Source organism: Neopsephotus bourkii, unplaced genomic scaffold (genome assembly GCF_033783945.1).
Source record: "Neopsephotus bourkii isolate Nb327-2 ecotype Australia unplaced genomic scaffold, CSIRO-AGI_Nbou_v1 NB_1513, whole genome shotgun sequence".
In the NCBI taxonomy this organism is placed as follows: Eukaryota; Metazoa; Chordata; class Aves; order Psittaciformes; family Psittacidae; genus Neopsephotus; species Neopsephotus bourkii.
Genome location: NW_026901989.1, coordinates 185,471 through 257,559, shown reverse-complemented (window position 1 = coordinate 257,559; position 72,089 = coordinate 185,471).

The window sequence follows — 72,089 nt, the reverse complement described above, 5'->3', positions numbered from 1 at the left end:
ACTCCAGCTTTGGAGAAGTAAAAGTCAGGCTGTCTGTGCAATAGTCAGTTCTTACCAACCACAAATGTGGTGCGCCCCTTGATTTTTGAGGCCTATGTGACCATCCTAGAAGGAACAGGGGGCACTTAGTGTCAAATGTCTCTGTGAGGATGGACCTTCTTGATAATTCTTGCTGTGTCGACGGAGATAGTCCTCTTTATTGGAGTAAATCAAGGACCAAAGCTCCCAAAGATGAGCTATATTTTGTTCTGAGATTTAACTGCAGAGAACAGGACATGGGCACTCCCACCAAAGCCCATCTCTGGGGCTGTCATGCAGGCTGGTCCCTTGTGCTTGCACTGTCCAAAACACTTTGCACCTCAGTGAGCTCTAGGTAGCCATGAAGGCTCTCTGGAAAGTGCAGAGAACAGCATGTTGGGCCATGTAAACATGACCTCCAATGAAACCCTAAATAAGGCTGCCTTGCTGGGTGGGTGGACCTTTAGCTTGTGAGCTCTACCCAGATTACATTATTCTGGTATTGCTTTTCTGCATTGTTTGAGGGCCTAACCTAGTCTCCTTCCAAATGAATGGCACTTGTTTGTGATTCCAACAAGATTAAACAACTCTTGTAACAAATTGCAAACACAAGTGTTATGTTTGGTGGTGTTCGGCATCTTTCTCAAATCCTATTTCAAATGTACTAAATTGCTACAGTAGATTTTCCCCAAACTTTCTCATCTTTATTCTAATCAGAAGACCTGAAAGAAGGCTGGTCATGCAAAGGTATGGGCTGCCCCACATATTTCGCATCTGTCAGGATAAATTCCTACTCATATTCTTTTAGAGAGTTTTAGCTCCGATTCTTCTATTGAAGTGACTAGCAGCTTCCTTCATGTTGTCCAAAATACTGGCATTTTGAAATAATCCAGATATGTGGGTGCAACTAATGAGGAGAGTAAAACAGAAGAGGCAAACTTCAGAGCAAGATTAAAAATATACTATGGAAATAACCTGTCTAGGTTTTGACAGGTGAAATTTGAAGACAAATGATTTGTCTTTCAAGCAAAGGCATTTTTAAAAGAAAATTTAAATTTAATGCAGGAGGAAGAATTGTGCTGATCTGAAAGGAGGATTAACTGGTATGATCTTGATTGTAGGGTCATTATATTGCTACCTTGGAAAAAATAAAACAAACAAAAAACGTTAAGAGGAGGTCAGGGCAGTGGCTGTTAGCAGCTTAGCCCATGGACGGAAAATATGTAATACAGAGAGCTGCAGAATGTAGGAATCACCTGTTTGTGGGAGACTTATGGGCTTTGTGGGGAACAGACAGCCATGTTGTGTTTCCACCACAGCCCTGCCATCCACAGGCCTGGGGAAGGGGGCGCAGCCAGAAGCAACATTCCCCAGAAATGTTTCCTGAAACGAGGGCTGCAGTGAAAACTATTTGGTCTCTGGTTTGACTTAGCAATCAGGTCATGCTGGGGCTGTGACGTTCCAGTCACTTCTGTAGCAAAAATCTATGTATGAAGAAAAAAAAAAAAAAAAAAAGGAAGTGTTGCTAGATTGATAAAATGTGCTCATCACATAATCTTGTATCGCTGCTCCGACAGAAAAATGTATAACAATATGTGCAATTTATTGATAAATGTCAGCCTAAATAGTCTGCTAGAGAAGGAGGGGAGAAGAAAGCTATACATTTCCCACAAGCACCCCCTCAGGCAACAGCTTGAGCAAATACAATACATGCGATGCAATAAACTAAGATTATGGGACTTCACTGCAGACAAGTGTGGCCTTCACTGTAGGCTAAGTAGGCAGTCACCTCAGCACTATATTTAAAGGGGCACTGGAATAACAGAGATAACATGGTCATTCTCCAGCATTTCAGTTCAGATCAACTCTTCTATGACTGTTTCAGTAACACTTGTCTTTTTGTCTCATAGGATCTGTCATTTTTATGTAGAAACTAAGGACTTGCACATCTTTGGCGTTGCTCACATGCATGGTTTTCATCAATGCAAGGGTGAGCACTAGTGTGAGCTTGATTTACAGTAGAGCTGCTTCCTCTGCTTTCAAGACCCTTTAGGTTTGATTGCCTGCTCTGGACTCTCCCTGTAGGGTTTGACCCTGGGCAGACACAGAGTTGGCTGCAGTTTCATGTACCCAACCCAAGATGTGTGGATGGGATCATGGACAGCCCCACTAGAGTCAGGGTGGACCATTTCCATTATAAGGGTGTTGAAACCCTGATACATGATGCCCAGAGAAGCTGTGGCTGCCCCATCCCTGGCAGCATTCAAGGCCAGGTTGGATGGGTCTTGGAGCAACCCGCTCTAGTGGAAGGTGTCCCTGCCCATGTCAAGGGCCTGGAACTGGATGAACTTTAAAGTCCCTTCCAACCTAAACAATTAATTCTTTCTGTGATTTTGTCACAATGCTGCAGACCAAAGAGGTTCACTACAGGGAATGGATCATTAAGAAATCTTTCTGTCTTTCAGCAATGACAGAAGAAAACATATGACAGAAGGTGGACTGAAGGAGTTTTCATACAAAGAAAACAGCTGCAGTCTGAGGGTACAAATACCATTTTTATGGTGGGGATGACAGAGTTTATGCTATTATCTTGGACCAGTTCAATTCTTTCCTGTTGCAAACTCTATTTTGGTAAGTAACAAAGTGACTGTGATCAGACTCTCCTTCCTGAAAGAAAATGTAATTTTAAGGTGACAAAATGACGACATCTGGCCTGAATAGCAATTTGAAGAGGATACTCTACGCTTACGTTGCCAAATCTCTGCTGAAATAGAGACTTGCATACTGGTGGCACACATAAGCAGCCAAATACTAAACAAATATTTTCTTCTGTGTACATGAGAATTCTTGTCTTGTAAGTGAAAGACCCTTTCAAACACTGCGTGAAATGGAGACACATCAAAGACTTAAAAGACCATGTAGTTATTGTTATTTACAAGGCAGATTAGATTTGGAAAATAATCAGAACATTTAGTCTTCATTAATCTTAACATTTTATTTTCAAATAGTCTTACCTGTTCATGTGAGATTTGGGATGATCTATAATAAGACAGGCAATAAATCCCTAAAATAACAAAAAAACCCCAATATAAATAAGTTTTTCTCCCATACTACCAGAACCTAAGGAGACTTTGTCCACGTAGGCCTGCTAAAACACATATAAGCTGAGGTACTGTTTTTGATACTAAGCTGAGTACACAGAGAAGCATAAATCACTTTTTTCCTCTTCACTGCTGTTTTCCTCAGTCAGTTTTCCCATAATGCCTCTGCAGAAGCTGACAGTTGGATGCGGCACAAGACCCTGCTGGACAACTGTCAGGTTTGTTGAAGGATATTAAAGAGAACTTGATCATGTGTCAGCTCTCTTCAAAATACACTCACATTGGAAAAGTGATATATCTGTCAAAGCAAGGACTTCAGCATTTGGCAGAACAGGCCATTTTCACAAACAAAACTGTCCAATTACATTAGGGGGCATGAACTTCAGGTGTGTATGCCAGGGACAGAAAGATCTGCAGCCACACATCACACAGACTGTCTCCTTAAGCCATATGGTTTGATGTGGGCTGCATCTCAAGCATAGTTTCTTCATGCTTCATAGATTAGGAATTAATTTAAAATTATCAGAAACATAAATTGCTGCTTTGAACTTCTACATGAACTTTTTTTTTTTTTTTTTATATGTATTTCACTGAAGGCTGCCAAGAATTCATTTTAGCAGAGAGGGAGAGAGAGTGGAAAATTTATCAAGTTTGATTAGATGATTAAGAACTAAGCTACAGAACAGAAATGCCTGTTTCTTGTTTTGCTTTTTAAATGCTTTTAGGAAGACTAGTGTGAGTTTTGATTAAACAGCATCATTGGTTAGGAAACAAATTGTGCCTGAGAGAATAACAGCAAAGCCTTTTTCTTGCAAATATGTTATAGTTGAGTTTAGGTCTTTCTTGGCTCTCACAAAAATGCAGACATTTGGTGGGAGTGAGCTTTCAAGTTAAAACTGCTTGTATCACACACAATATCCTGTGTGTGGGGAACTGTTATATCTAAGTTCAAGAAAACCATCAAGATTCAGTGATGAGGATGGAAACTGTCTTGATCACATTGTTTATGCCAAAATGCTCATTTTTGTGTACAAGAAATTGCAGACTTCATCTGTGCATGGAGGTAAAACACTGCAGTAGAGCACAGTCAGAGAGAGTCTTTGACAGGCATAGTTTACAAAAGATGAGCTCAGTTTTGAGAGTAGTATTAGGGGTTCCTAAGGTGAATTTAGCTTTCTCAGGTTGCTTACAGTTCTCTTACACAACTGTAAACGTTTATACAAGCTTTTAATGTAACTAATATTCAGATTTCAGAATGGAAGAGTGAAAAACGTGACACAATTTCTTACTCCAACGAAACATCTGGGCTAAATTTGATGCTGACTTTTACCTTGTGCAATCCCACCAAAGGCTGTTTATTAAAGTGACAGCTCTCAATATTTTATTTTTTTTTCCTTTTCTTTCCCAATTCACAGAAGCAAAATCCCGCTTTGATTAGCTAACTGGTTTATTTTGGATGAAAAGAGCAATTCTTTTCTTCTCTGGGATACAGAATTCCACATATAAGTTCTCAGTTTCAGGAGAGGAAGGTACATCTTTGCCCCCTGATTATTTTCTGCTTCCTTAGCCAAGTCCCCACTCAGGAACAGGAAAACTCATAGATAATCATAGGTCCTTATGTTGTCAAATGATGAGATGTATGTGTACATACACAGGCACACACACACATACGTATTTATGCATCTACACACACTTGTGACAGGGGGATAGGAACTTTAAGGAGTAGGAATCTTTAAGGTCCCTTCCAACCCAAACTATTCTGTGATTTTTTATGTTTCTGTGTTCTCCCAGCTTACTTCAAGCTGGTAGGCCTTTCTCTATTAGGAAAAATGTCCTTTTATTTCACTTTGTCTTCTCTTGCAAAAAAAGATGTATTTTTACAGCAAGATAATACACAGCTATGAATCTGTCTGCCTTTAAATCTTTGTGGAGACAAGTCTCAGGCAGGATTTCCATGAGTCATCTGGGCAAGACTAACAGTGTGCCCCTAACAGCTGAGGGTTTGGGCTTACCAGCTACCTTGTGGTAACTACTGGAGGTTGTGAATTAGCCATACTGTGTGCTTACAGTGTATGAGCCATAGAAGTTTTTTGGTATCCGGGGCCATGCATGCTGAACTAGATGAATGGCTCTATACTTTCTTTTTGAGTTTCTCTGCAAACTCAGAGAGATATTTCTGCCCTTGCAGGATTAATTCTGCATTTTCAAAAGATTGTTTTTATTCACAGCTATATTTGTCTTTTTTTTTTTTTTTGTGTGAGATCTCTGGCAAACAATGGAAGGAGCCCTCCCTTGTCTCCACCTATTCTTTTGTATCATTGCCCTGACGGATGTAAGCCGCATTGTGAGATATAAGCACTATTCTGTGTTATTACATTTGTTTCAAAATCCTCATCTAAAAGTAGCCTAATTTCTGCAGAGTTGACATTATGATTGATAGGAATTTCCACATCACAGTCAGTAATCCTTAAGAAACTAAATACCTAAGTGGAAACAGTTGTAGCTAGGGCTTTTAACTGTATGTCCATGATAGCTGCACAGTAATGTGGTGACATGTCACCATGACAATGATGTGACATGTCACCTCATACAATGACATGTGACAGCCACAGAGCAACTCTGGCAGTACAGGATAAATCATACTTTGTGCGTAACTGTGATCAGCTTTCTGGCTCCTGATCCAATTTTGGTACAGATATAACACTTCAGATTTCTAATTAGCTCCAAATCTCACTGTAAGGAACAATCTTCATGGACAAACACAAGCAGTCATGTTCATCTGTAAGCCAGAATTACAGCAGAATTTATTACAGTGTATTCAGTGTCCAAGCAAACACATTGTGAGTCTCAGCTGCAAGTGTGGGCATAACAGTGGGCCAATTCAGCTTTATGAATTTCAGGGAGGCACTGGCTTTTGCCTGCCTGGCTTGTAGAATGGGTGAAGCCATTTTATGGCTATATGCACTCATCTCTACAGTAACCTGGTGTTCATAAAAATGGGTTTAAAGGTTGCTGTCAGCCTGTTGAAGCTGATCCACTGTAGGAAAGGGATTCCACTCTACAGGAGATGGAAAGCCAGCCTGAATATGCCCACATCTGAGATGAGAAAAGAAGAACAACTCTTCATTCTGATGTAAAAAAACTCACTTATATGCTATCAGTGTAGATCGTACTGCATGTATGAATAGCCCTATCAAGTTCTGGCATGCATATTTTGTTGGCATTAATGATGCCATTTGCTATTCATAAATAACAGAGCATACCTAAATTTGGCTGGTAAACTTTTATGCCTCTTTTACACTTTTCCTCCTCATCTTTCTATCAGTATAACAATCATGACAATAGAGAACTCCACTGCCAGTACAATTTCAACTTCACAGTAACCTCAATTGACATAACGATTTGAGATATTCATGGTTATAGCTATGTCAGGCTCTTCAGAAGCTTCAGTTAGTGGAGTAACTCCTCCAGTTGACAGGTGACTTGCTGTAAAACACAAGGGGATCTTAAATTTTAGTTCTCCCTCTGCTTTGTTCCATAATTTAATCTCCTAATTGGCATGCAGAGTATGTCTCCTTATTTAATGAGATGTGTGGTGACCTACACTGGGTTTTAGTGAAGATCTCAACAGATGTGATGTTTAGCTTCCAGCTCTAAGGGCTCACTAGAAGAGAGCTCAACAAGTGCTGAGAGAAGACAAAAAATTAAAGTTAAAAGCAGTAAGATGTCATACCAAACTTGTGGTATCGACTTGCTTCGTTAGTCATGTAAAAAGCCTTAAAGACCTTTAAATTTACCCAGCCTTATACCCTAGCTGTGGTGAGGTGAGGGGATAAGCAGGTCTGTCATCTGCAAAACCTGAAAGTTCAAATCTTTCCATTTCCTTTCCACCACATTCTGGGATTTTTTCCCAATAGAGCTGGAATGGATTTCCTTCAGACTAGTATCTCCACTAGAACTGGAATTTTATTTTTAAAGCAGTGCATAGGAATATCAGAACATGGGGGGCATTTTGGTCTTCTGGTTGAAAATTGGCCACTGGATTCAAAGTGAAGGGGGAGGCGATGTCTGCAAACAGCTATGATGGTCCCATGCTAAGGGGAAAAGGGCTTTCATGCTTCATGCTCTCTCCAGACCCAAGGGGTCCCAACAAGGGTGTGGAATCCATGTACTATGTGCAAACTCTGTATTTGAAAACAAAGGGATAACCCAAACATTCAGGTGTGAACCTTCAAAGCCAGGAACTAGCTACGTCCTAAAATATATGTAATGATCACTGCTGTGGAAGCTGAGAAAAATCTGCTTGGTAAGCAAGTGCTCTAAAAAAGTCAAAGCATTAAGATGGTTTAATTGGGTTAATTTATTTTCTGTTACTTTAAAATATGCCTGTTTGAGCCTTGACATTACAGCACTTCAGGATGTTCCCTCTCTGATGCTGCATCAAAGCAGTGTTGAAGCAAGATGAGCTGTAGTTTAAAGTGGCAGCTCTAAAAATTACGGTTCTCCTCTTGCCCTCCTTAACTCCCAGCAGTGAAGTCCCAGCCCGATTAGCAGACTGATTTATTTTACATAAAAATAGTAATCTCCCTTTTTGCTCATCTCCTCCCAGTTAGTGAATTCCATTACTGACATCTGCAATTACATCTGGATACTGTTCTATTTTCTTTCCGTACCCCACCTTTAATGTGTAGCGAATTGCTGGGTGCTGTTAAGTATCTGTTATATTTCACTGCAGAAGTGGGATGATGAATATTTCCTATATATGAATAATATTTAATATCCTGCTTATATCCTTTGGGATAAAACACATTATGGCTCACATTCTAAAAATATTTACGTGCTTTTCTCTAATCAGGCATTCAAATAACTTCAAAAATCTCTCCTTCTGATACTGACTCTTATTTATTATTACATTGTCAGTTTCTAATTAGATTAATTTCTTTTATTCATCAGACTAAAAATTCAGAGACCCAACTTGAATGAAGCCTTCTACCCCTCAATACATCCAAGATGAAGGCCATCTCAAGCATGTTGGCATGACTAAGGAAGTGTAGATCCAACCCGCATGGCAGCAATCAGAAGAACATCATACTGTGGGATATCACTGAAATGGTAGGAGGTCAATAATTTCCTCTTTGCATTCCTGTGTTTTTACTGAGTGAAGGAAATTGCTTTGTCATGCTTCCCATCTTCCAAAGCTCATGAAAAAACTTAGAAATTTCAAAATCATTTTGCAAAACCCTCCAGTTTTTGGCTTTTTAATGAAATGAGGGAATTTGCTTGCTGCTGTCTTCATGAGCTCTTGATCATCAGTACATCCTTGTGTCTGTAACTGGGCCCTCTGTGTGTCTAGTCTGTGATGGCAGGGGCATAGATCTGCCACCCCAGAAGAGTACATAGGGAGAGGACAAGGACGAGACCAGCCCTGGTTTTGTGCTAGGTGCTGCCAGAGACTGCGACCTGAATGTGTCTTATGAAGAAACCATGCATTGCCAGGACAATGTTTTCTTGTTCTCCTCCCATAAAGTCCAAGTAGTTTCCCACCTTTGTTTATATGAAAGCATAGCTGGACCTTAGACTAAAGCAGGGGTGAAACCATTTTTCTTGTCCTGGTTTCTAATAAGCTCAGGTCAGTGTGAGAAAAACTCTCTTGAAGACCCTATAGACTGGAAAAGCATCACATTTCATGTTTGCTGAAAACCTCTGACACCCCCTCATGATCAAAACTACATTGAATATATGAATGGGGTCACCCAACTTGCCAAACGTTTTGGAAGAGAGAGTGAAAAAGCCTTTCTTTTTCAGAGGATACTTAGAGGTGAAAAGGTAGAGAGCACCAACTTCTGGCATCACTTCAATGTGGAGGTGGTGTTTCACGAGCGTGAGATGAGGGATCCAGAGCTGGAGAAGTACTGGTTGAAATGATTTTGCATCCCCAAGGAGAGAGGAGGGATAGAGGGAGACAGAGAAAAAGGGAAAGAGTCATTATACCAAAACCCTGTGATCTTTGTCTAGTACTGCTGACAGTTTTGCTCAGCATTAATCATACTAGAAACAGTTTTTAATCCCCTTGTATTGCAGATTTCAGGAAAAAGAGCATTGGAAAAGAAGAAAAATGCAAAGAAACTTGACTGAGTTATTTAATGCTGTGAGTATGTAATGAAAACCCATCAGTTCAACCTTCTCATTTTAAGTCCTAATATAGCAACAACTTGTTGTTCACTCAGATTAATGGCAGATACATTTGGAACAAATGAAAGGATATCTTTCTTCAGCCAGCGTGTCCCCAGCCTCTGAAATCTACCCCAGCAGGTCGTAAAGGCCACTAATGCAACTGGAAAAGCTACAGTTTATGTACAAATACCATCACCTATAGTTATACTTGCTAAAATGATGTAATTACAGCTTCCATTCAGAGTCTGCAGTGATCTCTGAACTAACTGGGAAATATTTTGGTTCTGTGTTTGCTTTGGAGCACTCAAAGACACTAAGGGAACATCTGAGAACAGTAAGACTGTATGCCATCCCAAGATGTCCAAGATGACAGACAGTCTTACTGTTCTCAGATGTTCTCATAGTTTTGTTATTTTTGTGGCTTGTTGAGTTTCATCTTTTATACATATTTTCCTTTTATAAACCTTTTTTTTTAAAAAAAAAAAAAAGATTCCTGAGGTTTGCTGTTAAACTTCCATGTGTCAGAAAGTCCTTTTGCTCCATGTTGCAAACAGCTGTATGAAAATTGAATGTAAGATGCTAAAGATCGACGGGCACAACTGACTGCTGTTCCAAATGAGAGCACCAAGCACTAAGACACTGAGAAATCAAACTGATGACCTGTAAAAAATAAGTTCTAATTAAGAAATATCAGGTTGAGAGAAATTCCTGAAAGCAAAGAGAAAAGAGAAGATGAAATACTTGTGAGAGTGAATGATGAAGTTGTTGGTTATGGGTAATTTTTAATTCATTTTACAGTCTGTTACAGCATATCAGATCTATGGAAGATAAGATAAAGGTCTGTATGGTGGCCAGGGATGTATCAGTGCTTACATGATTAGCGAAAATTTGTGTTTGTACTATGGCTCTTCTGCATAGGCAGGTACTGGGTGTTTATTCATTCCCTTTCCCCAACTGCACCCTGGCAAAGGAATATCTTTGGGCATGCATGGAAATCATTCTGTTTGTTCTTATAGAAAACATTGCATTCATGTCTACTTCAGTAGCGGTTTATTTTATCTAGGACATCTGGTTGGGATACTGTACAATTGAGAGTATTGTTTTATACAGAATCTCTGAGGGGAATTTATGGACCTGTTTTGGTGCCTTGTTTCAAGAACCTGACCTTGCAAGCACTTACTGACATAAATGGTAACTATTTAAGTAGAGCCATTAAGGACTTTTTGCATGACTAAAGTTCAAGTAAGAAGTTATTTGAAGGGCTGAGCCCTCTGTTAAGTCTTTGGTAGATAAGACTCATACCTCTTCTTTATTCTAGGCCAGATGCAGGCCTCCTAAAAGCCAGACTATGGTCCACATTTTCAAAACTAGGGGCTGTGTCAGTGCACATTCAAGACTTTGTCTCTTCATGTGCTTATAAGAATTGCAGGAGCAAACACCTGAGGGTGTAGAGATAAGTAAGCAAACCTCACTTTCCTTTGATGCCTCTCTGTTTTTATGCTTGCCTTTGCTTCTGGTGCACTGCTTGTCCCTCCAGGTGTACCACTACAGCAGATAGACTGTGCTAAATCAGACCTTGATGACTTCTGGAGAAGACGTGTATCTGACTTTTAGTCTCAAAAACGGCTTAAGAGGAATACAAATTGAAGACAAGTGTTTTATTCCAATATGGATTTTCATTTGATTTTTACTGTATGTTTTCAAAAAGAACTGTCAGAGTGTTTGTTCAACTGAGTATATATAATGTTATAATTGTTTTGTTTAGTACTATAAATATTACGTGTGATTAATCTTGTTCATGCTGGAAAGGTATTTGAGTTTCTTACCAGCCAGTATATGTTTAAGGTTTGCTTTATTTATGTGGAGAAAATGACAAATACCATAGCTGAGGGAACATTAAAAATCTCCGAATCACAATGCACTAAAAAAAAATGGTAGGTGGGAAAATGGGGAACAGTGCTGCCGTGCTTTGGGTTGGGGTGACACTGTGTCGTGGAGGGTCAGAGCTGAAGATTGCTGGAAGCTGTCACATCCAACCTATGATAACAGAGAAACTGGAAGGAGCCAGGTGAGCAGGATGTGACCCTAAAGGCTAAGGAGAATAAGCCAGAGAGCCTGGAGGAGGTGTCTTCCCCAGAGTTTAAATCTTTTGTAAATAGCTTGTTCCATCACAAGTACTGATATCATGACCCTGAGCTATTGAAGTTGCTGCTTTCAATAGATCCTGGAGGTTCCATTAATACTGCTAGATCATTCACACAGGATGACATGATATTCCTTTTCTTTCCTTTTTTCTTGTACTTCCTGAGCAGTGTGCACTTAGAAAAAAAAAAAAACAAAAACACACCAAAAAACCCCACCCAACCAGCCTTCTCCAAGAGTGTCTCTTTTTAAAATGTAATAATAAATTGCACCCATTAGGGTTAAAATAAACACAGCTACAGCTCTGCCATACTTTTGGGAAACACCACTGTTCTATTTTATTTTAATACAGCAGGACTGTTTTGCTCTCACTCCACACCAGCCTCACAAATCACTAGTGCAGTGCTCTCACTAACTTGTCTGTATTATGTTCATTTTCTGGGTGGCAATAAATATTAGAATAAAATAAACTAAAGACTGCTGGCTAGGGCTCTGTTAGCTATCTTTATGGTTTCCACGGCAGCTGAATGACAGCTCAGGCTGGAAGCAAGCAGCCCCTTTTCACCAAGTAAATTTAGCCTTGGGAAGGATGAACATCTTCTAACTCTTGAGCTGTGATGGTTGATGCCAGTCAGTAAATCAGTCAGATTTTAATTATCGGACACATGACAGGGAGCAGTGACAGGCGGCAGTCCACTGGAGAGCATTCCTTCAAAGCAGCTTTAAAACAGAACAGCACTTGAAGAGGAAAACCAAGTGAACAGAACACAGTCACAGATGAATTGCAGGACATTAATGGCATGATGGAATTCCCTTCCTAATAATTTTAACTGCTTCATGGCCACAGCCTTCTAGACCCCATATATCTAATACAGCTTTATTGGGAACTTATTTTTTCTAAGCCCCCTTTTGCAGACCTGTGGTTTTTAATAGAGTTTCACACAGTTACTTGCATAAGCAGCTGTTTGGTGCAAAGAAAGCAGTGACAGATTTATAATGCAGCAAAACCTGCTAATTGGATAGATGAAATTACATTTCTGACAGTGGCCCCTCTATGAAAATTGGTAACATACCTCACAATGATTTGCATATGTAAGAACTTGATTATTTATTATATTTTGCCTTTTATGTTAATCCTATGATTAATTCTTGGGTAATTACCTACAAACACCTCCCTGGAAGCCTCTTTAGATAATAAGGGCTTGGTGGTTAGTAAAAGGTTATGGGAATTTTGCAAAATCTATTTAGAGTATTCTCAGGATATTTAGAAACACTTTATAATTTCAATGTGTATTTGGGGGAAACTGGGGAATTACTAAATATTAGCTAGATTTTATTTTTTTTAAGTGCTATTAAAGGAATGAAAGTCATCTTTGGAAATTATCACCGTGTTAATAAAAAGCTTAAGAGAAAATGTAGTAGTAATAATAAAAATAACAATATCAACAACAACAACAAAGCTCGTAGCTATTCAAAATATATTAATGTGCTACCTTTCCAAGTGGGCAAATTGCCATTATTTGTTAATTGCAATATGTGAAAAGGAAGCTGAAGTGTAGCCTTAAACTGTTCTGCTGCTTCTCTTGCACTGGGTGAAGTTCATTGTTTAGACTCAAGGGGAAGCCTTTGATGAAGCTCAGTTGCATGGGATGCTGAACAACCTTTCACATTACATCCATGTTGCTGTAGTGCTCAGGGCACCATGCATGCAGGACTTAGGCGCTGTTTAGAATACAGGAAGTTGTGGAAACAAAAATAATGTTTGACTTAGTGAAGACCAATAATTTCTCAGTCAGTAACCCCCAGTAAGATACAAATAGGCCATGTTTTAGAATTGGACCTCTTTCTTCTATGAAAATTAATGTCTTTCCTACTGTCACAGAAATCCCCCAGCATCTGTAAATGAATCCTTTTTCCCAATGGGAATCATACTGTGCACTTGAACTCTGATTTGTTTTTGATGTTCTAGGCTAGGCTTCAAAAATAATTTTAATTTAAAGGCTTCTACAGGAAAAGCTTTATAATAGGAATGCAGGTTTCCAACAAATACATAACTGCTCAGCGTTGTTGGAGTTTCTTGGTAATCATCTTCACAAAGTTAAAAAACTTCATTTTTATTATTTGTTTTATAAAAAGAAATCTGTACATTGTCAAATGTTCAGGTTTCCTTGTTTTGTTTCTAAAAGAAACAGAGGAAAGGAAAAGTACCTTTTCTTTTTTTTTTTTTTTTTTTTTTTTTAATGCCTTTATTTTCCAATCAGGTAATTCAAACATCCTCCCCAGCTGACAGGAACAGAGACTTAACCAGTACCTGCCCAAAACAGGCTTTTCAAGTACTTGGCAGCTTCTGATTGTCCATAGTTCTTAAAGCACGGAATGTACAATTAGTATTGTTTAACTAAATCATGGCCAAGGATTGCACCCTGCTGGGCAGGACATTGTCTTGCGTGTTCTGGTCATAAGAGAATAACTCAGCATTCATGGGGGTGCTGTGCTGTTTTCCCATTCAGAGTTGTTGAAAAAAAACGTGAAGTTCAGTAACACAGGATAAACCCTTTGCTCTGGCTCTGTACCTGACTTCCAGCTGCTAAACTGCATTGGAAAACAGTTAGAAATACATTAAATAATTCTTAAATGCTCCTTTCCCAGGAAAAGAATTACTGCAATTGCTGCAGTGCCCTTCTTCTGGCTGTAGCTGGGAAGGGATGAAGATGTGCATGCTTGGGAAGAGCAAGTCACCCTGCTGATGGGGAATGGGGAGGCACTGTTCCCAAGACAAAACCTGGGAAGTATGGCTTACTGTAAGGGCATTTGTGAAAATGTAGAGAATGATTCATGCCTCATTTTATGCCATGTGTATATAAGGATGTAGTATTTAAGACTGATGCTAGTAAAACATAGAGCAGAATCTGGCCCTTGTGTGTTCAGTTCACTAGAGGATATTCATCTAATCAGGATGAGTTCTTTTATTATGTTGTTCAGATGTATAAAGCGGCTTATTCAGGTGACTTAAACAGTAAACTGTAATTTCTACAAAAAAAGAGAAATTTGTAAGTAGACAGCAATATATGTCAGTGTTTTACTGTGATTATTAAATGTTACAGGAAATGCATCGCATACTCCATACCTTTTGTGGTTTTTTATTTTTGTGTGAACAAGAGGATCTTATGGCTTCAAAGAAAGAAATCATCCAGCAAGGAGCTTGGTGCAAAAACACCACCCTTTTTACAAAGCAGCACCTTCTGGCTAGGTCACAAATAATCCAGAAAAAAGGAACAGCCCTTTTAGAAAGGTGGGAAGGTAATGAAACAATGGAAAACATATGAAGTAAGTCTTTTGCTAGTGTAAATCTGTATAGCTTCATTGGGATGTAAACAAGTAGAGAGATTTTTTTTCAGAATTTTGAAGATTTGGAGAAAGAAGAAATAGTGGAACTATGAGAAGGTTCCATATATTATTGGAAGTTTATGCCATCCAGAAAAGATAGCTTGCTTTACCTAAGATTTAATATTAAAGAAAGTTCATGTGGATTTCTAAGGGAACACACTACAGTGAATGGCAAAGTGATATTATTCACTAATACCAGATAAAAGATAAATTATGTCTTACCAAATGTGACAACCAAGTCCCCTCATTTACAGGCAGTATTTTCACAGTAATATTTTCCTATTCCTGTGGTTTTACTTGACAGTGAAATATATAATCATACACTTGAGCGTTCAAAGAACCTGCTTATGATTTGCTGCTCCTCATCTGTGCAAAAAGAAAGGTTTCTGGGAGTCTTCTCCTCTTGCAGTATTTCGCACTAGATAAGGAGAGAGAAACATGGAAAATCTAAGATTAAGCCCCTAGTTTAAACTTAGTGTGCCTAACTGCCAAATTTGAAATAGAGTCTGAGATTTCCAGACAAGGTTTGGTTTAGAAATAGGGTCCAAGAACAATATCTAAATACAGATTTAGATCTGAGCCTCTTTCAGACATCAATCCTCTTACTGATCTGCTTGAACGTGTGCTGGACAGGGAAGAGGAGACGGTCACAGTGGCTCTGAACTAGCCTATTGCTTACTGGAAAGAACAGAGTGACAGCCACTGCCTGTGACAGGGATCTCAAGCTGGTTATCCTGATCTTCATCCATCCCATTGGCCAATGCAGGCTGGGCACAAATGCAACCAGTTTCATAATGATTTGCAGCCACTTTGTACTGTGCAAGCAAATGCTCAAGGCTCATAGTACAGGAGATCAGAAGCCATGTCTGGTTAACAAAATATTTCCAGTGCTGTCATTCAGGTTGTTTACCTTATCTTTGTCCCCCACATCTCTAGTTCTTAAAATATGCTATTGGGCTTAAAGTGTGTGTGTAAGTTTTAATTAACTGAGTCTAATTACGGTCTTTGAAAGGCAGAATCTCTCTTCACCCACCACTAACATGCACCTGCTCTTTTAGTAGTGAACATCAATGCTACCAAGCAGTTTTGGGCAGGAAATAAACACTGTCCCAGGCAGATGAAAGTGTAGGTAGACAGAGAGGAGCTGGAAAGTGTCCAGAAGGCTGCTGCACAGAAAAACAGCTGGGAACTCTGGTTGGCATCTTATCTGAAGGCTTAGTCTGTTACCATCAAAGTTCTTCCCTTCATACCATGCTTAGTCTTATTGGTCCATAAAAGAAACTGGAGACATCTTGAATCACTCTCCACTCTTCCTGTAGCACCCCAGTGGTTTTTGGAGATATTTTCTTCAGATATAGACTGGACATGACCCTGCTTCAGTCTGAATTCTTATGAAGTCTTAAGATTTAAAAAATCATCTTGGCAGACAAGGAAAAAAAAAAGAGCGACTGAAACTGAAAATTTCAAGTCTCATTGCAATCCTTAGCCACACCACTTCCAAAAGTTTCTTCTAACTCTAGGCTTATCAGATCAAAACCTTTTTGTTACTAGGGTACTCTAGAGAGTTGGAAAGGATGAATTATCTATGAGGGTGCATTTAGTTGGGGGACCTTCTTAACAAATCTGAGCTCAGCATTAGTTCTTTTGAAAAGCTTTTCTGGTTCTTAACAGGACAGATGCCACCCTTGTTAATCCAGGTTCTCCAAAACTTTTGGGAAGCTTAGATTTGGAGTGTGAACATGTAAGTGTGCAGTGGTAACCCCACCTTTTTTGAATTGCTCTCATGACATTTAAGGTGGCAAAATGCTAGGAAAAACTGCTATAACTGCAGAAGTCTTCTGCCCTCTGCAACCTGTGCATGGTCACACTTCAGTGCAGGAGGAGGAGGAGGTGGTGGCAGATCAACAATAGGAAAATATCCACTCTATTCCATCCAAAAGAAAAGGATTTAAACTTGTTTGTGGCTATTATTAAAGCAAAGCTTTGCAGAAGCAAGTGCTATGGCGTGCTGGAGAACTGTATGTGTACCTGAGCATTTAGAGTACTTCTGAGACAGGAACTGGTGCCAGAAGCTGTCTAATTTTTATTTTTTTTTTTTTTGGTAGCATCAAATTAGCTTTACTTGCAAAAAAAAAAAAAAAAAAAGAAATTATTTAATAAACTGTATCCATCAATGGAAAAGAAGTAGTCAGATGGGAAAGTATAGTATGCCTGGCTTAGGCAAAAGGCCTTTTTTTTTCCTGATTACAGTTAATTCCAATGGACTTGGGCCTACAAGCCCTTAGCCTTGGGCACTTTTTACATCATAACACTTGTGGGGTGGGATAATGCAGAGATGAAATGCAGCCATTCGAAAGTAGCCCAAAGCTGTTCTAGCAAATAGACAGACTTTTCTCATTTTCGTGAAACGGTTGAATATATGAATTTCACTGGATTCACTTTCTTGTGCCAAAGAAGTCAACATAGTTCATACTGGCATGTTAAAAATTGGAAGGATTTGATTGACAGAAGAGGGAGAGAGCAGATTCAGAATACTCAAATCTTACTGTTGCACAGTTCACTGCAGTACTAAAGATACACACACAAAGAAACAGCGCTGACAGTCCATCCATTGCACTGTGCCATACATACTGGCTTTACATTCCCTTTAAAATAATTTTTGTGTTTTTCTGGTTTACTGCCTCATAATTATCTTTTAAACTTCATACTAAATTTTCACATTTTAAGCTATACTTGTCATCTGTCATTTTTTAAAATCAGAGCCATGCAGTGCTCTTCTTCTTTTAGGGAACATATCTAACTGTATTCTCTCTCAGTAAGTTTTAATTTCAGTTTTTTAACTGAGTGTGTCCAGAAATAAAACTTAAATCAAGAGTATTTCTTGACAAAATGTGGGATTTTAACTTAGAGCCAATAGGAAGCAAACATATGAAGCCTAAGTAAGGAGCCTTTGACCAAAAACCATACTTACATTGTGCACTGAAACATGGTATCCAGATATCCAAATTATCCTTCACAAAGCAGGGCAGTTAATGGAAGCAGTCCCCCCTGCCCATGGTGATGTGATTTTTCATACAGGTACTTCACCCTATTTCTCCACAGAATAAATGCCCCAGGACTCACCACAATCCAGGGAACGGGCTGAGCCCTGAAAACTCTGCCAAGTTTTTTTTATAAGACTAGACAAAGCAGTGCTTTTCAAGGTGAGAGAGATGGTGATATGCATGGTATCACTGCTGATACCCTGGGAAGCTTGTGTAGCTCCAGTCTCTGCAGACTCCTATCCCACACAGCTCAGCTCCCTTCAGTAGCTGATGAAGGAATGGGGCAAACATCTGTCTCCTGTTTGTTCTTTCCACCTCTCCAGTGCATCTGCTGAGGGCCTGTTTTGCTTTGAAACTTTTTAATAATATATAGGTACATCGCTATGTGTTTATGTCAGAGAGGGACGAGCCAAAGCCAATGCCTTACTGCAGAGAGGTTGGTGTCAATCCTCAGCTCCTGTGGGATTTCACAGTCATAGAACAGTCCTCAAGGGAAGGTGATAGGAATAGCTTTTTCTGCTTCTCTTCTTTCTTTAGATGACATGGAGACTTTTCACAGGTGCTCCCCTGAAGAGGAAGCCCTGACTTACCTGGGAAGGCCACCCCAAAAAGGAGGGAAGCTGGGGAATGAGAATTTGGTCACAAATTTCATCCCAGTGGAGTCGGTCCAAGCAAGTGAAGTCTTAGGAGAGCATGTGTATAGATGTATTCCTTCGAGGCTCCCTTCCTTTGATCATAGGCAGGTCCCTAAAAGGAGAAGACATGGTCAGTAAAGTTATGAAATGAGGGTCTCCATTCTTGCATTTCTTAGCTCTGAGGCACTCCCCAAGTCACTTGAGCCATAACAATGTGGGTCCTCAAAGCTCAGTTCAGCAGTAAATCATCGTAAGATGATGAATGAATCCTGTCTGAAAACCAGCTTTGCAAGGTATGCAGGTAAGTCCTGTCTGGTCCTGAGTTCAGCTACGAACACTTCAAATAAATAGTGCCAGCTAATACGTCTTCCCATCTCCTGCTTTATTTGCCTAAACAATCCTTCCTCAGGCTTTCTTGTGTTCTGCATAGTCATTCATTTGAACTGCCATTCCCTTTGGGAAGTTGCAGGATTTTCAAACACAGGCTAAAGCAGGTATTTCCCAAAGCAGATAGTGCATGCACGTCTGGGAGCTCTTTGTAGCATGTACTCTACTAAGGTCTAGCAGCCCCAGTTTGCTGTTTGTCACATTTCAATCTTACGATTAAACTTTTTATCTAAACTCATCAAAAAACCCTGTCTTGGAACATGAAATAGAACACTTCACATGAAAACTTCCCTATGAAAAGGTTTCTGGATATGAGACATATAGTAATTAATGCTGCTTGATAGACTCTATAAATGTACACTGTAGCAGTGCTGTTTGCTTTAAGTACTACTTTAAGCAGGAAAAGGCAATGAATCCCCCTTCCACTGTCTGATTTTATGTTTAAGAGCTAATGAACTGAATTCTTCATAAACATTGGCAAAAGATGCAAATGAACAGACAGATTCTCCAAATGCAAAGGGACACGTGAGAAAGAGCTAATTTTACACAATTGACACTCTAACCTTTTTGGATCAGTGGAATTAGAGACTGATTAATCTGCCATGATTAGCATTTATTGAAGTTTTTGACACTGCTGCATTGTTTTTCTTCTCCTTTTCTTTTGTGACTCTGAGAGTTAACAGTTTATAATACATTTAACTACCAGTCCATCACCCTGACAGGGTCATAGCTTTCCTTTATGGACTTTTAAAATTAATAACAGACCGTTCTATTTTGACATGCCCTTGCTTCTGCTGCAGAACTCGGCTGTTTAATTGTAGAGCTGGCCTCTTGTGGCCAAATGCTCCCAATGTTTAGCAAGGGTTGAAAATATGGATGTTAGGAGAAAAACTGGCAGATGGCTGACAAGGCATTTTTACTCATAACACACCAGTAAAACTTTAACTCAGAAGATTTAGTGCTAGAGCTTTGCAGTCAGCAAGCTGCAGCCATATGCAGATTTTTTTTCAAACTTCTAAACTGATGGTTTTGCAAAGTGTGCATAAGCAGCCTTTATTGATTATGATGTTAAAAATTGAAAGCGTCAGTATCATTTAGCTTGAGACACTTTTAAAGAAAAAATGAACATTCATTTTCATTATGAATTCCTGATAGGCCAGGCACTGGTAAGGGCTATGCTCTTTATTTTTAAAACTAAAGCAAGGAACACTCTTACTATGCTTAAAAAAAAAAAAAAAGAAAAAAAAAAGTTGTATATATGAATCAAATAGAACCTAACACATATACTGTAACTGTTGATTCTTACACATTCATAGACTCCAGATGATGTCCCGACCCATGAAAGTGACTTGTTAGCTGGATATAAAATCACAGACACCATAAGCCTTGGTGATAGCTTCACAGCCTAACTTTCAGACACAAGTTAGTATTTATAACACTCTCAGTACCTATCTATCACTGCAAAAAGCGTGTTAAATAACTTTAAAGGCCTGACAAACCCACAAAACTAGGAAATGAAGATTTATGGGTGCACAGTCCATGAATTCATTCTATTGTGCCCAGGTGTTACGGCACACACAGCAATGACATAAGTTTGCTTTAGTTTAACTGTGAAGTGATGCAAGTACATTACCCCAGGTATTCTGCAGTGGCCAAGCAACACTCCCCACCAGTTTTTCCATTAAATGCAGTCAAACATTGTGCATGGTCATGAGACAAGGTGTAAAGTAGCTGGTTAACTACATCCTTTCCCTGTGCTTCTGTACTACGAGACATTAATTTATATATATCAGATAATTATCAGCATACTTGATACTAAAAAAATAGAAAATATGTTTTCTTTAGAAGCTCAGAAAAAAACGACCTTGCTTATTCTTTGCTCAAAATGAACTAACCCAGATAATTTTTCAGTGAGGGAAATAAGAAAAAAGAATAAAAAAATATGTTTTTCTGACCCTCAAATTTGTCTATGCAAACCAATATTTGTAGGGAAAAGAGGAATAATTGTGCAACTAAATATCTTTGCTGAAATGTCAAATGGGTCTACAGTTAAACAGGTGATATACAGATTGGTGTGTCATTTGCAGACTTACCCTTTGCACTGCCTCTCCTGACAAAGTTTTACCTGAAATCCCTTTTAGGGAGAAACACTAAAATCCCCTGAAAACCTCAAGCACAGTTGTGCAATTATATTGTAAATCAAATTAATTAAACAGTGTTTACATCTGTCAGGGCCTCCAAGAACTCTTGACAATTTTGCCCTGTCTACAAGTCAAAAGGGAAGCTAAATGGTATGGAAAGAGGCACCTCACAGCCATCACTGATCAGAGGATTCCCTTGTTATGGGCTCCACTTAGGCCAGGTAGGATGGGGTTCAGAGCAACCTGGTCTAATGGGAGCTGTCCTTGCTCATGGCAAGGGGGTGGGAACCAGATGATCTTTAAGATCCCTTCCAACCCAAACCATTCTATGGTTGTGTTGTGCGGTTGGACTAGACCTCGAGTTTTTTAAGTAGCGGGGCTACTTAACTCCCAGGTTGCCTTATTTTCCAGTCTTTTCTATCCGGTAGAAGGCTGCTCCTCCTCTCTCCCTGTGACCCATTCTGGTTTCCTTCTGGGGTCAGTTTTGGAGCTTTGTCACTGCCTCTAACTCACACAGTAGTTCCTCATCATGAATGGCCTGTGTCTTGCTACCACGTGTCAAGCATCCAAACACGTCCCTCTCTACTTAATGCACATATTGTCCTAATTGCACTCCCAGTTTCAGTTCTCCTGAGTGTACCTATTTTGAGTATCTGGTACATCCATCCCAAAGAGCCGCCCATCTCTGGGTTGAACAGCAGTGTGCTCTGCAGATCTTCTGCCAAAAGGGAGAGGGGTATTGAACCTCCTACAAACCCACGTCTGCTTCTGAAAGAGATCAGGTGACCTTCTCCAAGCCCAAACATCATCTTTATAGGACATTCCTGAGAAGGATATGTAGCTCTCCTACCATGTTTCTGGGAGCCAGTGGATCTGTGCTGGAGCCCTCCTGGCCTCTTCACACCCCCAAGGAGTGGAAGAGGAGCCCCATGCACTAAGGAGGGCTGAAACCCAGCCTTATAGTTGGAGACTGTCATGGGGAGAAAGGTGGGAGTAAGTGGGGTTGTGTGGAAGGAAAGAATTCTTTGTGTGAAGGAATCTCGAAAACCGAAGGAAAGCCTCCTTTGGTAGATGTCAGAATAAAATCAGGGCAGGATTTTGCAAACCCTTTTGGTTGCAACAGTAGTGCTGATGATAGCACCACGAGAACACCTGACTCCTTAACTTCATGTTACCATTATTGCAATCGAATTGGTTACACATGGCTGTAAATCCATGTGTATTACCTGAGCCTGTGGGCCCTGGTGTTTTGAGCACGTACGCATAAAAATGCTGTAATTCTTGTTAACAGTCATTGCAGTCCATCTATTGCTCATCTACAATCTCTTGAAGATATAATAGGAATAATTACCATGAGGAACAATGGCCAAAACGGAGTCTAACACTGACTGAGGCTGAATTATACCAGAGCCTGCATTAGTCAAGCTTTGACTGAGGAATGCCTGAAAAATTTCAAGTCAGTCAAACCTGCTGAAAACCTGGCTGAGTTCCGTCCTTTATGAAAACTTTCCACAGAATTACCCTGCTTTTTGCCATGGAGTTATTTCCTCTGATGGAGATACTGCAAGGGAAGGAGTTAATTTTGCCAGATAAATATTATCCAATGCTAGGGAAATACTGTCATTTCCAAACCTGATTCAACCAAATCCATTTAATACCAGGGACTAGGATTTCTTACTCCCTTAGTACCCTGCCAGCTCCAGGCTGTGCCAAAGCCACTATTGCCAAGGGGATAATGAGGTAATGTGCCTGATGATAAAATCCTGGCTTCCTGGCTTGTTGCCTGGGATACAAGATGGCACACACCTATGCTCGTATGAAATGGCAGTGTGGGATCTTTGAGGAGGCTTTCCAGCTTAAAAATAATGCATCAGAGAAAGAAAAGAGCCAAAAATTAGACAGATAAAAATGTCCTTTAACTCCTTATAAACTGAAAGGAAACTGGTTGCAGAATACTGGTCCGTACCTAATCGAAAGTCTGCATTAACTAATGCTTGTTGGATGTTGAATTACAACAGAAAGCCTATGTTAATGCATGTGAGGGCCACATGAATATCAAACAAATTCATTACAATCAGTGCTATTACAGTGAATACCAAATGAGTTCATAATGATGGAACAATGAAACTGTTACTGATAGATTTTATTTCTGCAACAAATCCTCTGAATAAGGGTCCACTGCTGTAGTATTAATTCTAATATAAAACTGCATCTGAATATTAGCATCATCAGATAAATTATACCTTTCTCTGTTCTGAACTATACAGTTCAACCTTCTTTTTCCCACCAGTACGTGGGAAATATTTTTTTTAATCTCAATTTGTTCTTAAAGTTTGATGACTATTGTAAAGGGGTAAGACTTTATTTTAAGTATCCAGTCATTAAGAATTCATTTAGTATTCATTGCAATAACATTAATACAATAGAATCAAATGAAAAAGAAATTCATTTAGTATTCATATAGATATGATATGTACTTCTAAAATAGAGTTCCACTCTAATTCAGCATTAGTTTAGCATTATTTAATGGACACTTTATTTTAAGTGTACTGGTAAAGATTACTTAATTTCTACACTCAGATATTTAGACTTTTTCTTTCTTTTTTTTTTTTACAAAAAGTTTTAATATATGTGGCAAATTAACCAGAATATGATGTGAGCATTTAAAATCTTTGCAAGAACATTACTTTTATGAAAATGGTTCAAAGAAAACCTGAATATTTTTTTTCCTGATTAGTATTGACATATTTATAGAACATGCTAGTTTCAGAGGTGGCAATAACATACCTGCTGTTGAAAGAATTGATCTGCTATTGGAAATTAGGGTACAATATTTTTTATTATTATTAGCACGAAAGACTCGTAGTGTATAGATAGCATTTGTAAGAACAAAGGCAAGTCAAACATTCCTTAAGATTATGATCTTCAAAGTCAGAAAAGAGCTACATCCATGCTCAATCCATACTGTGTAAGTAAATTGAAGAAATGCCCCTATCCAGTGAGGGCAAAGCCTTACAGATAACCTTTCCTGACTCTTTAAGCTTGTTCCCTACCATCCATTAGCTGTGGTTACCAGCAAACTGCAAACACATCACTGAATCTGACAAAGTTACTCTGAACCCAGAGGGATTATGATGACTTGCCTATAATTTCTGGACTTCAGCAATCACAGAAATGCATTTATGAAGTACCAACGATCCTTTTGGCTAACTCTTTGTTAAAATGTATTTAGATGTCCTTCAAAAAATAAAAAAAAAATAAAAATCATTTTACAGTGAAACTCAAACTGGCTGATTCCCAGGCTTACAGTTACTTTCCTATCAAGAATTAATGCAATATCATGCACACACCATTACTGAAAAATTCTACGCTGTTTTTTGCCAAGTGTTCCTATATAACAGTTTTATCACAAGTCTGACAGCCGCCATAAAAATTCCAGGCATTCTATATCAACAGCCCTCTTTGTACTAAGTTATTAAACATTAAATTTTTATTCGTCATTTGTATTCTGTTATGCAAAATAAGCTCCTTGATAAGATGTGTCTTCTTAATTGGGCCCTTGATGCTTCTTGGATCGGAGTTGTCAGATTAGCTGGAAGAAGAGGCTCTGCATTGAGCCAGCTCGCTACCAGGAGACCAATAGCTTTGTAACAACGATATTAAGTTAGAGGGGCCAAATGGAGGGCAGCACTAGGCTCAGGTGAGACTCTACATCTGTGCATGTCTTATGCTCAGGCACTTTTCTCATAGCATCAGCAGGGCTGATGGAAATAGATTTGTTTGTTGTTTACAGCATGCAGCTGTGGATGCTGCTGCATGGGAGTTGTATAAGATTGAAGCAAATTTGTACTGAGACTAAAATATTGAGCTTTTCTCCAGTCAGCAGTCTCTGGAATCTTATTGTCGAAAACTTTATCTAGTTGTAACCCTCCCCGGGGTGATTTTCATTTGCAGCTGCCCTGTTCTGTCTCTCCCTGCCTATCCCAAGCTGCCTCTGCACCAGTCAGTGCAGGAGCAGGCTCCTAGTGTATGAGGTGGTGGCTGGGCCAGGCAGAAGTGATGACAACTGGGTCAAGCCTTTAGTACAGCAGGTTTTCCAGAAAGCTTTCTGATTCCCACAAATCCCTCCAACAGCTGTCATTATGAGACATCATTATTTGCTTCCCTTTTAGCTACAACCTGAATAAAGGGCTCAATATTTAGTGTGGCGCTTGGTGGCAAAGCATAATAAGAAATCTCTAAGTGCATAGAGGAAAAAAAAGAAAACCCTCATGAAAATGTAGGATTTATTATTTTCATAAGGTAGACCAATTCTAACAGAAGTATAGTACATTTCCAGGCTGCTGCTAGAAATTTAATTGATTAATGCTTCTGGTATTTGTTCGACTGAAGATTTCCCCATTTCGTTAGTTCTTTTCTGTGTTACAGCCAGACATGGAGACCTCCCTACCATTGGGGTCTGCCATGCTATGTACAGAAGGAGCACAGTCACCACCTCCTTAGAGTAGCTGGGACAAGAGTCACATTACCAGTTTGCAGATGGGAAATGGAGGGTAAACTATAAGACCAAAGTCTTGCCTGGAAGCTATGGAGGAGCAACTCATTGAACTGAAACTTCTTCCATTTCAACCACCACACCTTCCTTTCGTAACTAAAGAAAGCTTATTTAGTATTCAGCAAAATATGACATCTCAGGCTGTTTGATCTGTTGGAGCACATTGGTTTTATTTCCTGAACATTATACACCTTTCTGTAGTTCTCATCTAGGACACTTCATGATTTATTATTGTTTTTTTTCAGTTTTTTGGCACAAAAATAACTTGGAAATATTAGCATGCAGCACTAAGTGGATTTAATAACCTATTGCTGTGATACTCTTTTGAATTGTTATCTAGGAAAGGTTCTAGTATGGACTTTTTTGTAAGAAATCTTCAAAATGAATACAAACCCTAATCCAACGTACATTTTCATTTCAATACATCTGCTGCAGTTTAGCTTATGGGTGACGCCACGGAATAGAGATCAGTCTCAGCTGTTCTACTAACTTCTCTTTAGGCATGGTGAATGTTTTTAAGGATTTCATCTCTACAGGGCCTTAAGCTGAAGTTTTGATATCTAGCTGGAGAAACAATTCCTCCCTAAGGAAGGCATAGCAGTGAAAGCTGTATGTTGAACCTACACATACTCTGTCTAGTTTTGAATGAAGGCCTTCTGCAGATCTCCCTGTGTTTGCTCAGTAGCATCCCCACGCAGGCTGTATGACTGTAAGGCTACTGTGGATTACTAGGTATTGCAGCAGCAAGAGTGAGAATATTAGTTTGCACCTAACATGTTTTGGGCTTTTAGCTGAGATAAAGGTCAAACAGCAGAAGTGTGGTAGGGGAAAGAAGCAGCTGTCATGTCCAAAGACATTACAAAGATGTGTAGAGACATCCTTTTTTTCTGTTATATGTGCAAAGACCTGCTTACTTTCTTTCAGGCTAAGGACAACTGTTCCTCCTAAGGAGATTTTGTGCTTGCTTCCTATTCTAAGGCCATTTATGCCAGACCTTGGTTAAAAGAATAATAAAGGCATGGGAATCTTTCTGAGGCAGTGAAAATACTCAGTGGCAATGGGAAAGATGTAGGTGATTAAGTCCCATGTGTCCCAGCATTAGCATCTTGCACAGCTCAAGTGTAAAGGAGAAGTTGACACCGATAATGCCCTTTCCATCTTTACAGTCAGCAGCAAAGGGAGGGAGCAAAGAATGGAAGACCACGTGCATTTCCAGAATTGCTCCACTGATGTTTGGTGTAAGCTTCTTATCTATTGAGAGCACATCCACTTGGGCAGGGTGGAACATCTTGCTTGCTCAGTGCCCTGTGCTGGAGACCCAGCAGATGTCCCCATCAGGCAACACTGCCCTCACAGCTGGAGCAGTCCTAGACGTGACCTCTGTGTCCCCTGGGCTCAGAATTTTAAAGGAATTTTTGTGTCTCATTTCCAGATTTCAAACGTTATTTCTCACCTTACCATGTTTAGGAGTGCAACCTGTAGACACCACCTGCAGTTCAGTCACAGGCATGCACACATACAATCATAGAATGGTTTGGATTGGAAAGACCATCTAGTTCCAACCCCCCTGCCATGGGCAGGGTCACCTTCCACTAGACCAGGTTGCTCCAAGCCCTCGTTATTTATTAGTTATTTTTGTTATTATTTATGACCAAAGTGTCCTTGCACATTGTGTATGAGTGATATCTGTCTGCCCTTCCTCACTCAAGGGGAAGGATGCTTGTCTTGGAGTCTGGCAGCTAACTAGACGATATGAACCAGTGGCAGGAGAGCATTGCTGTGGCAAAGTCACATGCCAAAGGTCACACTCTAGTAGATTAGTGGCAGAGTTAACCCTGAACTATCAGTTGCAAGACCATCTCAGTTGACTGAGACTGCATGTTGTTTGCAACCTTCCCTCAGAATGAGTTTAGTTGCCATTTAGCTCAGAAACATCTCCTTCCTTCACTCAAAATGTTCTTCCTCACAGAACTTGAGACAGTTTCAGAGACATTTTTATAGAAAATTATAAGGATTTCAAGAGGATGAAGAGAAGAGAATCTTTAAATTTTGGGGGGAGCCTACTCTTATCTGCAGAATTAAAACCCACAATCCTGACTGGCTGAATATATGCCTTACATCCACAATAATTCTTCCAAGGGATACCAGCTAACCAATGTGATTTCAGCAGCCATGGCTCCAGCATCTGGCTGTGTTTTGACATTTCTAAGATGTAGAGGTATCGTGTGGAATTGCAATGTTTTTGCTCAAATGTCAGTGATAATATTCTTGGGATGCTCAAGCAGTGGATATTTCTGTGCCTAGATACCTCATTATCTGCAGACACCATAATGAGAATATGAAGGCTGTCAATCACTTTGAGACACTTGTAAAATCAGTAACATAGGAAAGCTTTCCTTGATTTTTCTCTTACGGCTGTGTATGGGTTGGCTGGTAGAATCACTGGGATGTGAGGAACTGGGACTTTGTTTGGCTCATTCTTCACAAACTTGAATCTGTCAAGTCTTGAGTCACTCTCCTTAAATACCTCTAAATACCTCAAATTCATCTTCCCTTCAGAGGGGGTAGTGGCACTTGGGGACCTCTCCAGGAGTCTCTTAGACAACTGTTACCTGTAAGACAGATTGTGGGGCATTTGCAGTGGCTCATCCCAGATACAGCACCTCTGGTGCCAGATAATTCTCAATTATACCACTAAGGTTGACGGACTCCCTCTCTGTCTACTTCAAGACTACATAAAAAGCTCAGGTTCAAAGCAGAAAAATCATACTTTCCAACCAAAAAAGTATTAGAAAAGCTTGATGAGAACAGGCTATCCCTGGAAACCAACTTTTCATCCAGAAGGGCTTTCCCAAGCTACATGTGTGAAGGTTTTTAATAAGTGTTATGAAATCCCTACAGATGTAGATACAAAACATCTGCAATAGTTGACAGCTTCACAGATTTATTTAAGTTTTTTTCTGAAAGGCATATTCTGTAAGTAAACATATTACAGTTCGTAATTATCAAAAGGAGAAATAGTTTGACTAGTCTCACCTTATTTTTTGCTCATTTCAGTTTGTCATCCATGGAATATTGGGTAGATAATATTAATCTTCCTTGACTCTGATGTCTAAAATTTAGACAATTAAGTCTGAGCTACTTACCCTTTAAAGTCAGTGGAGTGAAACAAGGCGGTTTGTGTTAAGACAGAGTCTTAGCATTGGTCAAATGAATTGGATTTCTAGTCTCCACTGACTATAAAAAAAGTTGTAGCTCAGCCACTAGTGCAGGCTAGATACCCTACTTTGCATATTTAATGCTGTGTTAGACTGATTCCACCTGCCACTGGCCAAAATATTGCACTGTGAATGTGTTTCTTTCTTACATATCTGACAGCGTACACAGGAGCCACTATGCTCTTCAGGGATTCTGGTGCTGCTGAGGCTTTGCAGTCAGCCTGGATCCCACCTCACATGTCCATGCTGCAAGTCAGCCCAGCAACATCTCCTTTTGCCTCAGCAGTGCTCCAGTGTCCCTGTTAATTTACTGTAGTGTTGGTGGCACACTGGTAGCTGTGTTAAAGCAGGATAAAAATGTAAATTGGGGTAGGGAAGCATCTCTCTTTCCCTGAGGAAAGATCCTGCATCCTTGACCAAAGTCACCAAATGGGGCTTCAAGATTTGGGTCTGTTCTGCTTGTGCAGGAATAAATGGTGGCCAAAGAGTCTTATGGAGAGTACAATTCTGCATGACCATTCAGGAGGCTGCTCTCCTCTCCTTTAATTAACAAACTAATGAATTCAGTGCTGATTTTGCATTGCCTTTTGAGTGCTGGAAAGCATGATAAACAGTAATCATTAATGTGTTGATGGAAGGTTTAAAATGACTTAGGATAAGGGCTCTTCAAAGACCCTGGGGAAGGTGCCTTGGGTGGCCACTGACAGGAAGACGACATGGCAGGGTAACAGAACAGATGTGTTGGTCTCCATCACTGGATGAGTACTTAGGCTGCTGGGCAGCTTCTGGCATAACAGGATTAGCACTACACCCCTCTTAAGACTCACCACAGGATCAAATATCTCAGCCTTTTTCTGCAGACTGGGTGGACTTTCATTCTGGACATACTGGAACCTCTGTATTTTACAGCACTTTTGGCTACACACCTTTTGAGCACAGCTCCTCCCATCTTATCCTTGCATCTCACATAAGCATAATGTAGCATAAAGGTGAACTTGATTCTATCATTTCATCAGGGCTCCACACTGAAGTTCAAACACAGTGTGTGTTTTCACTGAATTCATTTTACCTGTATAATCTCACATTATAATGGTATTGCCTTCCAGAGGGTCACTGCAGACTTGCATTGAGATCATTTTATCATTGCAAGCTTGTGTGATAATAGGATTATCATAGGCAGGTTTTGAAATTATTCTAAGATTGTAGTGAGGACATGAGGTCTCTATTTAAGAGTCTGCATCACTAAGAGTAGCACAAACCAAGCTACAATACTTGAGAAATGCAAATGTGTTACAAAAGGGAAGACTTGACATAGCTTGCTCATGAGAGGAAACTGTTTTCCTAGAAGTTTTGCAACAGGCATGAAAGTAAATCAGAAAAGCTTGAAAGAAATTAAATAGTTATTGCAGGTCAAATTTACATATATACATGAAAGTACATACACAAAAATAAAAATGGACTTAGTATCAGTGCCCATAGAGGCAAATGACTCTTATCAATACCTAATTAACCAGCTGCATATGACACTTTTATCAGGGCAATACTAGTGTCTGTCTGCTAGAGCTGCCCAATCCTGTCAGCTTTTATATTCTGAAGTAAAAATGTCCCGTTACTGGTATTGCCACTGCAATAGTGAGTATCCCAGATTATACAATCATATATGTGATTTCTTGTTGAAATGCTGGTAACTATTATATGCAGAAGTTCTGATCAAATAGAAAGTGAGCAAGCCCAAAAAATTAGTGTCATGGAAAAAAAGAGTTATTAAAATGTACTAAAATTTTAAATAAGTAGTGGGAAGTATTTAATTTCTGCTATCGTTCTTGATGCTGTTTGTGTTCTCAAGGCCTATTTAATTAAAGAAGAGCTCGTGGTTTCTTATGGGAAAATAAAATAACTTCACCCAGAGAGGCAGGTGTATTGTATTCTATTCTAATTCTGTCAGCTCCTTGCTTTTTTTCCCTTTTGATTACAGGGCATATTTGCTATGTGATGTACTTTAGCAGTCTTATTTAAAATATGGCTATTAAGCTTACCTACTGTTCTGAAAGCTAGGCAAATCTTAGATCATCCTGAATGCTTGCCTATCCAAACATCAGTCAGTGACAGATTAACTTCTCAAAAGGTCTTGCCTGGCCATCCTAGCTAGCTTCTATGCTCGTTTCAAAAATATGTTTTCATCAAAAGCTCTTCAGCTGACAGCTGAGTTGGGGGGCACATAAAATAGAAAAACTCCTCACAATTTAAGTTTTCAATGAAAGCCTTGACCAAAAAAAAAAAGAAAAAGTTTTTTTCATTATTAATTCCTGCTCATCTTCAGCATTATTTTCTGAGTAACTTTTAAAGGAGCCACTAGCTTTTACCACCAGTTCTAGCTTTGAAAACTCCAGCCTTTCAGAAAGCTCCAGGGGATTTTCAGCTGTCCCTAAGGAGACACCTGTCTACAAGTGGCTGGTCAGAGTATGTCACCACATCAGGAGGTACATCGGGGGTATACATGTACATGGGTGGGGAGCTTGTGACTGGAGTTGTGGGAAAACGGCTCTGAGTGGGAGGCATTTTAAAACCAATGCTGCCAAAGATTACAGTCATTTAATCAGAGAATAATAGAAAAGAATAATAATTTAGGTCGGATGGGACCCCTGGATGTCATCTACTACAACCGCTTGCTCAAAGCTGGATTAAATTTGTGAAATACCTTAATCTCTGCATTTGTTGTCTGGTCTAATTTCAAAATTACCTTTCATTCAAGGGTATAAATGTGCTTGAAAATGAAGTTTATACTCATTTTGCAAAATGGCAAGTTGAGGTAAACCACTGCAAAGCCACTGGCTGAGACAGATTAATGGATTTCCCATCCCATCTCCCAGCTTTCTGCTTTCCCTGTTAGGCATGCGGCCTGTTTCCAATACAATTGGTTATTATTTACACAGAGGCACAAGAACCTTGTAATAAAATGCTCATCAAAGCATTAAAATGGTCATCAGCGTGGACTCATTTTTTCTCTTGGTATCATTCAACATTGTATACATGTGTTTCCCATGGGCAGAATTTGACCCTTACTGCACAAATTAGAAGAGGTTGGTTTATTAAGGCTGTGTGGTTTGAAATTGCTTTGGTAGTTGCTAAACACAATTGCGATTATGTAAATTTAGGTTTATCTAAAAATATAAAGCTTCAAGTGAAATGTTAGAGAAGCAAGTAAAAGTAATTCTTTCCCATGTAAAAGACGTGCTGGACAATTAAAATCAAAACCCTGCATATGGTTAAATTCTGGGCTCCCTTTTATTCTGCAGTTCTGAGTATACTGGATTGAGGTCTACCATTGCTGACCACTGCTTTGATTATCTCACTGTAGCACATAATACTTCGTACCCGTAGAATGTATTCTAGCAAGCTCCTAAATTGTATTTGGACAAAGAATAATTGAACACTGGACAGAATAACAAATGCTATGGTCAAGTTTGCTTCATGGGTTTATCGTGTTGTATTAACATGATAGAAATATGAATACTTAAATCTTATCTCAGGTATAGTTTATAACTGCATTAATCATTTACTGTATTATATATTTTTCATGTCACTAAGATTGTGAGGAAAAGATTCAATTTTCCCAGTGCAGTCAGTTGAATGTAGTTTAGATAAGTTAAAGGCATTGCATTAAACTGTTTCAACATGGCTTTCTCTTACAGATCCTATAAAAGGATGGAGAACATATATCAAACAGTAATAACTGGTATATTTTACTTTTTTCTTTTTAAAGTAATATAGCAGTGCATTTTCCATTTTCATTAAAATCAGATAAATGAAGTTACTAAGTTTGCCACTTACAGGTAAGTGTATTCAAATTGACACAGGCATTTTTACCTACTATATTTGCTTAAAATTGTTAAGGGGAAATGCTCTCCTAGCAATTAAAGTAGCAGTTTGATAGACACTGAAATTATCCAGCGATACCATAAAGAACGACAACAAATACCTCTGATACACCCAACAGTGTTTTGCTTTCCTTATAGTTACTGGTGAGGTGGAATATGAACCTTCCAAAATAGAGAGTGGCTTACTGGCATGCATCTCTGAGATTTCAGTACACCACAAAGCACTCCCATTTTACTCCACATAAAAAAGGAATATATACCAGCATACGCATTATGCACTGCTAACTGCCTTTTTAGATCATTATATGAACATTGCACATTCATTGCCCATGAATTATATGTAGATTCTAATTTTCAAGAGAGATGCTGATTAATTTCCTCAAAATCAAGATGTGGCCAAAGGAAAAACAGTGGATGATAAGGCAAGGGACGCCAAGATGAAGCTGTAAGTGGAGTATGCAGCAGTATTTAAGTGTCTGGAGGAGTGCCTCATCAGTCTGAAGGAGACTGGGACAAATGGGTGAATATTGAGTGTCTTTTATTGCCATTCTGGTATATGGCTACTGGGGCTCACACCATGAGCAGCTACTTCTGCTCCATGGGAAGAGGTGCAGGGGATTGTGTATAGCTAGGCTTGGGTCTGCCAGGGGCTGGGGATAGTGGATGACTGGATACTGGGGCTGGCACTATGCCTGGGGCTGCCTGGAAAGCCATGTTTTGGAAAGTCCTGTTTAATACCAAAACCAAAATAAAATTACAATGGCACAGCTATAGCTGTCATTCTCTGCCATCATACATTATTATTACTTCTCAAACGTTTTGTATCCAGGAAGCCAATTGAAATACCAGGCTCCTTACTCTGTGAACACTCTTGTGCTACAAAATTCCCTCTATCTATCTGTTGCACTTCAACATCATGCTCCGTTTGCTTTATGACTGTAAAAATAAATAGGATATTTTAAATATATTGTACAATAATAACTTCTTTTCCGGTCAGATTTCCTCTAATTAAGATCAGCTGAAATAATCTTAATGAAGTTGCACAATCTGGAAGATTCCCTGCCCTGGAGAATTTATGTGCCTAGATTGTACATGGTGAGTGAAGTGTTTGCCAGCATTCAATTAGTTCTTATGTCATTACTGGATTTTTAGAGGGTTTTTCTTAAACTGCTTTAAATTACAGTGTCACAAAATGCTAAATCAATCACATATGCGTCCTTGTATCTACCCCATAAGGATACCTGCCATGATTTTTTTATGGTCTTTTAGACTTCTTGTTTACTTCTATGAAGTGAAGTAAAGGTCATAACACAGTGCAACTTATTTCTTAAAGTTTAGAAAAAAATCAAAACAGCAGGCCATAGAATAGAAAGGTGAGATTCAAAGACACAAATCACTTCACAGTCACAAAAATTGCCAAAAAAATAGCAGCTTGCAGCTGTGCACAGCAGGGACAGAAAACATTAAACACATGTTAAATAACAAATAGGAGACTTAAATATAGCTAAAAGTGGACCTTATTCTGAATAAATCATGTAAACTGCATCTTAATGGTTCTAAGGAATGTAATGGATCATGTGAAATATGCTAAATTTATATTGTTAACAAATCAATAGTTAACCCCCTCCCTTTAAAAACGGACTACCGAGCCCATGAGTAAATATTTTGTCTTTCATTTTCTTTCCCTATGTACAGCTGGATTTGTGAAATTTCATTTCAGTTAAGGACAAAGCAGGACTTGCATTCAAAGCCGTTTGGGTTTGGGGTATGAAACAATTTAGCATTCTCTTTATAGAGACTGGATTTTTAATGAAGTTGTCCTTTTTCCTTTTCTTCTGTTACAAATGCAAAGGACGCAGATTATCCCATTTTTTTAATATGTTCCTGGTAAAATGTTGGAATTGGTCTATCCAACATCCTGTATTCATTTGTGGTGTCTGTGAAAGGGCAGCCGTTGCTCAACAGGCACAGCCAGCCTCATCCCATCCTTCCTACTGCCTGGGAAAGAGCAAGTGAGAGCGAGGAGGACAGGAGAGGAAGAAAAGGATCTCTTCCTTTTATGAGAAGCATGAAAAATAAATCACCAGTTTGAGTATTCAAATCAATCCTGCTGGCAACTATCTTTCCCCTGCAATGTCTGTTGCTTGTATATTTCTGCCTTCTGAATATTTCCAAGCCTTTTTGCTTGGCTTCCGCACTGAGGGTCATGTTTTAGTTTCCTTATACATATCTTTTTTGAGATTAATGTACCTTAATGACATCACTGTGTGCTGTGATGGGTAGGTCCCCAAGTTTGCTTTTCTTCCCGTTTCAGTTGCACTTCTGAACAAATCAGCTCTCAGGCTTTAATGTTTTTTCCTTTAGGGCTATCTTTCTTATAGGCAGTATAGCTTACCTATACATTTAGCGAGCCTGCAGCCTCTCATTAGATGCATTTTTGTCATCAATAATAAGTTCCCAAGGAGCCTAATGCAAGGAGTAACGGATACAGTGTGGAGTGGAGCCATTGTTTGATAATGCAATATCTCTCATAACAATGTAAATAAGAGGCTGAATACATTTCAGTGCTCCTTTGTGTTCCACATTATTAGATGGTGCTCTATTTTCAATCTGAATATTCATAACGTGCTCCTTGAGTGCAGCATCGGAGTAAGTGGCTTTGAGGAAAAATTATTTTTTTTTTTAAGTGGAAGTTAAAAAAAAAAAGAAAAAAAGAAATGAGGAGTGTTCTAATGAGGAACAGTTGAGTACTATGATTTAACATACTTCTGAGGTTTCTATCAGCCTGGAGCTGTTCTTTCTTGGCTTGTACGCAGTGCATTTACATGGAGCTCTGTTTGGATGAGTGCCTTCCAAAGTACTAAATGCTCTAATGTACTGAAAAGTGATAAATATGGAAAATGCACACATGCATAGGCGTAAACACACACAAAAAATACAGATACATAGGCACCCATACACACACCCCCTTGCAGACACACTCACCCTCTCCCATACAGATGTTTTCATCTCCTGTAAGGCTAGATGGGTGAAATTTTGAAGGGAAAAATAATAAAATTGTGCATAGTTTACTGATTTACTACCTGGCATTGCATAAATCTGAAATACTGTTTAAGAGGTTGTGCGCGCACACCCCTTCGGTGCAGAACTAAATAATAAGAATAGAGAAAGGGAAAGAAAATCAAGGGGAAAAAAATAACCCGTGGAATAAACCCCATGTGAGTCTTGTCACTTCCTCTCTGACCTGCCTGACCCTGTTAACCTGGAAATATGGGGAGGAAGGGTTTGGGTTTAACCAGCACAATGAACTGTGTTGCTGGAGATTGGATGCTGTGAATGCAAACAATAAGATCTGGAAAGCTTGTCACTGTTTACCAAAGGGCTCTCTGCAGTGACCTTAAAAGCTAACAACAGTGATGGGAGTAGGAATGGTAATTGGGATTTTTATAGCACAGCCTTTGCTAATTTGTTTCAGTTAATTCCTAAAAAAAATTACACCACAGAAAAAAAGCAACAAAAAAGAAAGACAAAAAAAAAAAGGATAAAATTGTGAAACCAAAGCTGAATAGGTTAATGAAATGATAATAGAAAAGTGTCCTTAATGGGGATACAATTGCTGCCTGAGATATTATTACTTACATTTATTTAGATCATTCATGAAAAAATATGTCTGTTTTCCTATACTTTGATTTTTGCTCTGAAGTTTCAACGAGTTTTTGTGCTTTTTCATCTAATATTCCTCCTCTAACTCTCCCAACGTGATTCATTTCTTTAAGATCTTGTTTTATTTTTAAGTCATCAATTACTCAAACTTTGTTGGCCTATCTATTCTCTGCCATCTGGACCCCATACCTTATTTTAAAGCATGTTCAAATAATGACAACCTTCTTTTCTCAATTAATTTATGGGCTGTAGGGACCATTTTTCATTTGTTATCATGCACTTCCATTTGATCTCTCATATCTTTCTTCTGCATCTGCAACCATAGTGTATAAATCTTCCTCTCAAGCATTGTCATGGTACCCAAGATATATAGGTGTAACTCCCTATTAGTTCCACAAAACTGACCTTAATTTCTAAAAATGGTATCAGATGCGAATAAAGTTTGGTAAGATGATTTGTTTTGATTTACTTTGTACCACTTATCTTGGAGTTTTCTTCCTACTTTTCTTTTATCTAATTTAGACAGTATAGTCTTGCAAGCCCAGTTGCATGTTTATCCATTACATCCCTGCCAATGCTGCTCCTTGGAGAGATGGTGCTGTAAGATTTTTGGATGCTAAGAATAATAAAATGGCATTTTTCAGTAAGCTGTAGTAAATACGCAGTTTCCTTTTGCATTTAAAAATGGTAATTTTGTTTCAAATAAAATACGGGGATTTTGTACATCTTATAGAGGTGACATTAGTCTGGCAAAATGAACAGAAACAGACAAATCCAAATAGCTTTCATTTTATTCTGCTGTGTTGACAAATGATATGACTTAAAAATCCAATTCTCTCACCAAGCACTTAGAAGAAGCTCGTTTGGACTACTGAAAGGCAACAAAACTCTCTCTTTTTTTGTTATTGTGATGGGGGGGTATGAGGGAGTGAGTGTGCATGTGCTTGCATGTGTGTGTTTTGTTTTACATAAACAGACTTCAGTTCAGAGTAAGGATTGCTAATTAAGCAAAAAACATGACCAGATGTTTATTAATACCTCTCAGGTTCATGGGATTTGGATAGTGTGCAGTTTTCGTGGACTAATTTGAGAAGGGAAACACCTTTATAATAATAATTAACACCTTTTGGAATAATGGCCAATTATAATTGCCTACTTTGCCTATTTTTCTTTTATCTGATGTACAGGGGGAAAAAAACCAAGCCCAACCTATCATCCTAGTGATGTTGATATTAATTCTCTGTGTTATTGGATACATAGTATTAATAATAAATACATAATAATGTACAGATGAAAAATCCCTCAGCCGTTTACAACTTCTTTTTGTGTGTTGTTATTAGTTTATCACATGCCAACATCGTTAACCTATTTATATGTTGCCTGCCACTAGGTTTGCCTCTGCCAAAGCAATGATGCGTCACTTTGATGCCAAAAAGCACTGAAACAGGAAGAGTTGCTGTTGGGTCCCAGCATGGTGACTTCATCACAGGCCTCAGCTTCAAACTGTGGAGTAATAAAACTGAATAGCACAATATAAAACTCCACGTTTCATAAGACAAATATTGCTTTACGCATTCATGTCCCTTGTACTATGTTAACTGTAGGAAGAAATGGAATACAGTTTTAGTGACCCCCTGGGACCTATAAAGGCTATTTCTGAGTCTGAATCTTGCTGTTTAATTTAATCATTTATTATATTAATATTCAAATGGGCTGCATCTTATTAGCTACTGCAAGGATGTTAGTATGTCTGAAATAAATGCCTAATTATGCTTTTGAAGAGAGAGGTTCTAAAGACTTTTGTACATTTGTGCTAATAGAACAGTTCATTTGCAGATTTTTTCTGCAGAAATCAGCAGTCTAAGTGTTTTGTTTTTTTCTTCTCCTTACTTTGAATAAAATAAGAACACAGATCAAATATCCATTGTGATGCCTAAAGAGCACATACGAGTTTTCCTCTTTGTACCGAGCGACTTCATTCTCCATGCGAATGAGTTATACAGTAGCAAACTGACCAGTGTCCTCAGCTTCCAGCTCAATAACACATTAATAAAAGTAAGTGCTTTAACCAAATGACCATGAAATTAAGTATGTTCTTATTCAAATTAAACAAATGGATATACTTTTTTGAAAATATTTTTGAGCATGACATGGTCATGTTTAAAATACAGTGGCATTTTATTGTTTTTAAAGCCCTTTTTTTTTTTTTTTTCCTCTCAAGTGCAAACCAGCAAAAGATGAGGACTTCGGATTTCACTCTTCAAACAATGGACAGAAGCTTCTGGCAAAAACACATATTGTGACTGCATCAAATGGGTATCAGGATACAGGGACATGAAGAAAAAAACCTAAGTGGATTTCATTTGCAGAAAAAAAACTTTCCCTAGGTCTGCATAAAGATGATTTAAACTGCAAATACTATGTATGTAAATGGTACCAACACATTTTAAACTAAATGAATGCAGTGTGTTTAGAGCAGAGCAGGAAATTAGTAATAAATGTAAAAGTTACAGTCCACAAAACTAAGAATTAAGTTATTTTATTTCAAAAGATCACCACAACCAAACTTGGAATAATCTTTTCTCTTTCTTTTTTAATTTTTTTTTAGATCTCTTAATCTAAGATTCCTACTACTGCAAAATTATTTCTTTCATAACTGTTTGCAGGATAGATGATGTTGTTAATAAATGGTTAAAAGACAGAGACTGCTGGAAGCTGACATTCTCATTTTGTCTACAAAGAGCCAAGTCAGTGAGCTGCAGGATGAGGTCCTCGAAGTTGATATGCAAAGGGTCTTACCCTGTCCTACTGGTACAAAGCCTAACCAGAGCATCTCCTGCAAGTGAGGACAAGGATTATCACAGTTATTATTGCCAGGCAAATTATCAGACTTCTTGAACCCAAGAAGGAGAGGTAAGTCAGCTCTCATTGTTGCTCAGGGAAGTTTTGTCTAATGACTTTAAGTCCTGCTACTGCTCATGGGAGTCCTGCCCACAAAGGCTGAGACAAGACCCCACTCTAACCCTAACCCTAACCCACATTCATTCCTTAATTCACCCAGAGCTTTTGGGGCTGCACCTCATCCCATTCACCCCACCAGAGCCTTCGGTGTAGCCAAGGCGTCCTTAAAAACCCGAGGTTTGCTGTGGAGAACTGGAGTCAGTGATACCCCACCACGGCAGGAGACACTGAGGACAATTATTTGGTTACCTGAAACCATTGCCAGGATTTCAGGGAGGGTCAGTGTATATTATGGAATGCAGTGCAGAATATTTTATAACCACTATTATCTTAGTCATCAGCTGAAATTATTAACAATGGTCATCTGATCTACCCTGTATATAAACCAATAGCCTTGGTAGTTTCCTAATTAATGGCAATAATGTTTCTCTCAGTAAGTAATTGATGCATTTCTCTGTTGGAAAATATTTAAAAATACTTGTTGTCATCCAGTTTTGCCTTCTTTTTGCCTGCAGAGTACGTAAAGATGAGATTTTCACCGTCAGTTTAACGAGTTGAAGCAGAGCTAGGGCATCAATAGTTAACCTTATATTATCCTCTGGTGAACAGACACAGTATCAATGTAGGGGTTTAACTACCACACCACTAAAAACACATATTCCTTCAGTTTTAGACTAGCCATAAGAATTCTGTGTATATGTTTTCCTCATTATTTGGATGTGCTGTTTGAATGTTGTGATCAGTGATTCAGAGCACATGATTCATCAGGAAGACATTTGCTAGGCAGACATGTGAGGAGCTGTCTGCCTCTTCAATCTCACTGACAGGGCAAAAATGCTGATTTATAGTAAATCATTAAAATCTGCTTATTATTGCACTGCTTGTTCCTCTTCTCCACTTCAAGCCAGCATCTTGATCTGCATCATGTCTCTTACAATTTTATACTACAGCAAGCAGTTATTTAAACAAAAGATAAATGATCCTTAGTCTTTATTAGTGCATATGAAAGGATATTTTGTTTAAAGAAGACTAATTAAGAAAGCAGGCTCTATTTTCTTGCTCAGTTTAGGGAAAAATAAAGATTTAAAACATGAAGTGCAAAGAATTATTACAATAAAACAATATTTTAAAATTATTATTGAATACCTTCGTGTTTTGTTGTGTTTTTTTTTTTAAACACAAACAAAAACCCATGGATAAGCAGCTCAAACAGCACCAAAAATATCTGGAAGGAAGGAGAGGTCAGATGGCTATTCAGCTTGTGATAGAACCCAGCAAAGACACAGCTAAATATTATGTGATTATTGGTGAAGAGGGAAAAAACCCCTTGGAACTAGAAGTAGGTGTCAGTTGGGTACAGTGACAGAGGTAACATTAAAATCATTTTAAAGAAGGGGAGGCAGGAAAGTTTTGTTTACTCTAAAAGAGGTGGTTTTGTGAAATAATGCAATATGTAAATACGCCGTCTGACAGAAAAACAAAGAAACAATACAAAAAGGTCTATATTGTGTACGTGTTACTTACAGTAAAATTTTTAATTTGATGCCTGGGGACAGAAATCCTTGCCACTGAATTACAAAGAAGTGAATAAACTGACTCAAAATTAATCCATACAGATCTGTCCCCTTAATAATACTAATTCCAGAGAACAAAGCAGTGCATAATGCATTTTAAATTAACTTGGAAAATGCATAATTTATATTTGTTTTATTTCTTAATATTTGAACACAGGTACGTTTTAGAATGCTAAGGGCAAGAAAGGAGAGGACATATTTTGTCCATGTATGTTCAATTTAAGAAAAATAAAACCAGATAGCATTTTTCAAGCTCTCTTAGAAAAGGACTTCAGCTGTGAAATATTACAGAGAAAGGATAAACACAGTTAGGAGAGAGAAAATGATTTTTAACATGCTGTGAAATGAATATGTTTGGTTAAAATATAAAAAGGGTCCTAATTCCTAATAAAACATTCTGAAATAGATAATTACCTATTAGTTTGGATCAAAAATAATGTCTTTACTCATGAGAAGCAATTGAGAGATACCCGGCAGGGTGCCCTGTCAGGCATGGCAGGCAGGGACAATACAGGATGTACGAGGGCAGGGGTAAGGCACTGCACTGCAATGCTCTGCTCCATGAAAAATACATGGTACGCATGGGAAACGACAAGGCTCAAGTCTGTTTTATTAATGCTCTTCACCTACACATGTAACTTTGTCACCTGCCTTTTATATGTATCGTATTATTTACCATATGTGTGTGCAAGTAGAAAACCAGACATCCTGTGTCTGATCTAGAAAAGCTGTGCCTGCAATTCAGGGATGCATTGATGTAATTCAGGGATGCACTGGTCCTTCCTCTTCTGGGGGAATTTAGCAGGTCAGCTTTACCCTCTGCAGCCCACAGGGTGAGCCCTCAGTTACCCAGGCACTGCATTACCGTGTGGAAAAGGTAATGCCGGTATATCAGTCTCCTTCCAGGCTGTTCCTCTTGGACAAATTCACAGGTGCTGCACTGCCCCACTGTTTGAAAGTTTGTTTGATTTGAAAGTTTGTTGTTCAGTTTGAATTAAAAAAAAAAAAAAAAGGAAATTAGAAAAAAAAAGGATTGCTGCTATAGTACAAGCAGATAGTAACGTAATACAAAGAGAGAGCATTTGGATTTAAAGTTTCTTAGTCTGGAAAGTTAGTCCTCACTGTTTCCACTCTCTCCTCTTCCAGAGTAACTTTAGACCTAATAAATAGGAAGGGTGCTTGAAGAGGGTCAAACAACAGTCAGGTAGGTGTATGCATTTTGCATAGCCCTGTCTGCAGAGAGGGGGCAGGTCTGCATGGGTGAGAGGTGTTGCTACATTTTCTCTTCAGTACCAGTCTGGGCAGCTCCTGCAAAGAAAAATAAGCTTTTATAGAGATAAGAAATTTTACAAGCATTTCCATTCTTGTGTCAAAGCTATGATGCTGAGTGTGGATGGATACCTGAGAGAGAACTGAAAAATATCAGACCTGCATGACTACATAAACTTGAGGAAGTGTTGGCTCACCTGGTATTTAAATCAGTGGTGGTACCTGTGCCAGTTGGTAATCAATAACAATTTAGAATATTTTTTTCTGGTAATTTTTTTTTCTGGAGATTTTAATTATTAATACTGCTGATTGTTAACTCTTTTTGAGTGGTTTCCATAGGAGCACATGATGGGTAAAAAGCGTATTTTATTTTTTTTTCTAAATAATCTTCATGATGTTCAAAAGAGGTGAAATTTGCCTGTGACCAGACTTGCTTGCAGCACAGAAATTTAGCCCTCAGTTGCTACGTTATAAATCTTCCTGCCACATTGGGTACAACATCACGTTACCTTGAACTAAATTTGTAAAGAATGACCATTGTTCTCACAGGTGTAGAAGAAAAATTTAGATTGTGTCCCAAACCATGGGTTTTAATAGGATATGCACATGAAACAAAAAAGTAAGGAGATAAAATCCAGCCAACACGAATTTATCCAAACTGATTACTTCCATAGTGACAATTTGTTAAATAATGACTTTACTAAAAAACTAAATTGATTAAATTTGCACACTTTAAGTATTTTAACTATCTGGAAAAAATATCAGCTCATTTGTTTATAGGAAAACATTCCTTGTTAATTCCTTCCTTGGTGCTATGGTTGCGAGTTATTTTCAATAACTCAATTTACAGGCTAGCCTTATCGTGGGATAATGCAAATTAATGCTTTCAGTCATAAGTGTTTCTCTGGGAAACAGTAATTTCAAGTTAATGTCTCTTGATGTGAAATGGAGTGCAGTGTCACAAGCTCTCTCTTACCAACCTACAAATTAACTTCTGTTCCCTCTGTACAAGAAATATGGATGGCGTCCTGCTGTGCACTCCCTTAAAAAGTTATACATGTATATGTGCATGTGTGTATCAGGGCACTCTTTAGTGAACTGGCTACCATGGATTTCCACTGCTGCAACCAAAACTGTGTGAAAAGGTTGTACACAGCCACTGCAAATAAAGGAAAACCAAAGTACTATGAATTACAGCATACTACTACGATGAAAGATAACCATTGATCCCCAAACCAGGCATGTTTGGGCAGGTTGGTTTGGATTGTACCTAGGGATTAGTAAGAAAGAATTTGCAACAAGCAACAGTTGAAAAATTCTCCGATCCAGTATGGCTATGTCTTCTACAGATATATATTTCATCTTTTATTTTCAGTCCAACCTTTTTAACACAGCCTGCAGAACTCCAGCCCTATGATATTGCACAGAGAAATCACGGCACTTCTCTCCATCCTCCCAGCCTTCTGCACATGTTGCAGCATGTTTTGTGAGACAGGGACAAAGTAAAGGCTGAACTACTACGAGCAAATTCAGTTGCTATAGAGTCAAAGTAGCTGGCTTTTCCTGGCTATGCTCTTGATGGTGCCTTCCCCTAGAGCTCTCACAGTGTTGAAGGTACCTGCGGTTTGGACTGTTGGTTGTTTCATCTTGTTGCAAAATAAAAATGAGTACTGAAAAAACCCAAACCAAACCCCAAGCAAAAAAACAAACAACCATCTTCTCCACTTTGTCTTTGCACAAGGTAACTAAGTTATACAAAACAAGCTTTGTAAACAGAGAAATTACAAAAATCCCATCTTACAATACAGAACACTTTCTATCTTTCTATAGTCCTGAATTATTTTTGGAGATATCCAGCTCCCTGTCCCACCATGGACAGGACCTGTGGGCTGTTACTCTTTGTCCTCCTCAAAACCCCAGTCTCCAGCAAACTCTGAGTTGACACCAGTAGTGCTGCTTACTTTTTCCCAACAAGCGGAACTAGTGTCCAGACTCCTAAAGAATAAAAACAAGTTAAAAAAAGGTGGTAAATAGCACTAAAGCAAGGTGCCCACTGAGCATCAGATAGGACAGTTCCAACAGTCCTTTGAGCTAAGAGAGCACACAGCTCAGCAAGCCTCAGGGCTGCTATGGGAAATTATGTGGTACCAAACACTGCACAGACTGCAGGTTATAAACTCACAGAGGAAGGAACTGGGCTCTTCTGAAAATTCATGGGGAGGATGCCTTCCATGAGAAGGGAAAAAACTAAACTGCATGCCGCTCTTGCTCAGAGAGAAGTAGCTATGCATCCTTGGGAAATATCTTTCCTCATCTTGAGTACAGGCAAGAGAATGAAAGTAGAAGTGCTCATCAGCAGCCAAAGGCAGATGTGGCATTTCAGAGGTAGGGGAATCCAGGGCAATAATAAGATCTGAGATAGAGAACAAGGTAGAATCCTAGAAAATGAAAGGAAAGGAAGAGGAAGTGATACTGCAATAACAGGAATGAAGAATGGAGGACAGAGATTTCAAATATTGAGATGAACAAATAAGAGGGTAAAATTAGGGAGGAAAAGCTGCAGCACGACTGACTTTTAAAGCTAAGGGCCTGATATCTATAGGAGGAGGAAAGGAATAAAGGCGGGGGGGGGGGAGAAATAAAGACAATCTGGGCTGACTGAAAAAACAGAGACAAAGAAAACAAATCATGTCTGAAGAAACAGCAGCAGGAGTGGAGAGCACAAATTCCTTTGGGAGGAGGCAAAAGAGAGTAGCTGTGTGCTCAGGACAGAAAGGGACTGCTTGAGAAACCACTGTCAAAAGACAACATAGTTCTTATTTATCAACGCAGATTGATTAATAATTTTATTCTCCTAAGATCTGAAGCAAATCATGGGACTCAGAACACTAAATAAGGATGCAGAAAAGAGAAAATATTTAGTTTAGTTTAGGTTATGTAGATGAGCTTTAGTTTTCAGAGTGTCTTGAAATAGCACATACTGAATAAAATTGTAGAAAGTATAATAGCCTGTTTACAAGATCAAGGCACAGAAGCAATTTGAATGAAAGATTAATAAGATCAGAATTCATAAATTAGACTTAAATTCTCTTTTTCTTAAAGAGAAAGATTTTGATGAAACATCAGGCCATCTATTTTGATTGTAGAAATTATTAGACCTATGGAAGAGCAGAAGGGATAATATTCAATCAGTGAAAGGACATGGTCTTTTTGGCTAAGGAAATGCCCTTCTAGACAAAGTCAAAGCATATTCAGGAATCAATAAATTTTTCTTCAGTTGAAGAAGTCTTGTATGATCCAGGTTGACTCATGTTATACAAACTTAAATGGTTTTACTTCATCAAAGGAAGAATCTTTTTCCCTTGTATTTTCTTTCTTTTTTTTTTTAATGTGGTCACAGATAATTCATTCTGACCAAAATGCAAAGATTGAGATACAAGCAAAAAGACCAGAAATGTTACTTTGATTTAGCAACTTGAAAACAACCAAAAATATTTATGTTTCCAACATAAATAGTGTCATGCTTAGAATTATATTTGCAATCAAATTTATGAAGTCCAAACATATCACTTTAATTCAGAAGCACCACTTCTATCTTCTGAAGATATTTTTTCTTGCATTAGGTTTCTTCAGAGCATACAGAAAATGATACTGCAAATTCAGCACTTAAGAGAAATGATAATCAGACAGTATCAGATTTAAATCATAATGTTACATTACATCGCAACACCTTGCTCTTACAACTTGAAGCAATTCCCTAAGGACGTCGTTCTTCAGAGAAAATAAGAGATTTCATCAGCAATCCCAAAATAATTCTTGTGCTTTGGATTTGTTTTTGTTGGGGTTTTGGGGTATTTTTATATAAAGTTTACACACAAAAAGATGGCTTCTGATGTGATAATTGAGATTCATCTGGCAAAGATGTTTTTCTTTTCACAGTTACCCCTTTTGGACTTCATCCTGCAGAAGGCTCAAATAAAAGTCTTGGCAAAAATTCCGTGACCAAATGATTGAATAAAGTGGTTCCTGTTCAGGGGCCTGTGCTGCATAAGCACAGTGCAGCGGGATCCCCCATCACTTCATGTCTGCCCTGTGCTGAGCGAAAGTGCCATGGCAATATCAGCAGGGTAGCCATTCTCATGGCTTTCTTACCTGCCTCGCAGCACTCCACACTCACTGTGGGGCAGGGGAGAAGCACCAGGACTGCAACCAGCTTTGTAGGCATCCTCTCCTCCTGCAGCTACACTCTTCAAAGCTCGTGAGGGTCTGGACAGCCTTTAGTCTGACTCCTGAAGAAAGAAGACCAACTTGTTTATCTGCATAGCCTCCAAAAAGGGAGAAAGTAGAAGTATTAATAAAAAATGGTGGAGCCTGAAAGACAAATCTGTGCTGCAGCTCCGTAGTGGACGAGCGCCTGCTGGGCACTGGACACAGGCATGGGAATTTCCTTGCATCTAGGAGGAAATCACCACCTCAGAGGGTGAAAAAGTGATATTAATAGGGAACATTACCTCCTTTTTTGTCGATGAAACAGCTTGTTTCAGGGATTTCACTTTTGAACAGAATAAACAATAACTAATCGGTAAATGTTATTTTGCATGTGTACATATCACTGAATTGCTCCAGCTCCTGCAATGTGATATCATACATCAGAGTCAAGAAAGATTAACAGCTCTGTCAAATGTCATCAGTGAAAACTGTATATGTAGTCAGCTCCTGTGGAAACACCTCTGAGGAAGCTAAGTTTAATTCAAATAATTTTCAAAAAACATCTCCAATTGTCATAAATAGGAGAGTCCCTGGAGAAGCAGATGTTAGTTCTAACAAATACAGTGAAACATCTTAAGAAAAAAAAAAAAAAAAAAAGGCAAATTTTACTGATAGAGTGTTTGCTAGAGAAAGACCAAAAAATTTACAGTGGATGTCATTTTGCCATTTAAAAATACTATCATGTGTGTCATTAAAAAAAAAAGAATATTCTCTTAAATGTCTGTTATTTAGTTTTGAAATGAAAAATATCAAATAGTTAAACTTTATTATGTGTAAAATTGGGTTTAGATCATGATCTAAATGTTACATACAGGAAAGCAAACTTGGAAAAGCATCTTGCTGCAGAAAGATCCAAACCACCAAAGTCAAACAGATGTTTTTAAGCTAAGCTGATTGTAGCAAGGACCACATGCCATCATCTATAACTGAGAACCCAAGAAGGGAGGCCAAGATTACCGGACGGTTATGAGCCCTGATATGGCTATTTAGAACCATGTGGAAACCCTTGAAATGCTGTGTGTAAAATACAAAGCAGCCTTTGGACAGATGCAGTTTCCACCCAAGAAGCCCTGGTTTCATCTGCTGAAACGCAAGAGCTACTGAAAGGCCTGAGCACTGCAGTTGAGCGCTAAGCTAAATCCTACTGAAAATTGTGTAAGTGGTATATTTGCTTACTAAATTTCTTTCTTCAAAATAAACCTAGTTCCAGATATACAGCGTTAAAGAAGAAACAGCTTTGAAATAAATCAGTTCTTTATTTTTCATTACTTTTTTTCTTCTGCCATTTTTTTTTTTTTTTTTTTGCTGTCATTCTTGGAAGAGACTGGGATAAGTACGCACCCACAGAAGTATGCGCATATTGAACTCCAAACGTTAGTCATAGTGTCATTAAATCAAAGGAACATCTCACCATGTAAATAGGCCTTAATTCCTTGCAGGAACATCACTGGACAGGTAACTGGTCCTTCATAGGTCAGCTAAACCTCTTTTTCTTTAAGAGGTCTTTTCTGTAAGACTTGGGATTTCACCTGTTGTTTTTATAAACTCATGATCTCACATTCACATAACCATCACAAAAAAAAGCAATACTGTAACTTGTTGACAAGCTGGGTCGCCAAAGGTGACACTGGCTAACCAGAAAACAGAGGCATATACACAGTATAAAAATGAGTAGGATTTTATGGTATATAGACAAAACATGAGTAAATCTTTTGTTCTTGTTAAAGATTTTCTTCAAAAATTCTAGGAGCCAAACTGAACATTTAATTGTACATCTAAATGGTGAGAACTTACACCGCTAAATGACATTGCTACATGAATGAGGGATGAGCCATCAAGTGAAGGTACTCACCATGATTTAATGATCCTTCAGGAGAATATTTTTCAGAAATTACTTTGTTAGATCCTTTGCAAGTAACCAGCACCACTCACATATCAGCAATAGGATGCTGAAAAGCCCATCAAAGGCCGGCTGCAAAATGCCTTGTGCCTTGTAAAACTGATGTTGCAAAGAAAAGTTTAAAAGATGTGACTGATCTGATGGGTTGATGAGAAGGGCAATGAATCCTGCTACGGCTTATGGGCATTCACCCAGCCTTGCACACACTTGTCCTGCTAACTTTTGGTGTATGTGCCCAGAAACTTCTGGTAAGACAGTAGCTTCCAGCTTCCAAAGCCAGCAAATTATTCCTTTTAACTGGAAACTGTGTGTTCACTTCATGGTCTAAACCAAACGGCAGGATATTAATTAAAAGTAAGAAGCAATGACTAGCAAATTAAATTTCTTCTGTATTAATCTACCTGGCTGGAGGACAGGAGTGACACTGCACAGAGGAGATACACTTTCCAGTCATATTGAATTAAATTATGGGAAAATATTTGGATTTTCTTTCATATATTGACACCAAGTTGAAAACCATCAGAGGCAAGCCATGCGGTCTTCTTTGTGTTACTGAATACTTCAGAGGTTTGCGTGCCAGGTCCTTCCACTGCTAGTGGTGAGGAGGATTGGTTTCCACTTACTGAGTTGTCTGACTGTAAAATCAATGTAGGGGTTGGGTACTGCAGGCTCTGCATTTCGAATTGAGCTGCTCGGGGGACTAAGCGATCAAAATCACAGAATCACAGAATCGTAGAACCATTGAATGGCTTGGGTTGGAAGGGACCTTAAAGATCATCTGGTTCTCACACCCCTGCCATGTGCACCTTCCACTAGACCAGGTTCCTCGAAGTCTCATTCAAATGTCCCATTTGCACCCTCATCTTGACACATCTGAGTCAGATATGTGTGAATGCCCCTGTCATACCATTCAGGGAGGTGTCCATAAACATCTTTTCATTAGGAGGCAAGTATCCACAGTTAGAATGGTGCTAAAAAGATTTTATTCAGCTAGGGAAAACAGGCTCTCTAAATCGTCTTTGTTTCACAGCATCATGTCTTATTTCAACTATTAATGAAAAGATCTGGTTTAATGTTATTTAAAATGGCTGCATATGAAACAGTGTCAAAAACCACACAAAAAAAAAAAAGTCAAAATCATCATAAAAGACAGCTTTCTTGGAGAAATATTGCACTGGATTTATTTAAGAAAGAAAGACTCAGTATTTTCTGTTTGAAGGATTTTAATGAATAAATGTTATTCCTATTTATTATTTACTACTTTCAAAATTTAATGAATAGTCCTGGTGATAATTTCTTTATTTCTATATTTATAGAAATACAGAATTTCATACATACTGAACTGTGTTATTATCTACACATGTTCTGCCTTTCTGTAAATACAGAAATTTGGTGTTTGCCAGTAGAACAATTCATTACAATTTGAAAGTGGATAAATAATGAATAGTAATGTCATTTCTTCATTAAAATTCTACAAAAGGAAAATATATACTCGTTATTCCTTTCATGAATTCGGCCCATTGAAGGTTCATAAATAATTGTGCTTCACAATTGTGTCTAATTAGCAATGAACTTAATCCAGTGCATCCAAAAGCCTGAAGCAAAGAAAGGGATTTTTTTTGTTGTTTTATATCTCACTCTCAAAGGCAACTATCTGATTTTCGAATGTACCTTTGCTGATGTGACAAAATGGTGTATCTTCAAAGATCAATGTTATGTATACTTTTTTTTTTTATTCTTGCCCCAAATTTGCTCTTAAAAATGATTCTCCACATTGAAGTTCTCGTAGAGAGTTTTTGTTCCCTAACATGAGCTCCCCTAATGACCTGTGCTACCATAGGAATGTCTCGCTATGCAAGAGTTACTCCTAGAGCAAGCTTCAGTAGCGACATCTGCTTTGGAAATACCCTTAAGGAATAGTTGTGCAAAAAGGCACAAGGTTGAGTCTTCCCTGCCAGGAAGGACTGTTAGAGTTCCAGCACACAGGCAAAGTCACAGCTTGCTCTTTCCCTGCACTGGCTTCACAGTCAATATACAAAACAAAGCGATCATACTGTTAGTATTTTCCAACAACACATTCTGAAGAACTGTTAAAGAATGATTTATATTTAGCCACCCCTCTTTTCTGTTTACGCTGCTTTACTAGAGACTGGCTGGTGTAAAAATGGAGCTAGATGTACTAAATAACCCATATTCTCTAGTTTCTGTGATGCTTATCACAGGCCTATATCGCTGTTCCCATCGAGATTCCTCAGCAGGCTTGATAAAAATCCTAAATATATTTTTTTCCGTTCCCCTAACTAGCCAGTCATCAGTAATGCTCTTGGCTTTGTTCTCTGTGCATTTTCAAAGGAGCTTAAGCTCATACTCTAACTGATTTGATGTCATCTGATTCTTAAACCATCACCAGCTATGAAACATCTAAGTCTGTTATGAATAGTCGTTTAAACAACCAGTACTTCTTTATGAGACACCAGCAGGTTATTTGATTATATTACAATCACATGCCTTGCAGTTGAACTTTACTGTTGCCAATGAAAAGCAGAAGAGAGGAAGAAGGAAAGGGAAATGGTTCTTTGCTTTTCTTAGTGTCCTTTGTAACTCATACAACTCATACAGTGAGGACATCAGACAATGTCTTTATTGAATTTATGCCATCAAATTGTTTAAAACAAAACATGATATATTTTTAACTGACCTTGTCTTAGAAAACAAAGACAGACTCCAACAGATTTCTTAAGTGAAAGCATCTAATATCACAGCTCCAATAAAATAAACATCTCTTTTGTTTTTCCTCCCTATCCGTTATAAAGACCAAAGAAAGGTCTAAAGACAGATCCCCTGGTGGAACAAATTTAACTAAAATAACACTGCTGCCTGGGTTTAGAATTATCTCAGCTCCTTCCAAATACAGAAAATAGAAAAGTAAGTGCAGTTTGTCATCATACTTCACCCCTGAGAAATTCATATCCTCCAACAAACAAAACTATGAATTAAAATAATCTTTCAATGCAACTGCTGGAGAAAGTTAGCTAGGGAAGAGCCAGGGATCAACTATATAAACTTGTTTTCACTCTAGTTCTCCCACAGACATCCGAAATGACACTGGTCAACTCCGTGATTGTTTTAGGTACCTGTTTTCTCATAACAAAATCCATAGCCACGAGTTAAATCCTCATGGCTTATAAAATGCATCCAGAGAGTTAGGCACAGAGAATAATAACTGAAAAGCTGCCTAATATAACATAAATCTAAAAAACATAGTCACCCTTGGGCATAATAAAATGGGCATAATAATATTCCCCTACCTCACAGAGTGCTACCAGCATACATTTGCAAATGCATAGGTTCATAAAGATTACAGAAATAGTTTTGAAGACTCTCCTATCACCCTGACATTGCCTGTCCCTAGCAAGAGGTGTGAGTGGGGGCACAGGCTTATAATTTATTGTTTTTACAACTTACTGTTTGAACAGGTTTTTACTTGGTGTTATTCATCTGTCCTTAAGAATGCAGGAGTCATATCTTATGAACTACTTGGGATGAGAAGTTTAGTGTTTCCCCACTCTTTTCCCATGTTTCTCACACTGCCGTTTATTCTAAGTCTGGGAATTATCTGGAGTACCTCAGAAACCACAATTCAGCAATACTGGTTTCGTGTTTGTCTTTCTGTCAGGCCTCTGAGCAAGAAAACGTTGTCTGAATGCTTGGCAATGTCTAAATTCTTAGAGCAAGAATGTGTTATGTCTTCACTTACATGTCCTTTGCGTCCACAGACATATATAGCAACACGGTAAGAGATCTGCAGAAGTGATTTCCCATTTCAACCCACTGCGACCTGGGTGCCTATGTAGGTATATTGTTACCATTTTTGCAGCCTAGGTGGAGAGTTTTGAAAATACCCCCCCCGTGACCCATCATTAGTGAAACTGAAATGAGGACAGCTTCATGTAAGAGGCTTTCTGAATGCCTTGAAATATACTCAGCATATTTTAAATGGCTTTAATTCTACAGTACTTTTAATATAACCCTTTAAACATGAGGGAACACAAAGGGAAGGTTAATTGGAATGGCTAATTAAACATAGTGAAGTTAAAGAACTGGAACACTGGGATTTTGTTTTGATATTTAGCAACATCTCGTAACCCTAAGGACATTGATTTAGCCTAAGGTCTGGTATTTTTATAAATTGCAACATTGCCTGGAGACCCAAAGGAGAGACAAAAGGGTTCAGTGCTTGTAACAACAGATTCCCAAAGGAGCCTTAATAACAATTATAACCAACATGATTATTTGCATTAGTTAAAAAATAAATCCATCTCTCAGGTTTTAGTCATTTTGTACTGATCAACTAGGAGATGGAAACAGGCAGAGAAAACCTGCAGCAAAAGCACACTGGATCTCAGGATCAAAAGGACCGAAATTTATAACTCACTACTACCCCTTCTGGATCTGCCGCCACAAACTACATTATGCTCTGGATAATCACAGAGCAATTCAAAACAGTCCCCAAATGTGTCAATTAACAGTAAAAAAAAGTGCTTCTCTAGACTTACCAGTCTTAGAATAACTTTCAGAAAGTCTGTGGAGTTATGCAATTTTTATACCGAGGAAAATGAACAACAGACCAAAGTTACAGCTGTCAGAGAGACGTACAGAGGAGGTAATGATGTCCAGATCTGGTCCTCAATGTTGAAGTGTGTCTGTGCCTTGTGCTGTGCTGTGTGGATATGCCAGTGGCAAATCCAGTAGAGCAGAAACTGCCAAATGACAGTGAAACTAGAAGAGCCACACCAGTAAGCACACACCAGTAAACATCGCAATTTTTTCTGGGTTTGGGACCAGCATCTCTCCTGTGTACTGCACAGCGCAGGAATGCATGATGCAAACCTACCTGGTTGCTGTGTCTCATATTATTAAACTGGAAGCACAAATGAAAGCTGTTGAAGCTCTGTTTGCTTTGTTCAGTGAGCTCCATTTCCATGAGAGCTGACCTTGTTGCACAAAATAAAACCTTGCTTTGATGAACGTATCCAGATGGACTTCCTAGACATAGCTATAAACTGTTGAATACTAAGATACGAAGAACAAATCAAAGCAGTTGTGGGGCTTTCTATTGGTGGTGGGTTTTTTTTATTTTTTTAAATTATTATTATTATTATTAGTTTTATTTTTTTTGCTTGTTTTTTTATTAGGGTTTTATTCCCACAAACGTGAATATGTCACAGTTAAGATGAGGAGCTGGATGTCTTCTTCAAGCATTTTCTTTTCTTATCTCATGGAGAAGTTCCTACAACAGATTAGTTTGCTCAAAATTGTTTACCTTACCCGTTTCTAATATCACCATTTGGCTGCTATGGTCTTGTAACAGTGCACAGATTACAATATCTGCTGAAAGCAGGATTTTCCAGCCTTAGCAATGGTACCTAGGGAATTAATGTAACTCTTAAGGATTAAAGTGAGATCCTAGCCATACTTACACTTTGTACCTAGAGGAAGAGTTAGTATCTATGTTACTAGTATTCATATGGCTGATGCAAAAGTGTATATTCTTTTTCAGAATGTTGACTTCTACTAATTTAAGGCTAGATTGATCACATTACTAGAACATTAATACCATAGATGCATAGAAGATTAATGAACTGTATGAATGTGTTGGTTTAGTAGCTGGACTGATAGAAAGCAAACAGAAATACAGAGGGCACATATAAAACCTCCAGTAGCCAAACCTGAAGAAATTACCTGCCATGTGCTATGTCCAAGACCAACCAACATGATAGAATCGCTTAGTTTGGAAAAGATCTTTAAGATCCAGCCCAACAATTAACTTAGGACTGCCAAGTCTAACACTACACCAGTTCCTTAAGAGCCACATCATAGAATCATAGAATCACGGTCTGGTTTGGGTTGGAAGGGACCTTAAAACTTATCCAGTTCCAACCCCCTGCCATGGGCAGGCACACCTGCCACTAGAGCAGGTTTCTCCAAGGCCTGTCCAACCTGGCCTTGGACACTGCCAGGGATGGCACAGCCACAGCTTCTCAGGGCAGTCTGTGTTAGGTGTCAAAGTATAGCTTTATAGTTTATTTTATTCCACAAATGCCACGGCTAAGTCCTTTTCAGCTGACCTTTCTAACTCCTGTACAGTTCCCACACATGGCACCACTGCTCATGGAAGAACAGCACCAAGGCAGAAAACCTCACACATCTAATCCAGCTCTGTGTAACCAGGCCCTGATGGAAGCCCTCTGGGATCTGCCCAGAGCTTCACTGAATTCAGTGAAGCCTTGTGTTTATAGTAGAGAAGGAATTCCACATGTGGGGTGTTTTTTTTAATTTGGAGAATATTTGGATTTGGGTCATAGCTGTGATGCCTGGCACCATCTCTCCAAAGATTTGCTGACAATCTACCTACATTTAGATACATAATTCCAATTTCATGAATATCACAGCAACATTAAATGATTTTGTGAAGCTGCAATCCAGCTCTGAAACAATTTGCAGCAAAAGGTATTCAGGCACCAGATAAATCTGCAAATTCACTGCTTTCATTAATACAGAATCCTTGAGAGTAGAAGAGGCCTTTATGCACTATATGAAATATTTAACTGAAACACATTGCCAATAATCGAAGATAGGACTCAGAGAAACCTAAATGCAGTCTAAAAATTTGGACTTACTGCTGAGATAGCAAATAGCTGGTCTTGATTCCTAAAGGTCTTGCAAAGATTTGTCATAGCTTCGCAAAAAATATGTGTGAGAAATGCATCCCTGAAAAATCCATCAGGAAAGGACCACCACCCAGCTGTCTTTGTTGCCCATTTAGAAAACTAGAAAATGGTTTAACAGTGATTGCTTTCACTTTAATTCCTCCCCCCATTCTAATTTCAGCAAGAGGAGATTCTGCTCCTATCAGAGTGGTGTAAGTTCAGAACTACTCTGCTGACTTCACAGAGGCGTAAATGAGAACAGAACAGAGACAATTGCTTTTAAATGGATTAATCAGAGCGAGTTAAATAAAAAGCAGAAAATTCCATCCCCATTTTATATTCAGGTCAGAATTTGGGGATTTGTTCTCCTCATTTGCCACTGTTTCAGAACTAGGAAATAATATCTGAGAATTCTTTTTTCTTTCTTGACAAAGAGCGCTAGTCAAAAACTGGGAACCAGATGGCTGCTTATATATTTCTTTTTTTTATTTACTGCAATACTAAAGCCACCATAAAAAAGCAAAGTTGAACAGACAGAGCTAATAATATAATCATTCAAAACACCTGCAAACAGTGCAGATGGGCAATTTCTGTCTGCAAAATCATCAGTGAAAGACCGCCTTCCCATATGGGCAAATCTAGCTGCCTTAGAGCTTCCTAAGCTTTGTCCCTTACCTTAAGAAAACCTGCGTTGAGCATATGCAGTCTTTTTATAGCAGAGCAGAAGTGTCTGTATCTGCCTGTTTATTTTAGTTAAATATAACTTACAACACTTATAGCCCTCTACCAGTGTATTTGATTTGCTCATTGTATGTCCCAAAAGGGCAGAAACCCTGAAGTAGTAAAGCAAACAGCTTTTATTCAGGCAGAACATTTACAGTTCTTAATGTGTATTAATGAACCCCAAACACAAAAGTTTTATTCCTTTATGTAAGCAGTTACAGGACCAAAGTTGCTGTTGCTGGAGTGTGAGTACATATGCCTATCTTATATGTGTATGTGTTTAATACTGAGTTATGAAATTATTCCCCCTTATTAAAAAATAAATCCTCCTTCTGGCATCCTTTTGGCGTGTCGTCTCCAATGCTAACGTACATCAAGAGATGGGAAAGAATGAGACCCAGGGTCTTCTGGAACTGATGCTAGTGCTGCCATTGATCCCCAGCCAGGATGGGCTGATTACACGCTGCAAGATCTTTTTCCCTCCACAGCTCTTTGTCACGTGAAGTATCAAACCCACATCAAGCCCTGGCTGGTGGGAGCTCCCCAGCTGAACTTTCCAATCAGATGAACCCAAATCTTTGGAATTCTGTGTGATCTACAAACTGTGACCCCATACTGCTCATTTCATCTCTGGCACTCTCATTTAGGTGAAATGTTCACCTCTGATGTTTATTATTTTTGAGTCAGCATCATTACAAAAGCACCCCCCTTAAACTTCAGTTTTATGTGGAAGTCTTATCCATAGATTTGATTCTCCTCCAGAAGGATACATTATGTTGCAAAAAAACAAAACCAAAAAAAAAACCCACCTGAGTGTAATTATACACAGTGAAAATGAAAGTAGCAAGGATGTTTCAATCCAAGCAAATAATTTACAATACTACTTTATTCAATGAATTCGCTCTCTGTTATATCTTTGCTCTCTACAACAGATAAAGAAACCACAGGTCTAACACTTTTTTTTTTTTTTTTAATACATGGACAAAAATAGAAGGCTTAACTACATTTTTACACCGCTGTTCTTGTTAGGTGTGAGCACTCACACCTACTGCTAAATAAAAAATGTTTCTTGTTCCAGAATATATGTAAATTTACATTCAAATTCCCTGTTGTTCATTGCAAATATTATTTTTAATGTATTTGTTCTTCCCAGAATGATCGCAAAAGCAAGCCCAGCTGAAGCACAAATGGTCAGGAAATCATAACATGAATTTAGGGGGTTTTCTACCTCATAAAACCCACCTTAAAATGATGGCACTAGTGAGTATCTGCAGCCAGAACATCATGGAGGGAGGGTGAATGCAGATCCTGCTGAGGCAGTGACCTTCTCTACGCGTTTTCTGCATTCAGGGTCCACGCACGAGGTCTCTCTGGAAGGAAATCATTGCTGTGACAGGGCCTTAAATTTCATTTTCTTCAAATATGTGCACAACTTTGAAATTTGCTTTGTATAAATACTTCCTGGCAGTGAAATGCAACTTCTCAAATAGCCAGTGAAAGAACACAAAGGGAGCAGAAACCAGGCCACAAGGAATGCAAACATTCACAGAAAATACTGTACATTATGCACCCAGTCCTGGTGAACATCATCATTTAGTCCATTTCATGGCATTAGCAGCTCATGTCTTTGCTTTAACATACTATTAAGAAGATAATACACCATAGGAAAGGAAGTAGAGGAGAATCCAGGTAAAGAAAGGTCTAGTATCTGCATTATATATCAACATAATGCTGCAGAAAATCCAAGTCTGCTCTCCTAGCAAGAGCTTGGGAGACTACAGCTTTTATACTGCCAGCTCATGTAAGAGGAAAAAGAAAGACATAAAGCCTTTGCCAGCATTTCCTATAGCACAGTAGCTCCATTATTGTTATTAAATATCTTCCTTTCAAAGTTTCCTGGATTTCCTAAATGTAACAATAATTTTAATAATTACAAACCGAAGAATACTACTTCTATGACCGTGTTCCCTGTTTTCCTCCAAGCTAAAGCTCTGCTTTCATGTAATACATAAAAGAGCAATATTGCTCTGATGAACTAAGACACATGAAATATCTAATTAACATTAAAATATTGTCTCTTGTCATTAGCTTCATTTGCACTTTAAGTGTCAGTTCTTGAGAGAGCGGCTCAGAAGCAATGACCTGGCCCTTGAATATAAAAAAAAAAAGAAAAAAGAAAAAAGAAGCAAGGCTGAAAAGAGAAAAAAAAATACACTGTAATGTTCCACATTACATACGAACAGAGCTGCTTTCCTTGATACACAGGCTCAAAGCAGGACTCTCAAAAAATGAGAGAAACTCTTTTCTCTCTCCTTTTTATTTCCCAACTGTTTGACCTCCACTGAAACACTACAGAGTAATGACTGCTGGCCATAAGAAGGGCAGGGACTGGAGGGGTGAGCAGCCCCTTCCTGTCCCTTTCCTTGTGTACTCCCTGCATGGCACCAAGAATTGCAGCTCAGCCACCCTTTTTCTAGCTGAGAACTGTCCCCAAAACCTGCACTTGCCCATCTGAAAGTGCCTTAGCCAGGCCACCGGCTGGATGATACCTTTGGGGGTAAGGTGCTCCAGGAAGCCACCCTTGGGTTACAAAAATTAACCCATCCCATTCGCAAATAAGCTGGCTTGTTGTCTAATTGATTCATTAAAACAGATAACCTTTTGTGATCATCCTGATGGGAGCAGGAATGCAAAAGAAGATCATTATTTTCCTTTTAAACTGGCCAGTTTGTTAATTAGGTTTTGATTTTTTATGTTGCCATAAAGAATAGGAACATTGCTATGAGTTGATTCCCTCTCATGACTGAGCGACATAACAAAGTATGTTTTTGTCAAAGTGTATTCAGTAGAGTGTACATGCTTATGTTCATCGTGACTGTTTGTCAGAAAGAGGCAGGAAAACATAGGTGTGCAGCTGTTCTGTGACCTTCATACTTGGCCGCACTGGGGAACCTGGCCAACACACTCGGCGCGGACAACAGTGAGACCGTGAGAAACTGCACAGCCCCACAAGTAAACAATTAGAGATCTGGCATAAACCTGATTGTTTTTCTAAGTGTATAAAGGCAGGACCCTCTTGTGGCTGATTCCAGAGCCTTGCCTATGGGTGGATGCACCGTGTAGGATTGGTCCCAGTCACCTGAGACTGCCAGCATCAACTGCAACGGCGCTTCCCACCTGGAAATGTGGGCCTGGTTGATGATTCAGTGGTGACTGTTCATGTATTTCTTAATCTCTGTTCTCTCTATGCAGTAATGACCTGATGCATTTCTAATTTTCCTCTGTACTCTCTATATATAGATCTCTGATTTGCTTCATTGTACTTATTTACCGTATACATAGAGATATATACCCGATTTGTGTTAGTATGCTTGTTTGCTTTGGTGTGCTTATTCGCTTTGGTGTGCTTATTCGCTTTAGTGTGCTTATTCGCTTTAGTGTGCTTGTTTACTAAACTGTGCGTATTATACAGCTAATATGTGGTCATTTTGTGGTGTACCCTGACTGTCAGCAGAACAGTTGCTAGGAGGTTTATGCTAACTGAGAGCTGTGTTTATTTATTTATTTATTTATTTGCTTGTTCGCTTGGTTTGTACCTGGCACTGAAGTATGCCAGATCCTTCACAGCATTTCTTCCTCACAATACCAGGGTACAAGCATCACAAAACAGCATGGAAGTGGACAAGAGCACTTTCCAGCCCAACAACACAAGATCAGGTGGAGTTGTGTGTTCAAAGATGGATTGCTTGACTCTCCAGGACTGTGGGAAGTTTGTCTCATTAGGGGGGAGAGCTTAATGGAAATATTTGCCTCCAGCCACCAGCAACCAAGGTTTACTGAGACGGGGGGTTCACTTCTGCACCATATCTGGTAATGACTTTTAAAATTAAAATCTCAGGAGTCTCAAACAAGGAGAGAGTTTTTACTGGAGGAAGAAGAAACATCAAAAAAAGCGAGTATTATTTGTAAAGATAACCCTAGCACTACAAGCAAACTTTCATCATCCCCTTAGAAAGATCTGTTAATTCATTTGAGATGCAACTATTTTTCTCTTTGTGCTCAGGTTGGTTTACACAATCTATTAGTAGCTCTTCAGATTACCCCTATTTTTGATCTTCCTTGTTCTTGGGAAGGCACAAGTTTGGAGAAGAAATGCTGCTCTATCTCCATTTCCTTGGCTGGAGTAGTTCCCATCTATTGCTTGTACTTGGGATGAGGGAGAGCTGTCTTTTAGGGTCAGCAGCTTCCCATGTGTCAGCCAGGGACTGACATAGCCACTGGCTGCTGCCACTCCTTCCTCCCTAAAGCTGGAGGAGAGCTGCCTCCAGTGCTGCAAAAGGCAAGCAAGAGTAACAGAAAATCCACACATCCTCAGAAATGCCATTCCTACTATTACTTGTAATTTCTATATGATCTCTTCTTTTGCCTAGACATTAGGATTAAATGCCAAAACATGTAAAACTAAATGTATCAAGGTAATTCCCTTAGTCAGCGTACCTCTTGGTTGCTTTGCTGTTATTCCTTGCCATTTGTAGGTCAGGATCTAATGGATGAGCTTTACAGGCCTGCATATTTCTTTTTGGAGTTCATTAAAGCCTGAAGCAATTGCACCTTAACATTTCCATGCAATTGCAAATTTGACCTCTGGCAACAGGCCTTGCAAATCGATTCATTTCCAAACCAGTTATGATTTGTTGTCCCTGAAAAGTTTTGGCGGGGGGAGTGCTACCTCCTATCCATGCACTGACCGGCCAGCCACAGGAGACAGCTCCAAAGCAGGGCTCTGCCTCAGCCACTAGGACAAACATAAACCAGGAGACAGTTAGACACTCATTAAAAACAGTTAATTATTTTAAGAGTCATCAAGCTTTTCACATGCTAAAAATTGATGGCAAAACAACTAAATGCATCCTATGTTTGGTTAACACCTAAAATTTGACTTTGACCCTCTGGTACTGAAGCAAAGAAATTCACAGTTAAAGCTACATGTCTAGGCAATACTCTGTGCTTAACTCACACTGTTTTTACAAAGGGTCTGTGCACAATTTTAAGTGCCATATGTCCAGGGTAAGGAAGAAAAACAACAACAAAAATATAAATATCTACTCTTTTTTTTTTTTAAATACAGGAATTTAAATCTTGTGGAACATAATATAGAGTAATGACCCCATTCGATTACAGGTTTTCATTTTCCCTGGTAGTTCAGTTAACATTTTTTAAACTATTATAAAATGAGTTAAAGTTTGTTGAGTTTTGGTTTGTTTGTTTTTTTTTTAAACCTGTTGAAATGTTTTAATTTTGTGGAACACAGACTCCTAAATCAACACTGATGGCACATCTAAGGTACAAGTTGCATATTTAAGGGATTTCTTTGGTTGGAAATAATAAAAATTAGGTATTTCTACATTTTTTAAACTGAAAAGTTCATTTGTCTTGAAGTCCTGATTGCAAGCATTTGTAAGTGCAAACGTAAACTGAACAGGAAATTGCATCTATTTTTGGGTATCTGAAAAACTGCCTCAACCACAAAGCAGAAACAGACTGGGAGCAGCTACAAGACTAGGCCATGAATTTAGAAAGACTTTTGTTCTTAAAAATCTATTTTACTACTGCTCAAAATTTGTGAAGGTTCATCTTGCAGCCTCAGGGATTTGTTACATTTCTTTGTGATGGACTAAAGGTGCCTTTACTACAAGATCATATTCCCTGTGTAAGTGCCTATAGAAGGTGGTCCTCTCAGGTAACTTCAGCTAGCACAGTAGCAGAGAGGCTTTCGAGAATACAGACATAATCTCCTTAAGATGTTATTATTTAGAATGAATGCTTTTGCACCATCCAGAAAGCAGCACATGCATCATTCATTCTTCAGCCAAAGTCCTCTGAGAAGTACTTTACTCCTCACTGTTCAAAATAATCAATGACAGTATATCACTGCCTTCCTCCACACGTAGTACTCAGTGCCCAACTTTCTCTGCTTTCCAAGTATAATCCCACAAATAGCTTCCAAAATTTTGGGATGCAGTGAGCAACAGCAGATAAAAAAAATAATTAATTCATATGCCTATTTCTAAAACATTCACCATGTCTGTATTTTGCCGACCAAACAAGCTCCTCAGATGAGGTTTATGCCCTTTTTTATGTTTGGTCCAAGAGAATAAATCAAGTTTCACATGACTGAGTAAAATAGTTCATCAAGAGAAATTTCCTTTAATGTGTGGCCATGACAGCCTTACAATTTAGTTGAAAATGATAAAGGCGAGAGTTGGTCCATGTCTGTGAAACCACAGAGAGATCTGTCCTCCCTCATCCACAAGAAAATTATCAGCACTGTGGCTTTTGTTAAGCCTTTTCATGCAAGATGTCATTTTTCAGGAATGTACAGTAGTTATCTTGTAGCGAGTGCAAACAAAGTTATGAAGTCTAGAAATTAAAGTAAAGATGAATATCCTGTTCTCTGGCTAATGTAATGTACAACATTCTATACTTCCATATCAAAATTTCATCTATTTTAATATAAAATAATTATACCAGATAGGATTTCCATCTCAGACCGTGACAAATGTCTCATTGCTACGCAATGCAGCACCTCCAGTGGTCTTCATCACTGCTCGATGAGCAAAAGGAAATGAACCTTGCTGCTGTTTGGATGCAGGGGGTTCAGAGGCCGCCCTTCTAGAGGCTTTTAAATGAATGCAAGGCAGCTCTTAGGTGTAAAAATGCTGCATAGATGAGGTTTCTGTCTTGATTTTACAGCACTGAGAACTCTCAGCAGTTCCAGCTTGGTTTGCTTTTAGTTCTCCTGCTACCCCCATACACACTGTTTTTATTGATTGTCCTGAATGGGGAGCTGGTGAGGAGAGACCTGTAAATGCATTCCTCATTCAGAGGAGCAACATAAAACTCCTCTGCACACGGCAGTGTCAGCCAGGCCTCTCTTGTCTAAAAGCTTCTGGGTTTACAGTGAATCATTGGCATGAAATGAGAGCAAAACTCCTCGCTGCAATTAAAACTGTAGCTGTACTAGTAGAAAAGAAGCATTGCCCTTTCTGTGCACATGTGCTGTTGCTTCTGGGAGCTCCTGGCTGCAGGTCAGTGCAGATTTGGGTGCATCCACAGAGCATGATGCAGTGCCACGAAAACCTGGCACTGGTCTCCCTGAAGCCCTGGAAGCAGGACAGCAATCTCAGCAGGGCAATCCACTTTGGCTAGTTTCCTGGATGCTGCACTGATGCTGCAGATAGTGCTATGATGTACTTGAAGGGCCTGCATTTTCAGAACTATCTTGGGATCTTTGCATGATGTTGTCAAGGGCTTGTAACAGGCGTATTTTGCACAAACTCTTATCTTTGGACATTTCATGGCAACAAAATTTAATTATGTGATAATGCTAGAGATGTTAGAAGACAAGCATTGACATTCCTGTGGTCCCTTTTCTATCATTTTTGACTTGATGTGTATGCTTTTTGTCAGTGGCTTAAATTCTGTGTCTCACTAGTTTATCCTTTTGTATTGGGTTTGTGTGGCAAGGTTTTGGTAGCAGGTAGGCTACCAGGGTGGCTGCCAGAAGCTTTCCCAATACCTGCCAGAGCCAATACAGCCAGCTCCAACACAGACCCACCACTATTCAAGGCCAAGCCCATCTTCGATGGTGGTAGTGCTGCTGGGATAAGTTCATGGAGAACTGTCTCCTGTGGGAGGAACCCCACACTGGAGCAGAGGAAGAATTTGGGGGATCCTCCCTCTTGAGGAGGAAAGAGCAGCAGAATTAACAGTGATGAACTGACCACAGCCCCCATTCCCCATCCCCTGTGCTGCTTGGAGGGAGGGGGTAGAGAATTTGGGAGTAAAGTTATCCTTGTGAAGAAGGGAGAGGTGGGGGGAAGGTGCTTTAAATGTTTGAGTTTATTTCACATTATCTTCTATGATTTGATTGGTAGTAAATTAAGTTAATTTTTTTCCACATGTCAAGTCTGTTTTGCCTGTGATGGTAATTGGTGAGTGATCTCTCCCTGTCCTTATCTTGAACCATAAGCCTTTCATTATAGTTTCTTTCCCCTGTCCAGATGAGGAGAGGAGTGATAGAGCGGCTTTGAGGGGCACGTGGCATTCAGCCAGGGTCAATCCACCACACATTTGTTAAGTGGATATATCTGTTCTCACCTACATCAAAGGCCACATGCAGGGCAGCAGAGGGATTTAGAGACACTTAATAACTGTAAAATGGTGACAATACAGGAATGGTGCTAGGAAAGAACAAAGTATTACTTTGGCAAGTGAATAATTTGTGCCCCAAAGCCATTGTGAGCTGGAAATGACCTCTTGTGTCAGCTTAGCTATCTCTGTCCACTGGGCTCTGAATACCATGCAAATAAATAAAGAAATTACAAGTACAGCCTTTTTAAATTTCAGAAAATTCTCACTCACTTTCCCATGGAAGTGAATTGCACGGTTTAATCACTACTTGAGCAAAGGGAACACCTCCTTCTACCAACACCAACAACTACTCATTTAGCTCTAATGGTGGCATTTAGAGACTGCAGAACAGCAACTCATTCATCTTCAGTCATTATTTTGAGTACCTCTACTACATTTTCTCTCAATCTCTTCCTCTTAAGTATGAACCCTCCAGCGCTCAGCATAAGTGTTCTTTCAGAAGGCAGTGCAAATGCAATGCAGTCTGCAGAATGTGGCTGTGACACTGGTCCCCCAAGAGAAAGCAACACGTCATGAAGAGAAGTCAAGTTGTTGCTCCTGTCTCTGAAGGAAATAACTAACTCACTGTCATGTCTCTAGCAAAAACTGAAGGGACTGTGATTTGAGGAGTGGATTTCTGAGTACCCTCCCTTGCCAGTACACAGAATTTCTGTCTTTCTTTTTTATTAACAACAACTAAATGAACCTCAAAAATTATCTGGACTGAATGACAACAAATCAAACTAAAATTAGTAACAGCATACTCATTGCCTAGGGCAGTGCTGAACTGATGGCTGACATGATGGTGACAGACAAATCCTTACTCCCATTCTAAATTCTGTCTACTAAATAAATAAGTAATGCCATCAATAGAATTTCCAGCAATTGCATTCACCTCCTGCAACTTTTACACTATTATTGTATTGCCTTTGACTAACTCTACAGCATAGTTCAGTACCTGGGCTGACTCAGAAGTAGTACCACAGACAATAAACAGATGACGAGAGACTGAATCAGTTTGAAATATTTGATGGGCAATATCTTACACCAGTACTTAGTAGAAATCCAGTACTTACCCTCTCTTTTATTCTTCTATGTCAACCTTTTGCAGTGTAGAAACACTTTCTGGATATTCCTCCTGTATCTCCTGTTTCTCTCCTGTTTCTCTCCTGTTTTTATAACATCAGTCTTGATAACAAAGAGAAAAAAGTGTATCTGAATAGCAACCTATCTCTACAGAAAGATAAGCAATAGGCAAAACGCCAGAAGTTACATTATAAATAGATAGAATACCTGAAATAAAAATATTCCTGAGTATAGACAAAATTAACTTTTCAAACTCATTAGGCAGATAAACTGAGTTGTCCTATTTGGATATCTTTGATGGAGTTCTCTGTGACTGACACCTTATTTTCCCTTCATGTTTACAAGGAATCCAAGGCTACTTTTTATGAGAACAGGGTTAAATCTGAAGTGTTGGAGCACAATATGCTACTTCTATTAACATGAAAAATGCTGCTTGCCACTTGACAAGTGTCTGTGCAGCAGACTGGCTTCAAAACCACTTCCAAATCATCCCCCCTTGTCCCAGAATGAAAAACACTATATATTATATGACTTGCTGTTAGTACTTCATATTTCTAACAACTTTGTGAGTATTTATCCATTTAACTTCCCCTTCTTTTGCACCTCTGCTTTTCTCTGGTCTTACACTTGCTGGTACCAGCATTGTTCATCCAGAGAACTGCTCACCGAGGAGCAGAAGGGAGCTCAGAGCAAGTCCCACAGCTTAGTTGTGTTCACCTTGCTCAACATCCATCAGGATGCACAGTTGGGATCCATCGTTGGATATTTTCACCTTTAAGATTACGCTCATATAATTAGGCTCCAGTATGGTCCCACTGGGGCATTTACTGAGTATAGACTCCCCCTCTGAGCTCCTTTCTACGGCTGGTGTTTCCTGGTGAGGTTTTCTGAAACACCTGAATGGCATCTGGAGGCTTCAAGCCCCAGACTATCAAGATTTTCAGAAAAGCCTAAAAAGCTTCAGGGTCTTCAGCTCATGGTGCCACAGTGAGGGTTATTGAAAGGAATCTGGTTGGTGTCCAGGAATTTTTGAGTGCACAAGGCTTAGCAAAATCAGTTTACAACATTGAAAACACTCATGGGGAGATCATACCAGGCTATAACTAGGCTGCATGGTATTAGAAAATTTAGTGGCAGTATTAACCTCACCATAAAAACATGAAGATCTTCATCTAGACTTAGTTTTAGCAGAGTTATAAAGTCATAATTCCATTTCACAGTGGATAAAAATACTTGGTTTAGGCCACAGAAGTCCTCAGCTGGATTAGAGCCCAAGGTGGTGCTAAAGGGCTAGAATCAGTTATATAGACATATACATACACACACACACACACGCCTTTTCTGCATCACTTTGCACAGGTGTTCTGGATCATTTACTGTGCAATGGCCCTGAAGAAAATCCGTGAGAGGACCAAGAAATTTGTAAAAATGAAATACTAAAGCCACAAAAGCATGTACCTTCTGAGAGGTAAGGGGGAGAAGATAACCAATGGGTAAATCATTGATTCAATTTATTTTGAGATTGCATGGAAATTACATTTAAAAATTATGCTGTAGAAGACATCTTTCACCCTGAACCCCTTACTTGCACCCTGATCTTTGAGATAAAGGAATACTTCCAGATGCAGAGTTCAGTTCCTAGCTGCATACAGAGCTAAAGTTATCTACTCTTATGAATATCTTCATCATTCTTGTGCAGTGTGAGCTTGACTATACCTGTATATGTATCTGCTTGGCCCTGGAAAAAAGTAATTTTGGGGTTTTGTTTGTTTAATGAAAGGGAAATCAAAGGGTGCTAAAAACAATGAAATTAACAAAAATGAGATTGATGTGGAGACGATCTGAAATTACTATTCCAAATGACACACAAAGATGTCCATATGTTTCAGTTTGGAATATTTTTTTCCCAGACAGTGACACATTAAATAACACAGATTTTGTAAACCTTCATGCTATTAAACTGCTTAATGCCAGAAAGTCAAACCAATAAGTCACTTTTACTGTACCTTCTCACCATTCTACAAACCACACTATGAGGATATCATCACTGTGACTCATGCATCAGTCTCCCCAGAAAGGAGGAGTTTGGAGGAGACGGTTATCCTTGAAGCACCATCTTGGCACTTTCTCAGGTTGAAGAAGGTCATAAGTGAGAAGTACCAAAGGCTGAAGCAGCATCGGGATGATAAATGGACTATCGCTTCTCCAAGCATGGTGCTTGCTCATGGACCCTGGGTGTTTCCGAGCACATCCAGATTGCCCTCTCTTTTCAAGAAACCTGTGGATAAAATCCACATTGTTTTGTTCTTTTCCTTGAAGAAGAAATTGCTTCAGCTTACCTGTTTCCTCATTCTACACTTGGAAAAGGAAAGCAACACTGAACAGTTCTAGCTTTTATGCCACTACTGGCAAATGGCAATTCAAATGGGGAGTTTTACACATCATGACTGAGGGGTGATGAGGCATTAGTGGCCATTTATGCATTTCAGAAGCACAGGTTACATGGGCAGGCAAATAAAACAAGTAAGTATTTAGACATAGAGGTTTTGAAAATTGTGACTTTATCTTGGCCAAACCCCAAGAAATGAACTGCAATTGTATTGGTATTTAGGATGGTTGTATTGGTATAAAGGATATTTAAGGTGAACTTCAAAAGATGTCTTTGCCTGTTGCTGAAATAAAAGGATCTTTCCTGTATTTGTGTTATATTTCATTACAATGCATAGTTACCTCTCTGTAACAGATCTCTTAGAAGGCAGAAAGAGCTATTGTCAGATTAACTAGAGCCATATGTTTGTAGCATAAATCCATATAATGAAGAGAGCCATGTACATGGGAAGGTGAATAGATGCCCTGAAGAAGAAATGGAGAGTAAGAGAAGAGCTGCTGGCTAGAAATCCAGGAATTTTTACTAGCTGAAGAATTACTCTGTTTCACAACAGAGATTTTTAACTTGCATAGGGGCAGAAGCAGGCTCAGCATCATGCTTTTGGGTCTGGATCAGGCAAAGCAATAGTCCATAGCAATAGGCTACTTCATGGCAGTTTTAATCTGTAGGCTTTCACATGCTGTCAGGAAAGCTTGTGCATTGTACAGGTTGTGTGTCAGGTCTGCACATTTCAGAAGGCTCTGATGGGAAATTGAGCATGACCAACATGCCCACAAGAACCACTGGACAAAAATGGTGCTGGGATGGCTGCAGTGCACAGTTCAGAGCCTTCCTTTTAGGGTAGAGTACATTTTTCAATGAAATTCCACAGACAGGCTTGTCCTGAGAACTGCTGAGCCTCCAAAGCAAGCTTTGGGGGCAGGGACTGCTCCTTGTGTAAACCAGGCTAATTATCAAGTTGTCTTCTTCCCATTAACTTCTGAAGAAAATTACCCTTCTGAGTTTGAATGGCAGAACAGCATTAAGAGTATGCACCTTTTTTTTTCTTAAATCAACCAAACAGAAAATTCACAATGAGGATGATCTTGTAATTACACACACGTCAGAACAGAGAGCATGATAGTTTGCTCAGATTTCTTTGAACGTTTCTTCAGAAGAATTTGGGAGGAGAGAGGGAGGGATGAGTTTATTGTAAATCAACTTTGGCATGAAACTTTTGTTAAAAGGTGCCTAACATGCATTACATTCTTTGTTCTGTGTTTTTCCTACATACAAAGCCTTGACAACCTGCTATTCTATGATTGATGCATTTATTTCTTCTAAAGTATCACTAACCAAGCATATCATTTTTATACAGTAAGTGCATATTCAATTTCCTACAGTTTGACTGCTAAACAGGCTCAACAGTAAAATAAATACATACTGTTGCAGTGCACTGTTCAAGGGGACCAACTGGAAACCTTGGAATGCTTTTCATTAGTCTTCCCTTTGCTTTTAATGGCAATGAAATCACAGCAGGGGCACACACTAAATATCCATATTTTTAGAAAAGTTGTACTGTCACTGGGTACAGTCTGCAACTACTGCAGACTTTGTACAATGTTAATAGGAATATTATGATTCATATATTCTTGCACAATAAGACAGAATGACATATCAGGTTTGCAGGCTCTCCTGACAAGGTATGAGGTATTTATCTGGGTTCGTATACCATACTCTTATCAGCCTAGTATCTGAACAACTATTGACATCATTATCATTCATGTATTCATAAAATGTGTAGGGGTCTTCCAGTTACATTCTACAAAGTATGGAGTTGTTCCTTCACACTGTGGAAAAAAAAAAAAAAAAACTAAAGAAAAAGAATTCAGACTCCTGTTGGCTTAGTATTGGATCCCTGGCACCCCTGGACCGGGTGGGAGGATAATGGATCTGTGAGAATGCATGTATGTTTATGATGTACGAGGCATTTCAGCTGACATTGAATCAGGTCAGTGGGTCCATTGGAGAGGATGCAATGTCAATGGAACTGTTATGTGTTATTGATGTCAGTCACAAAATAGATAAAAACATTAACAAAATAGCTTCCATTGTCATTTCATTTTTTCCCTGAAATGACAAAAGGCACCAGTCCATATTAAAAACAAGAAGCCTCCAATGTTTCTAAATCTCAGACAGTACAGTTTGGAGTTGAAGAATATCTAGGAAATTAGAGACTATTGCTGAAATAATATTTTCACATGGAACAAAATGGCTTAACTTGAATCACATACATTTTCAATTGTGGAATAAGTTTTGCCTACAGAAGAAACATGCTCACTCAAGGTCCTCTTCTGCAAGTTGTTAGGTGTATGAGTCCCTCTACATTTTTGCTTATCTCCATGTTACATATCACTATACAAATGAATTTTAAAGGACTAATTTTTATTTACATCTAAAGCAACTTTAAACTGCCTGGTCTGTAACATTAAAGCACATATTAGCACTTCTCACTGCCAAAGACATAAAAAGATCATCATGCAAATCACACCCAATGGACTATGCATACACTTAAAGTAGGAGGACATGTAAAATTTAACTTAAAAGCTTTCAACATGGATTATACCTATTTTACCTAACCCTAGGCATCTCATATATGCATTGGTCCCCAGAGGTACATGCCAATTGGGTTGTTACAACTGACCCATTCCTAAGTTAAAAGATTTTAAAATCCACTAAATAAGTGGTAAAAACTGAGCTGCATTTGAAATACCATGTGAAAAATAGCTATGTAGGAATAAATATTTATAGAATTTAACACCTCATGAGGAGGTCATGAAGTGCTGTGGGGCAGATCACACAAAGGCTACATACAGTTTCTTTGAATCCCAGGTTCTCCAGGTCACTTTAGTGACATTTTAAAACTTTGAGCAGTAAGACCATAAAATTCAATAGCAATGTGTGTGCATAACTATAAGCATTTAAGTGTTTTACAGCTTGGAAGCACGAATCATATACTTGCATTTGCCAATTAGCTCCATAAAGGGACAGGGAAACGTGTTTACCTAATTTACATGCTCAGAGCTGGTTTGTGTGCATAACTTTGGCAGGCTCATGTTCAGAGCAAAACTTAGGAAAATGTAAAGTGCAATTTTATTAACGAGGATTACCTCAAATAAATATTATAAAGTAAAAGAAATGTACTAAAAAAATGATGTGGCTCTTTGCTTGTTCCTTACTAATGAAGGGTTTGCCTAATTCTTCTCTATGATATAGATTTCTCCTATTGCTTGATTTCACCATGACATTCAGAACACCCTATGCTGATTTGCAACCTGTGGGTACAAGAAAGACAGAGACTCCAGCATTAAACATTTGAGCCCTTGTCAGTAAGGCCACTGGCCTCACCTCTAAACCTTCAGGAAATTACAAATTACGGAGTCTTAATAATGACCTGATACACAACCTGATTGATACTTTGTTGATTTTCACAATAATTCCTATTTTTTAAATTGTTTTTCTTGCTCCTATCTCCTGCAACTTATCTTTGCTTCCTAGTACATTGTTTTGAACAAGGAATGTTTATAGGGTCAATAAAACTTTAATTTATATACTGAAAGTGTTGGGAAAGATAGGCTACCATCAAGTGTTATCTTCAGAAGTGTAAGCATTGTAATAGTATCTCCCTCATTCCCCCCAGAGAGATACCACTAATTAATGATTCTTTGCTCCAAATGTCTCGGAACAGAGACTACTCAGAGAAAGGTCATTAGTCCTCAGGCAGAAGTATTCAGCCTCTTACATGTAAACCAAGGGTCACAAAGTGGACTAGGCTTTACAAAATATTGTGAACAGTGATTTCTTTGGCTGATTTCTTTGAATGGTTGCTCTACCCATCATTCATAACATTTATTACATTTGCTTTCAATAAGTCTCCTTTGGATTCAGTGGGCATGTGAAGGGGCAATGTGCTTGCACCACTCCCCATGATCAAAGCAGCACTTCAGGAAACACATAATTTGAATGATGCAACAGTCCCAGGAAAGTTCCAGGTATGGGTTTTGGTTTTATCTCATGCTACTAACAAACCAGAAGCTGAATGAAACTACAGAGGGTGACAAATCTATATGTGATCAAAACTGTGCCCAAACTGGGTGAGAAAACGGTGTTTGCCTCTGCCTCCCTTCTGCAGCAGTTCCCCCAGCCCCAGCAGCCATGAAGAGGACAAGTTTACCAGCTGGGAACCCATGGGAACCCTGCCCATAAGCCAGCAATGTAATGAATTTCACATGCACTTTCTTCATGAATACGCACGTCTAATTAACAAAAGACTGCAAACTATGTGTTCTTTCCCACATCTTTCCTTCTGCGATAGCAAGTGACTTGTAGTTAAACCAAATAAATTCCTCCCAGGCTCTCTGCTCAGTGTTTCCCTCTCTTCACAAACCTTCTTGCGCTATAAAACAGATAGCTTAAAATGTTTATGACCAGGTTCTTAAAATATTTTTAAACTTTCCCTTCTCCTTCCCTCCCCCAGGGCTTTTGATATAAGGAGAAAACCTCATTGAGTGCCTATCCTTATCTCCCCAAGAGAAAACAAAGAGAGTTGAAGGAAAATGTCTTCTGCAGAGACTGCCTTTTCTATGCTTCTCTTCCCACTGTGTGCCAAATAATGGCATCTGTTCCTGCTGTT